The following is a 72,089-nucleotide window of genomic DNA, read 5'->3' as shown; positions in this document are numbered from 1 at the left end:
GTGTGAATGGGCAAAGACTGAAACCCACTACCTGATATGACCCCAAGTGGATAAGGTAGATGCCATTAGGGACAATCTATGTCTCCCCACCAAAAAACAAGTGAGGTCTTTCTTTTTGGGGGTAGCATGACAGAGCATGTCTGTCCCAGTTAGGGGTCAGGAAAAAAGCCACATTCATTCTACAATTTACCTAAGCTGTAGTTAAAAGTTGGTTCACACACTGAGTTTTTATGCTCTTCATATCATGCACAAACATTCAACACATACAGACCGACAACATGAACACACACCTCTCCCTGGTATGTCTGTTATATTGTACGTGTGTTGCTTTTTTTTCTAGGGGGTGTAGAGGCGCAGCAGATTTGGCCAGGTCCTGCTCTCTGGTGGGTCTGGGGTTCAAGTCCTACTTGGGGTGACTTATGATGGACTGGCCTCCAGTCCTGGATGTGTCCCCTCCCCCTCCGGCTTTGTGCCCTGTGCTTCTGGGTTAGGCTCCGGCTTGCCGTGACCTTCCCTGGACCAAGTGGTTTCGGACAGTGTGTGTGTGTGTGCGTGTGTGTATATGTGTGTGTGTGTTTTACTAATATGCCACTTTCCCAACGGTATTGTTTTCACGCCTGGCGAAAGACCCAACCAAGCTCGCTTAGGTGGCCTTAAATATTGCCTGTTCTAGGGTGGCCCATGCTCATGAAAATTGGAAAATAAATTAATATGAAAGTTTTTCATAAACTTGTTTTCATTAATGATTTTATTTAATGAAAATGAGAGATGGTAATGTAAGGAAAAATTCTATTCATTTCTCCTTGTAATTAGACATGTGTAGATCACTTTTCCTGAGCTCACGCCTGTGTCATTGACACCAATTTATTTTGGAGAAAATAGTCCAGTTCTTCCTACAAGAACAAAAGAAGACTATTTAATGGTGTCTTTTTCTGTTCTAGAAAGCAGATGTGTAGATATATTTGATGTGTTCTGCTGATGGCAAATGCAAAGTATTGTGAACTTCTGCAAATATTGTACACATTTTTCTTTTCTCACTTTTTAGGGAACTTGAACAAACACCTTTGGCACCAAGAAAGTTTGTTTCAACTTACTACTCACTGAAGAAAATAAAACAGGAAGCACATTCACCCCACACCAAGTTGTGAGATGTAACTATATAAACTGTATAATAAACTTTAAAATTTTGAGAAAATGAGACTGCCAAAAATTATTTTAAAAAGTCAGATCTGATGTATTAATAACAAAAAAAAAAAAACAACACAAGCTTTGTGATGTTCAACTCTAAAAGGGAAATATAGAACTGCACTGTTTCTCAGTCATTCAAGAGATGATATCACTTTGCTAGATACTAATAAAAAGTGGAAACCATCAATTTCTTGTGCATTCGGTGTGGCTACTGAATATTCTGATAATTGCAAAACACTCCATTAATTATTTACAGAGGTTCTGGGAGACACACTTGATTGGTTTTGGTTTAATGAATGAGAACAATTTCATTCATGCAGAACTGAGAGGATTAAAAGAAGAACTAAACATATAACTACCTTCATACTTATAAAACTAGACAGCTAAACTCTAAAGTTACAAAGCTAGTAGACACAGACTTTACAAAACCAAAATAGTGAAACATGTATTGAAGATATATATAAGGTAAAAAGCCAAAAACTTCATTCTTTTTAGAATTTGCATAATAAAAATTAGTCTAAAAAAAAGAGAAAAAAACACGTCTGGCTTATGTTCATCGACATATGGCAAGAAATTTGCTTTCACATCTGAATGGCATGCTCTGTCAGTTTTCGATTTTTACATTAGTTAACCAAGGAATGCTTATATCTGACAAAACTGTGATTAATTCCCAGTAACAATACAAATGTATGCTAGAGGCTGGATGGATAATCTCAGAGCTCCTCATACTTGCAAAGTTTGGCATCACGGGCACCAAATGCTTTAATTGAGCAAAATCTTCATAATCTACGACAATGGAGTGGCACAGACTTTCCATCTTTCGACTGTTTCATAAAACACATTGAAGAAATGATTACCATCTTCACGCTGACCTTTCATATTCATCTTTCTTATATGTTATCCTTCCCCTGATTTACCAGCTTCAACTTGATCAGATAACATGTAATGTAGTTTCACTTAATTGTATTCAGTTTAACTGAATAAATTTAAACGTGTTATTGTTACAGCTTGTCTGATCTGAACTGAAGTAATGAGTTATTACCAGAGCTGGGTGTGATTCGCCATAAAAAAACATTATGTTTGAGCACAAACTGCACTATAAGTGCTCTTTTCTCCAAAGAACAAGAACATCAGTTCTGGTGAACATCAGTTATAAGAGAAACACTCAGGTTAAAGAAGGAAGCCTACTTACATGGCAATCTATATATTATCAGAAAGATAGTGGTGCGCTAAAAAGGTCAAAGCAGTAGAAGAAGAGAAAGCTCAATGTGGGAGTGTGGGAGTTTGTTTGGTAAGGGAATTTAAGTAAATTGGGGTCTTTTACACAAGTAAGAGGAGGTTAAACTGTAAGACTGACCAGCAGCAACAGTAAACTCTGAACAGAACTGTGATGATGAAGCAGGAATTTAAGCCTTTGACAAATCTTGCAGTTTATCACCTAGTTAATATCCAAATTTCTCTTTTGGTCACAAGTTGGGTTGTGGTTGGAAGACAAGAACAAGACTACAGATACACACTCTCATACTCTCACACACACACACACACACACACACACACACACTGGCTGAAACTGTTTGTCCAAAGCGGGGTCGCGGCGAACCGGAGCTTTACCCAGCAACACAGGGAGTAAGGCTGGGGGCGGGGGGCACACCCAGGACAGGACACCAGTCCGTTGCAAGCACCCCAAGGAGCACTCATCCCCAGACCCACCAGACAGCAGGACTCGGCCAAACCCTCTCCACCACTGTGCCCCCCCAACTACAGATACAAGATGCAGAAATTGGGTTTCTTAAAATGGTGATGACTTACACTCTACAGAATGTCAATCTCAGAAGTCATGGAAGTACTTGTCGCTTATGAACAAATGATCCATGCAGAATTTTGTGTGGCCGCTATATTAAAAGAAAATATTGTCTTATAATTGTAAGGATACTGGAGCTCCATATCTCCCCAGGTCAAAGCAAAATCTTTCTAGAAAAATGTCACGATGCCCATGATAGTTTTGGCACTGCTAAGTGTACTCTTAAAGAGGCTGCACTCTAAAATAGCCACAACTGTGTCCGAACCTTTCACCCAGCACAGGTGCCTTTAATAGAATTACTTAATTACTCATCCCGCTACGAAACATCTTCAAGAATTTTAGAATACGAAAAAGGAAGGAGTTATAGATCGGAAGCATCGGTTTAATTCATTTTCTTATTCTTTTCAAAATCCTTCTCTGGAAACATTGTTTTTAATAATTCCCATATCATTCCTTTAATGTATACAACGTGAAAAAAAAATTGTCAGACAAGGAGACAGAAGACTAAAGCAAATGAATTTGTGTACACCAGACATAACACCCGCACACTGCCACTGTGTGTATTCAGCAGCTGCAGGGGTAAGTGCTGCTGCTTCTCAGCCTTCCCAACATTTGCTTAATGTTTCTTTTGTTCTTTTAAAATGTAAATGCATTTCTTACAGGGATAATAAAACCATATGTGGACATTTGCTGCTGCCATTGATTCCTTGTTTAGGGAACAGCCTCGAGCATAACAGTGGCGGAGAAACTGTATAGATTCTCATGTAGAGAAAGCTGAACCTGGCCTACTTGTACACAGTGGTAATCTCAAGTCGTTCGAGGGTTCCTGAATTGCAGCAACTCGGTTTTCCTTGCCACCCAAGACTCTTTGTTCATTTATTAATTTGGTGCCTCTTTCATGTTTCCATATGTCCCTAGATCTAACATGTCTCATTGTTTTCATGGCTGGTGTTTTTGGGTTTCATTTATTCATCTTTTTTTTTTTTTTTGAAAAGTGCTCAAATCACATCCCTTCCCAAAAGACTCCTCCCCTCAAACGGCCCTACCTTACACTCGCATGGATTCTCACTGCGATCTGAGCAATTTGGAAAGAATGCCTTATTCTTTTTTATGTATTTTTGAACAGCAGGGTGCCATCCACTCAGTGAATTGTCTCTCAATAACCTTCAAAACCTATTTATTATCTCCTAGATGGATTGTTTTATTTCTTCTCCCAGTGCTGTCAACCTAGTCAGGTTACTACATGCTGCAATCAGCTCTAGACGTTAAATCTTGTTTTAAGCCAACTGACAATTTAGCAGTCTTTGTGCACTTGGACATTTTAAATGTAGTTTTGTGATCTTTTTGAATTTCTGTGAAGAGGTGTTTTGCCTGATAACTTTTACATGATTTTTGTTTGTAAGTAATAGTATTTTATTAATGATTGAATATATCAAATATGCCTCTGAGAAAATATTAACCAAAAACTACTGTAGCATAAGGGAACTAAAATCTCCTTCAATTATTTTTGATGTTGGCAAGTGTCATTGTAGTGTTTTGTAAGTTGTCATAGATTGTTAGAACCAGATTTAGATTTTACATTTATTCATTTTTTCATTTTAAGGTGTCATGGACACTTCTGTCGAAAGAGACTTGCAACTCAGGGAAAACAAGTATGTTTCACCAACAGAAGGAGAGATATAGAGCGTATAGAGATATCTGTGACAAATGATATAATGTAAATTTTTTGAGTGGATAGGTGATTGAGAAAGAAATCAGTGTGACAGAATTGTGAGAGGGATCCAGGAGTTTTGAGTGACAGTCCAAATATATCTGTTTATCTGTCTTGCTTATTTGCTTACGTGTTTGTTATGGATTGAAATAAATTGATTTGTTCACAGGGGGTGTGTTGGCGCAGTGGGTTGGACCGCAGTCCTGCTCTCCGGTGGGTCTGGGGTTCGAGTCCCGCTTGGGGTACCTTGTGACGGACTGGCGTCCCGTCCTGGGTGTGTCCCCTTCCCTCTCCGGCCTTATGCCCTGTGTTGCCGGGTAGGCTCCGGTTCCCCGTGACCCCGTACGGGACAAGTGGTTCTGAAAATGTGTGTGTGTGGGTGTGATTTGTTCACACTTTGGTTCAGTAACAGTACTATTAGCCGCAGTTACATAAGCCATCTGGGCAAGTCTTTACTAAGTCTCTGCTAGTTTAGTACCTATTGTACAGTTTTGTCTTTTAGCTGAATCTGTATCACTTCAGCACACCATGTTACTGTAATGTTTGCTCATTTTCTGCTGATTTGCTCATGCTGTCTGAAATTTTTTGGAAATTGCTTGTCACAGCTTATAGACAACAAGATGCGGAACCTCGTTCGGCCTTACTCTTCGCTTGTGCTCGTCGGATTGTTTGCTTACCTCTTCCCTGACCTCCCTGTCCTTGTTCCTGTTCCTCGACCCTCCTTCTCCTGACCCTCCTCGTCCTCTTCTTCTCCCTTGATCCATCGCCTGATCTTCAACTCACTGTTTTTGGATTCTCCTTATAACTACGCCTGCTCCACTAGTTTCCTGACCACGACTCTTGGCTCATCCCCTCATCCTGTGCGCCTCTGCTCTGCACTTGGGTCTGATGACACACTTCCTGAATGAAATCATGACACTTTGAGCCATCAAGAACATTCACTATGTTATTCTTAAGCAAGTCCAGTGTAGCTTTACTGTGGCTGAACAAACAATCAACTCTGTGAGTATTCTAGGCCCTGTGGAATGCGAAGGAAAGAGTTATAGACACTAGTGCCCACACCAGCAGTTTAATTCTGTTCTTCAGACTACAGATTTTTGCTTTACATATGGTGAGGAAATTACAGACTGTAGACATTATTTCCATATCAAGAACACTACTCTCTAAATGTGGAACCTGTTATTCTTTCAGGACTAAACTTAGAGTAGCCCACAGTAAATCTGTTAAGCATCCTGTTCAGTTGTCTCCTGATGTTTTTTAATATTTCATTTTTTTTTTTTTCCAAAATTTGAGAGGTATTGCACACACACACACACACACACACACACACACACACACACACACACACACACACACTTGTTGAAACCACTTGTCCCAAGCGTATTGGTTGAGAGGGCGATCTGCCCCCCAAATCGCCAGCTAAGGACCAAAAAAGAAGAAGACTTGTCCCAAGCAGGGTTGCAGCGAGCTGGAGCCTAACCCGGTAACACAGGGTGCAAGGCTGGAGGGGAAGGGACACACCCAGGACGGGACACCAGTCTGTCGCAAGGCACCCCAAGCAGAACTCGAACCCCAGACCCACCAGAGAGCAGGACCCAGCCAAACCTGCTGCACCACTGCAGCCCCTGCAAGTATTACTTTACCCATAATTATATGCAACACTGTAGTGTGGCAAGACTTCTCTCTTTCTGCTAATGTAATGCACACATTGTGCTCTCTATGAGATGTATGTCACTTCGGAGAAAAGCATCAACTAAATGAATAAATGTAAATGTAAGACATACAGGGGTTGAGGTCAGCTCTTTACCAGCTCATTTACAGAATGTGAAGACCGTTTCTTCTTCCACTCCTGTCAGTGTGATGACACTGTGGTGTATGTAGTATACTGTGTGTGTTTGTGTGTGTATTTTTTCTTCTTCTTTTTTTCACGAGACCATACATTTCCTGCTATGTGTTCAAAGGGGGATTTGATGTTGACACAATATGAGTGATTAGAAAAACAGGGAGACAGGGAGATAAAAGGCATAACAGGTGGTAATGTCGACCAGGCAGATGTGTGATAAAATTCTCTTTTCACCTGCCAGTTGTAACAGATGTTTTATGCAACAATCAATTATAAGTGTTAAAACATGTTCACTGACCCTAAATAATATCTTTTGTTTATGGACTGAACATACTGAATGGCCAAAATGTTTCGGACAAGTAAATAGGGTGATATTACTTTTAAAGTAGAATGTTCACGTTTTTCCACACGATGTTCATTTTTCTTTCTATGTTTATTTATTGTATCAGTTTGCCTATGATCCTGCAAATCAATGCTTATCAGTCTGTTCTTTGCAAATACATGCATTCTTATACCCATTTCAAAAATCAAAAAATTTTCCTGAATGACTGTTATGACAACGAGTGTTATGGCCTTAGAAAATTTTATTTTGTATTTGGTACTGTTATTTTCAGATTCACTTAACTTCATATACTGTATATATAGATATATTCTCTTTCTGTTTATATATGTATATATACAGTATACACCTATATGTTCTGTATATACAGTTTATATATATGTGTGTGTGTATATATATATATATATATATATAGAGAGAGAGAGAGAGAGAGAAAGAGAACGAGAGAGAGATTGAGAGAGAGAGAGAGAAAGAGAGAGAGAGAAAAGCTACTAATAAGAACTAAGAGCATAAAGAGAATATATTAGAATTTTCCATTAGGAAAAAATTGAAGGCAATATGGCCAACTGCTTCTGAGTCACTACTGTTTGAATTTGTTCATAATTTCTCATTGAGCATAGTTATTAACCAAAACTGGTGGAGTGAACTCACGAATAAGTAAGTATTGTTCAGAATGCAACAGATATAAACGCAGGCTATCTTGACTGTAATGGAAAGAGATTTGTGTAATAGCCTGAAATCAAAACTATTATAGGTTGTTTTAGATCTCATATACTCTCATTGCTAGCCTAATATGCAACCCCTAGATATTGTCATTTGCAATAAAATATTGTTGGCCAGAATGAAAATTATCACGCAAATGCAATAGATATGCAATTAATATTAAGTGTAGTTTGAAGCTCCTGAGCCAGACACACAGACGAGTTACAGCTACCACTGGGGCACAAAGAGCGTGAAATGATCCGATAAATTGCTTTGGCTCTGTTTACATGTTTAGCTATGGGTCAAAAGACATTAGCAGCTCACAAATGGATGACAAGGGCGGGATTCCTGCTGACACAAATTAGAATCTGTCGGAAGGTTCCATCATTATTCTTGACAGCGCTTAAACATGCTTCTTAATTACAGCATTTCCTCTGATTTCTGAAGCAGTTTGATAGAGGGAGAGAGTCCATCAATAACTGATGAAATGATTTTAACACTTCGTCAACCTAAGATGGAAGAATTGGCCTGGTTTTTTTTCCCCCACTAATAAAAGAGTGAGGCAGGCATAGGTTGGCTCCTTTATTATGAGGATAATTCATTATTCACTGCGACCCTGCTCAGGAAATGCAGTTCTTGAAATTGGATGCATAGATTCATGGATGGATGGATGGATGGATGGATGGATGGATGGATTATGATGATGATGATCTATTATTATTATTATTATTATTATTATTATAGATATAATGAAGCTTTACACACAAGATTAAGACTGTTAAAATAATGTACAATAAAGAATGTTCTCTGCTCATAGATGTAAACAGGCAGATTAATAAAATGAAGTCACACACTGCAAATACGGAAGATTCGAAGTCAAAGAAGGTTATCATGCCATTCAAGTGTAGTTCAATCTTAGATTTTAATGAAATTTCACTGCCCTTGGTGATTTTCTTTTCTATCTTAATGATTAAGAGAAATGAAAATTTATAGATTGAAATTGGATCGGAATAGTGTTTTAGTGATTAGGTTAACTCATTTTGATTCCGAAAGGATGATACTCCTGTCAGATTGAATTAAACCTAATTCTGGTGCGCTGCTCTGGCAATTTACTCAACTTCAGATTGATTTGTCAAGAAAAAAAAAAGAAAAAAAAACTTTCAAATGATTTCTGTATAGTTCCTTTTCTGAAATAAAATGAGATAACACACACACACACACACACACACACACACACACACACACACACACACACACACACACACACACACACATTTTCAGAACTACTTGTCCCTTACGGGGTCACAGGGAACCGGAGCCTACCCGGCAACACAGGGTGTAAGGCTGGAGGGGGAAGGGGACACACCCAGGACGGGACGCCAGTCTGTCGCAAGGCACCCCAAGCGGGACTCGAACCCCAGACCCACCCGAGAGCAGGACTGCAGTCCAACCCACTGCGCCACCGCACCCCCGACACAAAAGTATTGATTTACAAATAAAGGGAATGCCAATTTTTAATCATATTGCTTATTGAGTTCTTTTTTTTCCATTTGTATTTTGTACACTTACATTTACAGTATAATGTGTGTTTTATTGGGGGTGCGGTGGTGCAGTGGGTTGGACCGGGTCCTTCTCTCTGGTGGGTCTGGGGTTCAAGTCCCGCTTGGGGTGCCTTGTGGCGGACTGGCGTCCTGTCCTGGGTGTGTCCCCTCCCCCTCCGGCCTTACGCCCTGTGTTGCCGGGTAGGCTCCGGTTCCCCGCAACCCCATATGGGACAAGCAGTTCAGAAAATGTGTGTGTGTGTGTGTGTGTGTGTGTGTGTGTGTGTGTGTGTGTGTGTGTGTGTGTGTGTGTGTGTGTTTTATTCTTCCTGCAAAGTTTTGTTGAACAGGAAAGTAATAATTTTGTCTGGCCTCTCATTTAACTTTTTTTGGTTTCTGACATCACTCTCACTCTAATCCATAAACTTTCACAATCCATAAACATTTAATTTAATTGGTCCTGATTGTTTTCTATAGCATATTCTTTTTGCCTGCATAAGAAAGGAGGCACACACAAACACACACATTGTCTGAAACTGCTTGTCCAAAGCAGGGTTGCCTAACCCGGCAACACAGGGCATAAGGCTGGAGGAGGAGGGGACACACCCAGAACAGGATGCCAGTCTGTCACAAGGCACCCCAAGCGGGTCTCAAGCCCCAGACCCACCCGAGAGCAGGCCCCGGCTCAACCCGCTGCGCCACCACGCCCCAGAAAGGAGGCAATCTAATGTTATTAATCTGAGGTTGTCCAAGTCTAAAACTATATTTTAAAACAGGAACTTGACATCAGTGGATTTTCCTTGTTACAGTATATGATATATTCAAACCCATAAATATATAAACATACATTACAATTTCAAGGCTTTTGCTTCCTGTAATTATATGGTGATACTTCAAACAAAAATAGCATATGTTTTCAATGTTCCATCGCTGCATTAATACTAAGAATTACATCTTTCCATTAATAAATCAAGCATAAAATCATACTTACACTGTAAGGTATAATTGTTTTTTTTTTATTGGTATATACCTCTATATCTTCATATGCACACATATCATTTGCCCTTTGCAACATCAGATAAGTTATATTACATTGTACTGGTAGTTAACTTTCCCTGAGAAAAGAAATAAAAGCCCTCTGCAACATGGAAAGCAGTTAGTTCATGACCTCAGCATGCTATCCCCATGAGCAGTTTCCATGCAAAGTGACAAGTCCAAGCTACTGAGCCAGAGCTGAGGTATGAAAAAAAGTGTTGGGGAAAAAAAAGAGAGAGAAAAAACATAATCAAAAAAATAAGAGTGCATTTACAATTTTATTTGCTTATCCAGTCAGATATACGTACAATCGTGAGAGGAATGGAACTTGTTTTCATTCAGAAACTGAATGTAATTTGTGCACAAATTTTTGTGCACAAATCCATACAATCACATATTATGTACTTGAAAAAAATAACTGATTCAAAGTGATTTAACACATTCTTGATCAAGTCTGCAAAGAACAAAGAATATTATTTATATTGCAACATAATTAGTTTTGAGGGCCCTCTCTATAAATGAGGTACTGTATAAATATTTTGAAAATCAAAACAGCAAAGTGCTTGATAACTGCCTCAACCAATTAATGTCAAGGTAAACCATTTATTTTGTTGAAATAGTGATTAACATCTGAGATTTCTAGAGCTGGCCATTGTTTAGTGTTGTTTTCTTGCTGACTTTCAGATAATTTATCTCTTTAAAAGACGATAGGTGTAAGTTAGCATTTTTCAAAGTTATGTTTTCAGTTTGAACACTACAGAGAAATCATTGTTTGTGATTACAGTCTCTCTCATTCTCACACAAGGAGAAAGCTGTTACTATCACTTACGTGACTGCTCCTGCCATGAGGGAAAAACATTTCTTTTCAGCAATTTGAGAAGCCTCAATGTACCTAATTACTCCCTTGGAGAGACTGGAATAGCCATTTACCAGGAATGTCCATATAATGAATAGTCTTCTGACTTGCTGGAAATGAGAGATAAATATAAATGCATTAATAGTTTTGCTATCTAATAAAAATGTATACAAGTGAACGCAAAAAAAAAGCTTTTTTAAGGAAACAAAAGTCTAAAAAAATCAAAAAAAGAATAGTCAGATTGGTGTCTGAGAAAACATCACTGCATTTCAGTTAGTGTCACTGGTATTTTGCATTACACGGCTTAATTGAATTCTGAGCAATACTTAACTGTTTACACGTGACATCACACAGCTTTAGAATTGTCACAGACATCAGATAGTTAATGGCAGCCATACCTCCATTTGCCAGATGTATTTCTTTTTTAAAGTATGTTTCATTGCAAAGCCTTGGGGATTTCAAACGCAAGTGTTCTCCTTTCTCCTTACTGTAGGATACAGGGGAGAAAACTATTTTTGCATTTTCCTCCCGCTTGTCCATCTCCCTGGCCATTTCAACTCCTTCTTTTCTGCTGATTCATCATTCTGGCACAGAGCACCTTGCCACCATCCTCCTCCAGGCCTGCCAGCCTTCTTCCTTTCTTACAGTTATATGACAAAATCCTCCCATCTTTCCATACCTCATTAGTATCAGTCCCTTGTTCCATAACTGGAACTTTAATTGCTTGAGTTAGTATTAACTGAATATTCACATTTATTTATTCAGCAGATGCTTTTTCCTCCAAAGCAGCTTCCAATGAACTCAGCTCTTTGACTCAAAATTCTTCTTACGAGGAGTGCACCAACCCCAACATGTCACAGTGCTCATTCATATTAATGTGCTGTCAAGCACATTTTTATTATTATTTTTAAACTATTAAAAATTATTTATCCATATATTTGTCTCTTGCTTATGTCCCCTTTTAATATTTTGTTCTTTATATCATGTGATAAACAACATACAGCTTATACAGCAAATTCCAAAATGTTTATTATATGTCTTACAAGATTTTATTTTTTTCCCGTAAGCTCAGAGGAGGGGCCTTGCTAACTGTCGTAACACTATTGCCGTTTTGAAAATACACACATCTTCAGAACCGCTTGTCTCTCACGGGGTCACGGGAAACCGGAGCCTACCCGGCAACACAGGGCGTAAGGCCGGAGGGGGAAGGGGACACACCCAGGACGGGACGCCAGTCCGTCACAAGGCACCCCAAGTAGGACTTGAACCCCAGACCCACCAAAGAGCAGGACTGCGGTCCAACCCACTGCGCCACCGCATCCCCGTTTTGAAAATATTTATGCATTTTATATTTGAATACAGATTTACATTTATTTATTTAGCAGACGCTTTCCTCCAAAGCGACTTCCAGTGTACTCTGTGTAATGTTGTCATCCCACACACCTAACTCACCAAGGTGACTTACACTGCTAGATGCACTACTTACACTGTGTCACTCATTCATACATCAGTGGAACACACTCTCTCTGTCACTCACACACTAGGGGGGAACCTGAACAGCATGTCTTTGGACTGTGGGAGGAACCCGGAGGAAACCTAGAGAGACAACGTGCAAACTCCACACAGACCGAGCAGGGATCAAATTCATGTCCTCTTGCACTATGCAGGCATTGTGAGACAGCCACATTACTCACTGTGCCACCATGCCACCCATGTTTAAGAGTTAGTACTGGACTATTATGTCATGTTGCCGTAATGTTCATGTTTGTAATTAGAAAAAGTTTATCAGGTAATGCAGGCAAAGAAGAGAGAAAAGCATCAATAAAACACACATACTGTCTGAACCACTTGTCCCATACAGGGTCACAGAGCCTAACCCAGCAACACAGGGCATAAGGCTGGAGGGGGAGGGGACACACCCAGGACAGGACACCAGTCCATCGCAAGGAACCCCAAGCAGGACTTGAACCCCAGACCCACTAGAGAGCAGGACCATGTCCAACCCACTGCACCACCACACCCCCCTCTCAATAAAATTTTTATTTTATTTTATTTTATTTTATCTGTTGGAAACATTTCTTCCAGTTTTTTCCCCTCGGTACAGCTTGAAATTAGCACTCATTCTAAGAACCTATTAAATAAAGTAAAAAAAGTTAAAAACAGAAAAAAAAGATCAGAAATGAAATACACTAAAATAAATCACTCAATTCTAACATATGACAAGAATGAAATATGTTAGTTATAATGATGTAAAGTTGTTGATATTATTTCCGTTTGTCAATCATACTTTTTTCTTTCCCAAAGCGTGCATGCACATTACCCCAAAACATCATACTCACTCTTATGTTTAACACTGAAATGAAGCCATGTGACTAGACATTACAAGGTGCAGTTCTATGTAGAGAATTTAATTTTTTTTTTTGTATTTTGTTTTTAATAGTTTGGTTATATGGTTCAATAGCTCTACCATATTTAGGGCAGTGCCACTACTCCTCCAAGTGACACTCACAGTAACTAGAGGTGGTGCCACTCAGGTTCACCAAGATTAACTGGCACACCTTCTCAAACAATTAAACATCAGATTACCAACCCTATAGAAGGAGCAATGAATAGAGGCAGATTCTTAATCAGCCCTTCTATTGCTTTGCCAGAGAGAATAACCTTGGGCTAGTGGTCTCTATTTTATGCACCTACCTCCCGTTCCGAGTCCTTCTCCTGGCGTGTTCCTGTGGATCGTTTGTCTTGTAATCTGCGCGCCCCATCATCCACAAGTCACCAGTTCACCACAGCACCATCTTCCATCAGCAGCAACATCATACCGCACTTGTAAATAAACTTTGTGCTCGAGTTCTCATCAGTTCACATCTGTGTGTCTTTTTTGACGTACATTATTCAGATGTGCAGATTCCTTTGGCACTTAATACAGCAAAGAAAGAATGACGGTTGCTACAAGGTAGTAGTCACTTCAGTATACTCACTACTTAGTGAAACTCTTGCTCCATACGAGAATTAGTAGTAATAAAGACAAGAGCAAACTAAAGGAAGCGAACATTTTCATGTCATCTGACTTCATACCTGAAAGAGACATTTTACAATTACAAATCTTCTATACCCTTGTTTTAGACCTTTTCTTGTATTACTCTATAGGCGTTCTGCTATTGCTCAGTTTTGTAAATGACACATTTTCTAACATTAGAAATCACATATTTGGTATATGTCAGAACAGAATCTTTCATGATGAGAAGTTTATCATCATGATGGACTGGTAAGTGAAAATTAGCCTCTTCTGTGTGTTAAAAATGCTTATGCAACCTAGGGAGGCATATTTAAACTGACTGCCAGATCAAAAGATGTGCATTCTTGTGAAAGACATGTTTACTTAGGTGTTGTTTGCTCTGGGGTGAAATAATGACATGAAAGCTGAGAAAAGCTTGCAGGGGCTTATGTTGGTCTACCTCCTGCTGACAATGCCTGTCATCGTTCTCTGACACATTGAAGTTCTGTGTCATCTTAATGTCAAATGCTGCTCACTAGGAATGTTTTTCCTCATGTTTGTTCCATATTTAAGAAGCTGTTAAGATATGGAATCTATAATCTTGTTAACAGATCAAAATGAACTTCTTTATGTCCATAACCAGTTTTTTGGTCTTTGCTGAAACATGACATTACATATGTGGTAAGGATTTATATACTTACTGTATAGGTATGGGGGGGGATGCGGTGGTGCTCCGGGCTTGGCCGGGGCCTGGCATGTGGTGGGTCTGGGTTTCAAGCCCTGCTTGGGCGGACTGGTGTCCCATCCAGGGTGTGTCACCTCCCCCTTAACACTGTGCGCTGCGCTGCTGGGTTAGGCTCCAGCTCGCCACAACCCCCACTTGGGGCAAGCAGTTGTGGCCATTGTGTGTGATACTTTTATTTATTTCAATTATTTTTTATTTTATTTCATTGTTTTTATATTATTTTTATGTCTATAGCTTTTTTATTTGTTTAGTCTTTCAAAATAAGAAAATCAAGATGTTTTAAAACATTTCGCATATTAACATCACATATTAGTTGAGAGCTGATTCAGATGTCTATTAAATATTCTTTGTACTGTGCAGGTTGAACATCTGGTGTTTTAAACCTTATCCATTTCCCATATGTCTCATTATTTGCCGCTGCTGTTTTCAATCTTTTGTATTTCCCTTCTAGTTAAACTGAATAGAATATTTTGTTATTAAACAGACAGCTGTCAGGTCTACAGGTCTAAATAAGTTTTGCCAAATACATGCACTATGGCTATTTGTGATAGCTTTCCATATGATTTCTCATGGAACAAATGCCAACAAAAGAAGAAAAAATATGAAAAAAATATTTACAATGTTACTAAAATACCTAGACTTCTTTTTCACTGAGCAACGATCACCATTTATCGTTTTGTTCTAAAAATCCCTCGGTTCATTGACGGATCATTTCTCCTCCAATCTGCAGACTGGCCCCGGTGTCCTGCTACTTCTAAGATCTTCTGGTAAAGTATTGGAAGCAGAAGACATTTCATGCTGCATGCTTCCAATGTCAGGAGATTTAGAGTGCCTTCTATGACAACAGTTGAAATAGAAATGTGATACTCTGTCTCTGAAAGTGCTTCAGACTTACAAATGGATATTAAATACATTGCATGTCAACAGTAGATGCTTGTTTGCATCAGTTCTTTATTTTTAACAGTGTGAGCATCCTTTGTTTTGCTAGCCTGATAACTACTGTAGAATGCAATATCACCCAACATTTTGCCCATTTCTCACACTCACTCACTCACACACTCATTCATTCATTCTCCTTAAGGACTTCATCGGTACAGGTTACCAGTGGTCAGGGACCTTATGAGGAAGCTCAGGGAACAAGGCACCATGCTCGATAGGACAGCAGGATATGTCAGGGAAATAACACACAGAGTACCCTTGCTCATCCACACACAGACATACTATGAACAATCGTCTGTGAATCACCAATTCACTTGGACTACGAGAGAAAACTGGAGCATCCAGATGAAACCCAAAGGAACACAGATAGAACATGCAAAACCCAGAGTAAGCCTGATCAAATCCACATCATGATCCACAGCCTAAGAGTTGTGAGGTAGCAGGACTACAGTACCTGCTACAGCATCATACCACCCATTAAATATAATGCCTAACAAAAACAGTTTACTGGAGCAAGGTTTAAATGGGATATGGATATTATTCACTTGTGTTATCCTTATCTTTGTAAGGATAGCAGCATTCCAGAGCCTGTACCAGAATCACTGAGTGCTGGGTCAAGAGAGGTACACTCCAGAAAGGATGCCAGTCCATTGGAGGGTTGAAGCACACACATGCACACATTCAAATGGCCAGTTTAGAGTCTTCAATTAACCTGAAACCCAGAAGAAACACAAGCAAACAGAGAGAAAGCATACAAACTCCACATAAACTGAGCTAAATTTGAATGTACATCTAAACAGCTCAAATGTTGCAAAATGCCACTGTTCTGCCCATGTGATACAGGTATTACACATATAGTCTGAAACTGCTTGCCCCAAGCAGGGGGGTCACAGCAAACCAGAGCCTAACCCAGCAACACAGGGCACAAGGGGACACACTCAGGACAGGACACCAGTCTGTCGCAGGACACCCGGAGCAGGGCGTGAACCCCACACTGACCAGAGAGTAGGACCCAGCCAAACCCACTGCACCACGACAGCCACCTTTGATATGGGTATGATAGATAGAATTATATCTTAATCTCAATCTTAAAAGACATTGAGCTTTTGTGTTTTACATTTGTGCTTACAAAATATCAAACTTGTTACAATCCATTGGCTCAGCCTCTGAAGTTCCTACCCTGTTGATTTCCTCCAAAAGTATTGTGATCACATATTAATGAAATGAAAACAATATAAGTTCAAGTGTGATGTCAGTCTTAAAAGAATTCTTAACAGACCCTTGTTTTATTTAAAAAACCTTTTTGATTCTGAAATATGGGCTATTACCACAGGAAAGAGGAAGCTGAAGCAAATGGATTCATTCTTGGTTATACTGCCAAGAGCTATGGGCTTTCTGTTTGGCAGACTTTTTCCTTTGACTATTTTTTTGTTAAGTAACTGTAAATATTTACTTAATGGAAGACAAAAGCAATGTGGCTAGTATGGAGATATAACAGTTGTTTGTCTAATACTTGATTTTATTGTGTTTTTGTTTTATGCCAAATAGCACACCATCATCATCTTGAATATATCTTAGCATATCAATATGTGATTACTTCATTTTTTAAATACACATAGTAAAATAACCAGTTAATTAACTTTTTTCAAACGTAATGAAGAAACAATACATCTACCTCTTGGTCTTTCAGTAAAGTAGGTTTTAAAATAGTTCAATAATCATACTAAATTGTATTAATTAAAGAAGAAAACAATATTTAGTTTTCATTCTTTATAGCCTGAAATGTAGAATATTACATTTGTTAATCCCAGATCTAGTAGCAAGCAATAAATTATCTCCAAGCCAGCTGTTAATTATGGAGTCATTAGCCATCAGGTGTAAATTATTATTGGCATGTTGAATGTGCAACAGATTATGTAATTAACTTAAACTAGACATCCAAGTCTGATAATTACTTTTGAAAAGAAAAAAAAAATTTAAAAAATAAACTCAAGAAGAAAAAGAATTAGCAGTAATAATGCATGTTCACTGGACAAGAATGCATTTTGTACAAATTGCCTTTAAATAATTGTTAACTGAATGAACTTGTAATGTTTTATGATGCTCTTTTTTTGCAGTTTCCTCTCATTTTATTATCCTTGTACTATCATTATTTACTCAACAGAAGCAAATGTGCATTTAGACAGATGCAAACCCTTAAAAAACACACATGTGCATAGAAAGGTGCAATGCCTCATCTGCAGTTTATTTCTGGTGTTGCTTCAAGAAACAGCTGTGCCCATGTGCAAAGTAAAGAAAAAAAAAAAGAAACCTATTACATTACTGGAAAAATTTAAGACAAATGATAGATGCAATCCTTAACATCAACAAGACCTCAAAAGTTTTATTCCTGTCAAAAACTGGAGTAAAGGCAAAAAGTACAAGTGGGATAAAAAATACAGTAGAAGTGATGATTTGTGTTTTGGTTTTAAAATTATTTTTACTTTCATCTTAGCCAAAGTTTTAACAACTGTCATATTGCAGAATCTAAAACCAGAAGAGCACAAAATTTTATTAATGCTGTATCTTTAATGCAGTAGCTTCAGAATAATCACGGCCAAAGGGCTGTCATGAAATGTACAGTAACTGTAAATCAGGCAGGAATTAAGGTGGCCCAGAGCACACCATCAGGGAAATTCAAGTATTCTGTAAAAACTCACCAGGTTTGATCAGCTTATGAAAATCTTGTGCGAAACTGCACTGGGCATTGGCAAGGGAATTTTCTAATTACCTCAATATTGGATAGAGGAGTCTTGGCTTTGTCTTGTGATTAATTTAATTACTTAGTATTTTCTGCAGAATCAAAATATTGGGTCTTTACTTCCACTAACCTGTTTTGTGTTTTTGCTAACTGATAATTAATTGAATCCATTGATCTATAATGTATGAGTATTCTATATTTATACGCTCTGCTGTTTTGCTGTGTTTTTCCAGCTCTCGACTTGTGTGTTTTGAGTCGGCTTTCCCAGGGGGCTCAAACTGAAGACGACTCATTGGATGATTGCTCAACCGTGTGAATTCTGGTGGTTTTCTGTCCCCTACTTACTTCCTGGCTCATCACCAAGAAGAGCAAATTTACACAGAGACCCAGGTCAGGCCTTTACTACTTGCAATCGGTTTAGCTGGCTGTCCACCAGCAGATCACTTAATCAAATTGTTTTTGTTATTGCACACAGCTGTTACATAGCAATTCATGACAAAAATAAACTAAAAGAAAGTGTGGGAAAAATACAAAGATCATTCCCCATCCCTTTGTGGGCAAGTAATTGGTGATATCTTAAATTTATTAAAATTTAATTTAAAATAATTGAATGTAAACATGATGAAATGCACATTTTAACATACTTGGATCTGACACTTGAAGCCAAATCATAATATAAAGCATATAAGACTCAGTTTATATTTGATTAAAATGGTACATTAAAAGTGAGTACATTAGTCTTTATCCATATCAGCTGCATCTTGTGAACAAACGTTCATGATGTTCTAAGAGAACGAAGTGCTGAACCAACTCTTCTGCCCCAGATAAGTGGAATTCAGAGCCTGCTGGCATCACTATGATGGAACATTTTCCTCTTCAGTTAACAGCCCAAAAGATTTTTTTTTTCTTTGTCCAAAGATATCAAGTAAAATAAATTTCCAAGGTGGTTCTGTAAAAAAAAAAAAAAAAAAGTCACCTTTATTAGAACAATTAATGCCATGTACAGGGCACAGTGTAATAAATTCAATGAAAAGCAAAACATAAGTATTTAAATTTAAAAACATATCTTTCTGAAATGAAATCAGAATGCATTTGTTGTCTTCAGACATATGCCACACCTTACAGGACAGCATCCTGTTAGGTCACAGTAAAAATGTACTTTGAACACACCTCTGAGCTGAGGAGGCTGTTTTATGAGAACAAACAAGTGACCTACAATTGCAATCCCCTGAAACCTGGCAATCTATTTTCTATTTTTTTTTTCCTACTGCTACATTTCCTATAATTATTTATGTTGGATGTCAGTCCAGCATGTGGCATATTTTATCTAATTAATTGCTTACAACAGATTCATGTTGAAAGCTTTCTTGGGTAAAAAAAAAGGGAAGAAATGAAATCCCTTTGGGCACAACTAGTATACTCTATAGCCTGTTTGTGGTTCCAGCACAATGTCATATGAGGATTGCATCAATGTCTTTTAACTTTTCAAAGGCCAGTACTGCAATTCTATAAGATAAGCAACATTTCACTGTATATGCAGCCAAGGAAAAGTACAGGGGATTAAAAAGAAGTCCTGTCATCAAAGAAATTACATTTTTAAATGATACTGACTGAATTATTGACCCTACAGTATCAGCAGGGTTTAGACACTGTTTAAAAGGGTGCTCCATTCATGCTCTGTCAGTTTTGAGCCAGGCTTTTGGAAAATGGTTCTTTTTACTTAAGCTACACTTGAGTACCACATGGCTGCCTTGACTACTAAATAATTATCTATTTGCAGCAACTTATGAGAAGTTTCTGCTTATGATCATGATTGACATGCAACATGCTGCCTTGCCATTCCAAAACCTGATTACAAAATAGCTACGGTTTATTGCCAGAAACACTGATGATTTAAGTTTAGCTTCACCCTGTTTGTAGGCCACATGTTCTGTCAATGCGTTAATCTTGTGAACACAATTTCTAAGCAATAACCACTCATGGCTTTTTACTGGTCTATTGCCACTAAATTAAATTTCAGTATACACACAACTTGACCGTAGGTAGTATCAGCAGTTTTCCTCATGAAATCAGAAAGGCCATATGATGCACATGTGAGTAAGCCTTCTTTAGTTCAGTTTAAAAATGTTACAGTGAATGACTTGGGCATTTTATAATTTCACAAGTGTAACACATAAATATTTCGAAAGACGTAGACAGCAACATTTTGCTCATCATGTATATAAGCACAATGTGGCACAAATCAAATCAATTATTAATTGTCAATCTTCCATGTGTGTGGATTTATAATACATTCATGACATCCCCTGGCAGGGGACAGTGATGCAGCTAAGCAATTTGTTACCGATTAGTTTTGACAAAAGGAACTAGGAATGAATTGAATCAAACTCAAATTAACACCGATCGCAAGTGGTTACAAGCAGCTTTTATAAACAATAACAAAAGGAATCGCAAATTTTCGGTTACCGTTTACCTTCAGATGAACTTTTTCAACTAAAACTCATTTTACGGCCCCAAGATTAACGTTCAAATGCAAAAAAACGAACGAGAAGAGACCAAGAGTTCACTGATGATTTTATTTAGCTTTTTACAAATGTCCCAATACTGCTTCAGCCACATGTAGTGCAGTGATACTACTAAACAGACAGATAAATAGCTGGCACTGTAAACACACCACAATAAACACATGCAACCTTTCTTATAATCAGCATGTGGTTAATTTGGCCTTGTGGGGCCTATCATATTCAGAACGTAATATGTGCACCACAATCAGCGCTCACCATGCATAGCATATTGATGTAATCATTTAACGGGACCTTTTCTCTTTTTACATGGATCCTTACTCTGTGGCAGAGGGTTGATTGAGTTTGTGCAGCATTAATATTTATGCGCATAACAAATGAATGGATGGAATCTTTCCCTTACAATTTAAGAAAATAATAAAATAACTGTTTTACCACAGTGTATTTGCTTAAGGAAAATTTTAGTGAGTATCCAGTCAGGCTGAGACACACAACATGCAAATACAGATAGAAAAATATCAATGGATCAGGTTTCATAATTATGAATTGAAATTCACAATTATTTGTTTAATGATCAGGAGGTGCAGTGGTGCAGTGGGTTGGACCACGGTCCTGCTGTCCGGTGGGTCTGGGGTTCAAGTCCCGCTTGGGGTGCCTTGCGATGGACTGGCGTCCCGTCCTGGGTGTGTCCCCTCCCCCTCTGGCCTTACGCCCTGTGTTACCGGGTAGGCTCCGGTTCCCCGTGACCCCGTATGGGACAAGCGGTTCTGAAAATGTGTGTGTGTGTGTGTGTGTTTAATGATCTGTTTGACCCTAAACATTCCAAAGAAAGAGCCATGAGATACCGGAGTTTCAAAACTTGAGCAGTTTTTCTACAATAGCACCCTGATAAAGTTTGGAAAACTTCAAAACTTTTGTTTTTCAATGTGCTGCTAAATGTCGAACTAGCCTTGCAAAAAAATTTAATAAGACTCCAAAACTTAAACAGTTGGTAAATCTCAAGCCAAGTTTTCTTGCATTAAACAAACCTAATTATATTAAATTATAACACAAAAAAGCCGCACAGTTTTGTTTTAAATTGAAATGGCATTTGGTACAGAAGTATTCACCAGAAGGTGCCTGTTTGGAATATGGTTTCTTTTCAAAGCAACATGCGCTAACATTTGTTTGATATTGCACCCAGTCTTTTGGCTTTCCAATGCAGTACAGCTTGGTAGAACAAAATGTCAGTTACACAGTATCTACACTAAAACCAGCCTTCAAGGTCATGGTGATGCTTGTTCTAATCTGGAAATAAGCCTTCCAGTGCCCTAACAAAAATTACTGGAAATTATGCTTGATATGTAATCAGGCAAATAATTTTTGAGAGTAAAATCAAGAAAAAAGTAGATTAGTTATACTTTTCCTTGTTTCATATGACCTGGATTTATGAAACTGAGTTTTTTAAGCAAGTGAAATGTTTACATTTGTTAGTTTACATTACTATAAATTTGTTTAATGAACACCCAGCAGCATGTCATACTTAGGTTTTGCACTGATGTTTGTAGTGATTACAATTATTTCATCACTAGTCATTCTTTAACAAAGGGCTCAAGTTCTTACTCTAAGATCCAAGAGCTTATCAGTATTGCAGTAACTAATTCTATGTATTGAGAAGTGTAACCCTAATTCCTGAGTTACAAACTAAATGAATACTATTTATTGTAAGTTCTCTGGAAGGAATAATCAAATCACTTTATTTTCACCTCACCATAACCACAATTGTACAGGCGGTGAAAATCTTTGGCGCGTTCTCTGCAGCTGTGCAGCATAAATTGAAGAATAATGCTGGTAATCTGGACTATGAATGTAATGTCATACTGCTGCAATTTTCTGGAGCACGTTTTCCAGCGGTATGCATTATACTTTGCTCAAGGGTATTAGAGCAGCCGCAGAATCTGAAGGTTACAAGTCCATATTCTCAACCATTGTACTACCCGCTAGTCCTCTATTGGTCCTCAGACTGCAGTATTTCAATGCTTATGGATGCTAATGGTTAACAACCTCATTCTACTGTATATTGCAACATGAGACACATACAGCACTGGCTTCAAAGCTAAGTAACTACGGTGTAAAGCGGGTGGCCTGTGGATGCTGAAATTTGGTTTTTAAATTCAAAATTTATTACTAGGTCTAGAAAAACTTGTTTGTTCTTTCTTATTGTAATACTAAAACACATTGTTTCTCCTGCTCCGGTTGTATTTATTTCCATGGTATCCTGTAGTGATGAATGTTATGCATTTATTTATCACTATTCTTTATGACATTGGACAAAGTGTTCTGCATGGTAGGATGGTTTTTTTTTTTTCTTAAAGCAAGCGACTGCCCAGCCTCCCACCTCTCCCCGTGTCAATCAGTGCAAGCCTTGATTATCCCTTTTCCACTGTATGTACTTTATTATTATTATTATTATTAGTAGTAGTATTATTTCTTTCAAGAAGTGCTGTGAATCAACAACAGGTTTTTTTTCCCCTCCTCTGATCAATAACAGCTTGCTTTCACTTGCTTCTCTATGAGCGGTAGCCGCAGTGAGCAAATGGAACATTGTTTGGGGCCTGCCAAGCTCTGTGTGTGCTATGTAATGTTACCCCAACTTATTTTGTAACTATGCCATGGTCAATATAAATCAAAAGCAATTAATAGATTTCTTTGTGCTCTGAAGAGCAGCTTGTGACACGCTGAGTAATTGAATGAGAGGCTGTAAATTCAGTCTTACAGCACATGGAAACTACAGCCTGTCAACCTAGATTACAGTTGTTTGCATATGTATTACCAGAACAAATTCTGTACTAGGATTTTTTACAGCCTGATTGTTATTCTAATTAATTACATTTGGATTAATTAAAGTTTTTTTGGCAGAAATAGCCAGACATGAAATCAAGGCCATGGTGGAAAGACATGAGCACAGGGTTCTTTCTCAGCTTGTTGTCTTTTGAAAAGTAAGTACAATGACACAAGAAGCAAAATCAAACAGTGGTCTGTCAAGCTTATTGCTCTGAGGAGTCCCACCCACAGTCTTGCTCTTCTCCATTCCTCTGGTTGTCCTTCAGTGGGTATCACAACTGGATCTCTCCAGCATGTTGTGCTGGCTTGATAGGCTCTGCATTTTATTTTCAGAACAACAGACAGTCTACTGTAACTAAATATAAGGCTGACGTTAAAGTTTTTCTCATGAAATAAGTTATTTAAATCCACCTTTTCAGCTAAGAAAATTAACAATTTCATAACAGAACAGTACCAATGTTTTTTTCTTCCTTGCACGTGTATGCGAACATCTCCCAGACCATGCACAAATATGTCTGCAGAAGAAAAAAGTTTAATTTTGTCTCTAGATTATTATACACATAATTCAAAGAGCTGAAGACAAAAAAAAATCATTAACGCAATGTCCTTCGCATAAGTCCTGTTGCATTTGTGATCAGTCATGCATAGAGCATATTCGCACCTTTACAAATGTTCTGACTCAGAACTGAAGTGTTTGACCTCTGACTGAAAAATTACATTCTTTTATTTATATCCACCCTCCAAAAAAAAAAGAAAGGTTAAGCACCACACTGCATTCCCCTCTATTGTACTTCACTCTTCACTTGAAATATTCCCAAGGTAACATCTGAATGTACCAAGAAACAAAGGAAATGTGCATATTTTTAAGATTAAAATATTCCACTCTCCATTTTCAATAACCAATTCTATGCCAGGACCATGGTGGCCAGTCGTGGAAACATAGGGCACACAGCAGACTACATGTGACTCCAGTCCTCTTCAATGCATTCTCACACAGTTCTCACACTAAAGACAATCTACACGCTCCAACTGAAATGAAATGTGTTCATCATCCTGAAAAAAAAATCATGCAAACACAAGGAGAACACGTGCACGTGTACATGCACAGCTTGATTTCAGTTCAGATTGGACGGCACAAGCGAGGAGCTGAGACACCATCTCTACCGGCTATGTTGCAATAGCGCCACATATTAAACTGTTCATTTTGACAATATCTGTGAAAATGCTAACAAAACAACAGTAGTGATTCAAAGCATCACTTATATTCGTTTTGTACTTGTTTAGTGCACATTTCATTTATAGACACAGGGAAAGTTCTCAGATATCCAACATTGTTCAATTTACTTAACCTTATTAGACTGTCAGTGCCAGAGTGAGCAGCATTCCCAGTTTACTTATTACTGGAACAGACAGTTTCAGTTACATTTATATATTTAGCAGATGCTTTTCTCAAAAGCAATTTGCTATGTTAAGAAACTAACAGACATCAGCCCATTTATACAGCAGGGTAATTTTTCTGGAACAGTTCAGGTAAGTACCATGCTCAGGGGTACTGCAGCTAGAGGTGGGATTCCAATCTGCAACCTCTAAGTTCAAAGGAGGCCGCACTAACCACCATAACATCTGCTGTCTAGTTAAGCAAAAATTAATGAAGTTACAGTAATAACAGCAGCAAGTATAAAGGTCAATTTATTAATGTGATTTTTTTTTTTTTTAAATCTATGTCACTTTGTAGACTGCTGTGAAACTAACAACTTTATTTATGTGGCAGAGAACAAATTTAAAGAATGACATAGCAACGTGTATGTTGTCTGTATGCCGTACTTAGCAGAACAAAAGTTTTGAGAGTTGAGTGTTTATATCACTAAACCTTCAAATCGCCACTCAGACAATGAAAGGCAAGATCTTTAAAAGCACTGTTTGTAACATCATCATAAAAAGATATGGGGTATTGATATTAATCCTGTGTGATTTATGGTTAGGGCAGTTCAAGTTGCCTTTTTCCTGGAGTCTCGCTGTCAATGCACACAAATATAACAGCACACAGTTAATAACAGCCATGTTAAGGGGAGTAAATAAAGTCACTTGCTTTCTGAACGGTCGTTCTGGCACCTCGGTGCCAAAGACACTGTTGAAGATAAACATTATTAAAATGTATTGTTAAAAACACTCATGTCTCTCCAACACGTAACCCCAGTTGTCACAGCTGAACAAGTTTAAAACCAGAAAACTGTAGCAATAAAACAAACGACTTGAGGGGTGGAGCGGCTGAAAAGAGGAAATGTAGACCTGCTCCCGCTGTGCCTCATTTGGATAAAGCGACTTTCCAGCAATAGGACATGAGACCTAAAAAGACATTTTGTTTCTAAATATTGCATGTCTAATGAAAGCGATCCGGCTGCTGATGCAAGATAAAAGCTGACTGAGGAGCTGGAGCACAAAGTGGAGCAAAGCCTACTTTAGCTGATGGCTAAACTACAGCTAGCTGGGTTATATCTCCTTAAAAAAGAAAATCAGCCCGCAGAGCGGTCGGAAAAACAAAAGGAAGTGTTATTAAAATGCCGGATACAGAATGTTGACAATTTTCATCACAGCAGCGAGGAGGGAAAGATATGGAAAATAAATAGATCTACAGCGACTGTTGGAGTGAGCGCTATAAGGTTCTGCAGAAGTGAGCCGGTGGGTTAGCAGTAATTCCGGTCCCGAGTGAAACTCACAAAAATGAGCTTGTGATGGTGACGAGTGCTTATTCAGCCGGGTATTGTTATGCACGGTGACAAAACAAATGTTCTGCAGATAATAAAATACAATCACCCAATTTTAAAATAGATTTATTTGCCTAATGACAGCAATTAGGCAATTAGCCTATATATGTATGTGTGTGTGTGTGTGTGTGTGTGTGTGTGTGTGTGTGTGTGTATACATATATATATATATATATATGTATATATATACATATATATATATAGTTTAGTTTTTGTGTTATTTTCAAACTGTCCCATTTTTTTACTTGCAAGGGTACCATCATGTGGAATTGTCATTACAGAAGAGCACATCTCACAGTGCTCTTCACTCTGACGTTGTACCACATTCTCACATACTTGTATTTCTAGAACCGATGAACCAGTCAAGGTCATAATCGATACAGATTTCTTCTACTGCAACAAACTAGGCTCATGGGGAAAAATAATATATATAAGAACAACATATACCAACATTTTATATATCTATATATATATAGTATGTTTAGTTCAGTAACAAAGAAAAATCTGATTGTCTAAGTGAGCAGAAAGAGCTACAGAAGGACATTTTATGTATCTGAGCCCAATTTAACAAAAGGAACTTAATTGTTCCAAAAACAGCAAACACACATGCTTTTAAGAGCTGAGACATAATAAAAGATTCCAGTATAATGGGAAAGCATTACTGTCAGCATCAAGATAGAAACAAAGTAAGAACAAAACAATGAGAAGTGAGCTGCATTCTGCTCCGCAGCGAAGTGCCAATATGTTTTGCATATTAAGCACGTCTCCGGCAAGCTCAGCGATGATTCATTTCCCTTTATGTATCAGCAGGAATTACAAATATCACCTTGGGAGAGCAACTCCTTTTGCTTTGTTAGAAGTCACATTAATTGTGAGACTTGCATTAAGAAGCACTGACCTCGATGGCACCTCCTCCTCAGCGAAGGGTAAAAGATGTGTCCATATAGAAACCTTAAAAAACCTTCGGTGGCATGGAAACACATTGGTATGTATTTCAGGCACCCTAAAAAGAGACTCTTCGATCAGACAAAGACTGTTTCGTATATATTCATAAGTACAGAGTTACTCATAAGAATGGAAGGAGTCGCACTGATTGGTCCCTCGTCTATTCTAAGACACATTACTCAACCTCCGCAACAGCCGTGTCTTTATAATGAGCAGTTCATTATAACTCTATGATAACACATGGGGTTGTTTAATCAAACGCGACATCTTGGGACGACATGGTGGCTCAGCGGGTAACGCTGTCGCTTTGCAGATCCAGGGCAGAGCGTTTGAACTGCATCTGTGTGGAGTTTGTTCTTCTCCCCAGGCTCACATAGGTTTTCTCCAGGCCCTCTTGTTTCCACCCACAGTCCAAAGACAAGCTGTACCAGTTAACTGATGAATATTAACTTCTGTTTAGGGTGACGGTGGGTCATGTCCTGTCCAAAATGTTCCCCCAGATTACACTATGCCTCCAAACACAGATTCAGAGTCACCAGGAAAGGAATGTTATTTATTTTGTTGCTTTCACAGTGTGCAATTAATGTTAAATGCTCTTTCAAGATTTCTTTTACACCAACTTAAACATCCAAAAAGCTTTTCAAATTTTACTTTATTTTATGTTGCGCCCTTTTCTGGTTTATATAACCTGTCCTCCAGCTGTGGAACACGGTCATGCAAAATCAATGAGAAAGGAGTGGGGTGAATGCGTTGCACACTGTGTGTATGCAGCGGTGTGTGGGGGCGTGTGGGAGGGGTTTTAATTTAGCCAGACCAAATTAGATTGCATCTTCTCATAGTTGTGTCTGAAGTTCTTATATTTCAGGGCAGGTCTGCTAGCAGAGTAACCATTTTGAAATGGATGTTTAGCTATGAATATTAAAATAAACTGTAAACACTTTCATTACAAGGGAATAAAGTTCAATCAAAGGCTTTGCAGCTACCACACTCATAATGAGGTATTTCTAGCAAATGTATTGTTGGAGGGAATATCATTTTTGCAGGGTAATTTTGTCCAGTTGTAGTCTCTGCTGTGTTGTGTGCATACTGATGACTAAAAAGACAGTGATTGCTATTTAAATATGCCATGGTATACATCAGTGTAGGAAGACAAGTTGTGAAGAAAGGGGGAAAACTTGCATACATCTACTGCACATCTGACCGTAAATTCAGACAAACAAAAAATCAGCATACACAATGCATGTTTACGAAACCCTAGAACATGTGCCATGAACAGTTATAGCAATTTGAAAAAGTGATATTAAGAGCATAAAGAATTAAAATAGAAAAGAGTGGAGTTCTGTAGTTCAGATCAATAAATGAGACAGAAGTATTTGTGAATATGTGTGTTAGAGTATGTTTTGTGTTAAAAGCCATGGCTTAGCATTACCAAATGTTACCTATTCCTTAAGAAGCGCTTTTACAGAGGTTGATAAGAGGCATTATACTGTTATGAATACTGTATACATCTCACAGTAGTCCCACTCTCATGTTTCTTGCATTAAACTTTAACCACGGTGTGAATTTAATCTATGCAGGACCCTTTGACTGTGGGCAAAGACATTTTTTATGTGTTGTCTTTAATGCCTGAGTGTATAAAATGAAGCACTTAAGTAACTTTCAGGCTACTTTTTAATAACTTAACAAGCTACCTGCACATTTCCATTCTATTGATCTTTAACCACTTGGCAAGCATCTAACTGCTGAAGCACTGACCTTGTCTGCTTGCTGTAATTAATTAAAATTTCACATTATGGTGACAGGTGATGAATTGCTCCCTTGTTTACTGTTATTTCTGTGGTAATCATACTGCTTGGTCCCGTGTGGATACACTGGCGGAGCTGCTATCTGGCCTGCTTATTGTCACATCAGCACTTAAACCTTTTAGTGACTGGAACCAAACCGCCTTCATTAAAATCAAAAGTCTTCTCCCACTTTACAGTTTTTAGCATTTTTTTTTTCCTTTTTCTTCTCCTTAAAGTATGCTTTAATAGTGTGTCGGCTTTATTTCATTTTGTATTCCAGTGATGTGTCCTTGAACAAATGCACAACATTTATCAGGAGGAAGACTTTTATATTCATAGTTCCATAAGCATGCATCTGTCCATGAGTGGAATAACTGAGAAGACTAATCCCAGACATAACTGGTCAGAATCGCTTTATTCTCCCGTAGTTCAGTTGCTTTGACACAGAACATCTGCAGTGCCTTTTAATTGTTTATTTAGTGGAGAACTGTAATAATTACATAACAGGTACAGATCTGTTTTAATTAGGCATACAATTATATATAGAATGTGCCTTAATATATCAGCTGTTGAGCTTTATTAAGTATTACTGCATATGGATTCGTAGTAGCAGTTACATTTACATTTACATTTATTCATTTAGCAGATGCTTTTGTCCAAAGCGACGTACATCTCAGCAAAAGTACAATTTATGCATTACATTGAGAGAAGGAGACATAGCTTCAGACATGAAAGTCTCAAGCAAACCTAGTTTGTTCCCTACTACTTGCTGCACCGAGGTTCATCGTTCAAGTAGGTGCATAAGACAGACAAATCCCGATATCCAGGCCAATTTTTTTTATTAAATATTATAAGATACACAAATGAGCAGTACAATACCAGAGTAATGGCTGAATGAAGGTTGTATCTGGGGATGCTTATGGAGTTATGATGCATGAACAGTTAAGCCATAGATGATGTGAAGAGATCTTGGGCAAAGTGGATCTGGAAAAGGTGGGTTTTCAGACCCTTCTTGAAAACAGAGTTTCCGCAGTTCTGAGTAACAGGGGAAGGTTGTTCCACCACAACGGAACCAGAACCGAGAACCTCCGAGCTTTGCCTTCCGTGCGCAAGGCCACCAAGCGAGCATAAGTAGATGAGCGAAGGAGCCTAGCTGGGGTGTACCGGTTGATCAAGTCCTGTAAATAGCCGGGAGCAGTTCTATTGATGCATTTGTACACAGTAACCAGGGTGTTGACTTTGATACGGGCAGCTGTAGGAAGCCAGTGCAGTTAGTGCTTCAATCGGCACTTGAGATCTGTTGACATGTATAATTTGCAGCCAGTTCTCAGTGTTGGACATGAACATTAGAATGAACTCCCTGTAACCCTCGGTACTACTGAATCCCTCCCAGCAATCAAGAAAAGTCTAAAAACCCATCCGTTCTGAACCCATACCCCTCCCGAGCTCTTGAAATCTTTACAGTTTAGTTCCTTGACACCTGTTATCTTTTATCTGTGTATTTTTATATTCTTATGTCTCTTCTTTTGGTAACTGCTGAAATATGTGCACTATGTCAACAGCTGTGGAAATGGAAGCAAATAAGCCGTGGTTCAATAATCATACAGGTGTATCTCCGCCGTGTGTTACAAAAATGCGTTTCTGTTTGCTCTGAGCTGTCCGTTGCTTTGTAGAAAAGTGTGCGCCAGATGCATAAATGCAAATGTACCATAACATATCATATCTTTCACTGCCTTTATCACTGACATGCCCTAACGGCATGCCGTGATCCGCATGACATTATATAGACAGTTGTTATTTTAGGTGCGATAACAACTGCTTTGAACTGTCATGACCTGCTAAGACATGTTTATGAAAATGTTACAAAGATGGTAAAAAATACTCTCCAAGGGAAGTGCAGCCATTTTTTTTAACCCAAGTCCCCCGACACCCTGCCTCGAGGCTCAAAGGCAGAGTGCACACGCCTTTCTGCCAAGCTGATTGCTCTCTTTACGCAACACGGGTCACTCAGTGTCACGCCGGAGACCTGGTGCCATTTGAAGGAGCAGCGTACGCGTTACCGCAGGCAACCGGCAGCCCGCAGGTGCCTGACAGGGTTGTAGGAGGAGTTTCTGCAGCAGCCAGCTGAGTTAGAGCCTCAAACCCTCTGTTCAACAGCAGAGCAATGCCAATTATATCCCAGCAGCGCTGAACTCCCAGTCACAATGGGCAGATTACACAGTTCAGTCTCAACACACAGTTATAGGGACTTCACCTGCGCACTGGAAGAGCATCTCTAAGTGGCTGCGGTGCTACGAAACTCAAAACACAATTGTGACGCGAATACTCTGTGGGAAAAATGTTACACACCTTTAGCCCATAATGTTTCGCGCTGTTTACACCACATCTCACACACATGCTCATCGTCCAGGTCAGGTTTTCCTAGTGCAACTTATGGGATGAAAGGGTTTCAAAAAATGGCAACAAATTCGTTTTCATTCAAAAACTTTGAAATAATTAATTTTTACATTTCTGTTCTGAACAGAGTTAAATATCACCGTTGTCTAAATGTCAGTATACATAATTCAATTCCATATTACTATTGCATTGCTGTTCCTGCTGCCCTCATCTCACCAAGTCCCTGTGAACCACAGTGACACAAAGATTATTAAAAAAGGGTATTGTGATTGTATCCACTGATTTTTTCATAAACATCCTGACCTTACCATTTTAAGTGGACCCCCCATACCAGAATCAAAGCAGGTAACATTACTATTATAATTTGTATAATACTTTTTCTCATGTGCACTTTTCATCCATTACTGTAACAGTTTTAAAATCCTGTTTTCCCTTCCCAAATCACAGCATAATTCAGGTAAGATGCACTTATAAACCAGCTTCTTTTCCCAGTACATTTGAACAAAAACACATTCCCTGTCACCCTACCCACACAAACATCGCTACAATAATTTGATTTGGCACACTTGCTGACACTTTGTTTAAATACCAGGGAGATTCTTTGAAATGCAACAGATACGGATAAAAAAGAAAAAAAAAAAAAAACTGAGTGGAGGTATAAAACTGTGTCTTGGATATAAACTTATGGGTGCATCTAAATATTTCATGCCTATTAACATGGAGAAAAGGGCTGGTTGTTGTTGCTGCAATCAGTCTCTGCACAGCATCTGCTCTGTGCCTTCATATTCCATTTGCAAGCCACTTACCTCTGCAAATTTGAATAGCTTTTACTATGTGGTCTGTGAAAATCACCTTTCCAGGGGTCAGTGGGTAATTAAAAAAAAAATAATAAAACATTTAAAATACTTCTAATAATAATAATAATAATAAGAATAATAATAATAATGGCGATGATGGACTTTTTATACATGTACTTATGTTTCTTTTCTTAAGTTCAAGCAAAAGGAGATTGTCTCCAGTCTTTTGTGTAAGTATGAATATTACAGCAAACTGCAAGGACTTTAATCCAGCGTCATTATGAATATGGAAAATAAGTGATCTAACCCTTGCCACCTGTTTCTTTGTGGAACATGATTTGTTTGTCAAACACAATCGTTGACCTGGTTTTAAAGGTTCCGGTAATTTCTCTCCTGGCTTTTATTTTCTTTTTTTAAAATTTAATTTCCCTAATAACCACAATTCTCCTTCGCATTTGAACAGTGCTTATGCGTAACCACAAATGCAAAAAAAAAACCCCTTCCCCCCAAACACACACACACACACGCACGCACGCGGCCACTTCCTGCATGGTTTTCGCAGCTGCAAGGACATCCTTGGATGTGTGAACGAAAGGCCACGTGTGCAGCATGTCCGGCGACTGGTGGAGAAGTCACACCGTGAACCACGTTGACTCATTTTCAGGGAATGTTCCAGAAAGGACCCCCGCTGGCTGAGGGACACTCTCTGCATTTGGGCCTTTCTGATAGCTCCTATGACGGATGGGGCTTTGCTCACATGCTGGACCACTCAATCAGTTTGCTTATCCACAACAGACACGGGCTCACTAATCATGTGGATGGGGTGTGGCTACCCTCATCCTTATAACAAAGCCTTCACCATAAATCAACGAGATTAGAAAGGCAGTCGCATGTTGGATTTTCCAGGCTGAATAATGCGAAAAGCACTGCTCACCAAAAAGTGCTTCAGGCTGTATTACAAAAACAAAGCATGCTGACGATTCTTTAAAAGCCTAATATCTGTGATTTATAAATATTCATAAGCACTACGAGTTTACGTGGTCACATCCCTGGTTCAGCTGATGATTCAACATGCATTCATTTAGGTGACACTTTTCTCTAAAGCAACTTACAGTGTTAAGATGTCAATTATTTACCCCTTTATACAGCTCAGTAATTTCAGCAGAGCAATTTAGGGTAAGTATCTATTACGGTGAGAGGTGGGGATCAAACCTACAACCTTTGGAGCCAAAAGCACTAGCCCTAACACTATACCACCAGCTGTATCACACTAACCTCTTACCAAATCTCCGAATTGAGATCGAGGAAGACTTCACTTGGGGCAGCAGCTGTTTTTACAGGTGCCTGATCTGCTGTTCCATAATGGCTAAAAGAAGAGTTTCAACCCCCCTTCTTCCTGGTACACACACATCACACACAAGGACGCTGTCAATTCGTTTATTGGCTGAGTGCAGTTCCCTCTGCGCTCACTAGAGGGCGCGCTGGTACTTACACTACACTTTCCCATCACATGTCAGTACTTTTCTGCTCAGCCAACATGTAGCGCTTCTGCTTTTGAGTTTATCATTATCTCATCACATATCTACTTAGACATAATATAGCATCATTTAAATAGTATGCATAAACCATGAAATAGTATAATGTCCTTTCTCTTTTAGAAGTCCTGTCTTTACCTGCTTAATCTACCTGGAAACAAAAGTGTTGTGGTTCAGCACATGCCGCATGTGTGTAGGCAATTTGTGGGCAGGAATACATGATATTGATGATATTGTTCGCATGTTGTGGCCTTAAACATGACACAGTGTGCTAAATTCGGTAGTTACATTTGTTGGGATCTCAAACCCCCCACTGACGTGTGCATACATATAGGCTATGAGTATGTGTGCATGTATGTTGGCTATTTAATCATCTAAATGCGATCAATACCTAGTCTTCATATTATATGAGGTGTTTTATGATATGTACAAGTCTGGATGCAGTACTTCTATACAGTATACAGTTTTTTACAGTTAATAATTTTAAACATATGCCTAAATCATGTGTTGCCCTGGGGGAATATAAGGTTTTTAACCCCAGTTTCCTGCCGGGAATTAAGGCAGGCTGTGTGAAAATGCCTGCCTGATGTGCGTTAACAGTTCATGTCGGAACACAGGAGTATATAAATCTCCCTTAAAAGGGAACCTTTCTCATTCAGTTTAACCCCGGTCCGCCTTCCCCTTCCCTCATCGGTGCACTGGCTCCAGGGACGCTCTGCTTTATTGAATGCGTTTAAGATTAATGTCCACTGTAAAGCGAAAATTCTTATATGAATATGATTTGTGCTCTGTGTCATAAATTATGAAAAATAGAGGCAAATCGCGCTTAACGTCGCCGCTAGGGGGCGCATGCAGCATGTGATTGTGCGTCATCTCCGCGGCGAGGTATCGGGGTATTGAAGAGGGAGATCGTTCAATTGAGAACTTTCTGAAGAAACAATAATATCTTGTCAGAGGAAAGTTTATGAAGAAAAAGTGCATTGGCAAAGTGGAGCTTCCACAATTAAGACTGAACAGTTATTGAGCGACAGTTATCGGATATTTCAATGTTCGAGTCGCCACCAAGTTTCATATTTCAGATAAGATGTGTAACTTATCGCCAAGGTCGTGCGGTGGGTAGAATAATAATAGACAGTGCATTTATTTTACTTTATTTTCCACCGAAACAAGGAAAAAGGGAAGCTGGGAAGACGAGCCCAACGAACGTGGTATGTGTTTTGGACCGTCAGCTGAAAAATACATAGCGGTGAATAAAATCATGCGTGCTGGAACGGACAATTATCGTACCTATTTTTCCCCCACGGCTTGTGAGAATATGGCCACAGTTTGCATGAGCTAAATCTCTGGAGAGTGTGAAGCCGCAGTGAAGCGTGGGCAGCGCGTCTGACTGGCGGCCGCCGGTAGTCGGTGCGTCGTCGGTAGCGTCAGCACACAATGAGGGTGTGATCGAACCTTTATCACCGATACCAATCTATATCCACTCCGTTTCAGATAACACGTATAAAGATAGCTTTAAAAATACCACACGGCTGTTAAAAATAAAACGTTTTTAAAAAAAATCAAGCCTCTAACGCTGATCTTTATTTATATAGACTTTTCATGGATGTGTATGCTTTTTTTTATCCCTGCCAACCAGAGACTAGCCCTTGTTTCTGTCTTATTTAGTTGTTGTTATTATTCGTACTACAGTACGCAAGTTTACCTACCGGCTCTTTCATCAGATGTATAAATCAATTAATTTAACCATGCGGGGAAACGAACTTGGTTCTCTTTAAGACCCGTGACATCACCAGCCCCCCCATTTGTCGTGTAACGGACCAATCGTATGTCACCTCCGTGGGTGTCCAGGTCTCCTATTGGCTTGGAGCGGGGGAGCGGAGTAAAAAAAGAAAAGCTGGACGCTTGGTGTTCAGAAGTGTGCCGGAGAGATCACAGGATCCGCGGCTGAGATGGGGAGAGCGCGCTGTCAGAAAGTGCTATAAATGTCATTTATAGGCGCAGTCGTTTTGCGGGAGTTATAGTCGTGTGCTAAACGCGTGTAGCGATGGACTGTGTATTTTTTTTCTAAGGAGTAAAGTGGGATGTTTGCGGCATTATAATGATGTTCCTCCCCCTGAAGCCAAAGCTCGCAGAATTACAAAACTCGCCGAAATAAGTGTCAGCGCTCCGATGATGGCTACACTGGGCTGGTTCACCAGAGAAACAGAATGGTTTTCGGCTGACAAGACCAAACGGGGAAGTACTTCTTCGCTGAGGGAGTCCGTTTCGCTTTACACACTGGGGGTGATGGGAAACTCGTAATCCACTCCAGTTCTAAGGAATAAAACTTACAAAGTGCACTTGTCGCGTGGAGATGATCGTGCTATTCCTCCTGCTCTGCGTCGTGGATGGAGTGCTCGGCCAACTTCACTACTCTGTTCCCGAGGAGCAGGACCACGGGACGTTCGTGGGGAATATCGCGGAGGATTTGGGCTTGGACGTGACAAAACTTTCGTCTCGCAAGTTCCAGATCGTGCCCAGCTCGAGGACGCCGTACCTGGAGGTGAACCTGGAGAACGGCGCGCTCTTCGTGAACGAGAAGATGGACCGCGAGCGGATCTGCAAGCAGAGCGCGACGTGCCTCCTGCACCTCGAGGTGTTCCTGGAGAGCCCGCTGGAGCTCTTCCGCGTGGAGATCGAGATCCTGGACATCAACGACAACCCGCCGAGCTTCCCCGAGACGGACATCACCATCGAGATCACCGAGAGCGCCACGCCGGGCACGCGCTTCCCCGTGGAGAGCGCGTTCGACCCCGACGTGGGCACGAACGCGCTGCGCACCTACGACATCACCACCAACAGCTACTTCTACCTGGACGTGCAGACGCAGGGCGACGGGAACAAGTTCGCCGAGCTGGTGCTGGAGAAGCCGCTGGACAGGGAGCAGCAGGCGGTGCACAGGTACGTGCTCACGGCCGTGGACGGGGGTCTCCCGCAGAGGACGGGCACGGCGCTGCTCCTCGTCAAAGTGCTGGACTCGAACGACAACGTGCCCGCCTTCGACCAGTCCGTGTACACGGTGAGCATGGCCGAGAACTCGCCCCTGGGCACGCTGGTCATCCAGCTCAACGCCACCGACCTGGACGAGGGCTCCAACGGGGAGATCGTGTACTCCCTGAGCAGCCACAACTCCGCCCGCGTGCGCGAGCTCTTCAGCATCGACCCGCGCACCGGCAGGATCGAGGTGATCGGGGAGGTCGACTACGAGGAGAGCAATACGTACCAGATCTACGTGCAGGCGAAGGACCTGGGACCCAACGCGGTCCCCGCGCACTGCAAAGTTCTCGTGAAGCTGGTGGACGCGAACGACAACGCGCCCGAGATCAGCTTCAGCACCGTGAGCGAGTCCGTGGGCGAGCAGGCGGCCCCGGGCACCGTGATCGCGCTGCTCAGCGTCACGGACAGGGACTCGGGGGAGAACGGGCAGATCCACTGCGAGCTGCTAGGAGACGTGCCCTTCAAACTGAAGTCGTCGTTCAAAAACTACTACACGGTCGTGACGGACGGGCCCCTGGACCGAGAGAGCGTGGACTCGTACACGATCACGATCGTGGCGAAGGACAAGGGTGTCCCGTCCCTGGCCACCAGCAAGTCCATCAAAGTGCAGGTGTCGGACGAGAACGACAACGCGCCCAGGTTCCTGCAGTCCGTTTACGACGTGCAAGTGACCGAAAACAACGTGCCCGGCGCCTACATTTACGCCGTGAGCGCCGTGGATCCCGACATGGGACAGAACGCGTACATATCCTACTCCATATTGGAGTGCGACATCCAGGGCATGTCGGTGTTCACCTACGTGTCCATCAACTCGGAGAACGGCTACCTTTACGCTCTGCGATCCTTCGACTACGAGCAGCTGAAGGACTTCAGCTTCATGGTCCAAGCGAAGGACTCCGGCAGTCCCGAGCTGACGTCCAACGCGACGGTCAGCGTGGTCATCTTGGATCAGAACGACAATGCGCCCGCGGTGATCGCCCCCGTGGGGAAGAACGGCACGGCGAAGGAGCACCTGCCCCGCTCCGCGGAGCCCGGCTTCCTCGTGACGCGGATCGTGGCCATGGACGCGGATGACGGCGAGAACGCGCGCCTGTCCTACAGCATCCTCAAAGGGAACGAGCTGGGCATGTTCCGCATGGACTGGAGGACCGGCGAGCTGAGAACCGCCAGGAGAATATCCAGCAAGCGAGATCCGAACCACCCGTTCAACTTGTTGATCGAGGTGAGGGACCACGGGCAGCCGCCGCTCTCGTCCACGGCCAGCGTGATCATTACCCTGGTGGACAGCATCGTGGAGGGTCACAGCGGGGACCGGAGCTCCGCGAAAACTAAGGAGAACTCCCTCGACCTGACGCTCATCCTCATCATCGCGCTCGGCTCCGTCTCCTTCATCTTCCTCCTGGCCATGATCGTGCTGGCCGTGCGCTGTCAGAAGGACAAAAAGATGAGCATCTACACGTGCGTGACCGGCGAGTGCTGCGCGTGCTGCGGCGCGTGCTGCGGCGCGTGCTGCGGCGGCCGGCAGGCGCGCGCCCGCAAGAAAAAGCTTAGCAAGTCAGATATCATGCTGGTGCAGAGCTCTAATGTCACCAGCAGCGCACAGGTGCCCGTTGAGGAATCCGGGAGCTTCAGCTCCCACCACCAAAACCAGAACTATTGCTACCAGGTATGTCTCACCCCGGAGTCGGCCAAAACTGATCTCATGTTCCTAAAGCCCTGTAGTCCTTCTAGAAGCACTGACACTGAACACAATCCCTGTGGAGCCATAGTGACAGGTTACACAGACCAGCAGCCTGACATCATATCTAACGGCAGCATTTTGTCCAACGAGGTAAGAATACTTACATATATCTGTATGCAAATATATATCTATTATACGTTTTTGACACTGGCTATTTCAATTTGAATTGATATGTACATGTCCATCTGCTTATACACATTATGGAAATATTAAGAGCATGCGTGCATGTGGGGGGAAAAAAAAGAAAAGAAAAAAAAAGGTGCCAAGAAGTAGATGGATGTGTGTTTCCTCACTTGAGGCCTAGGTAGTTGAAGTTTTTCGTGTACTGTATATGTAAATATATATACTGTCTATATATATATATATGTGAATTCTGTTTAAAACGAATGATTGAGCATGGTCTGTTTTTAGTAGTGCATCTTAATGCGCTTAGTTGCTAGAGAACATAAAAATAACCAAATGAGGTATTGGAGATTAGGATAAGGCCGCTGAATGAGGAGCATCTTCAGCGCTGTGCATGTGAATTAAGTATTCTTGGCACGGTCCAGTGGAGTAACACCAGAACAAAGGTTCGACTATGACCAAACCCCAAGGCTGAATAACTTCACTGGGCTACTTATGGTACCCAGGCCAGTTCTGGTAAATAAAGTGTAGTTCACTAAGACAGCTCGCTGTGCGCTTGAACAGTGTAACTTCTGTGTAACTTTGCGTAACTCGGCTGTGTGGAACAAACCTTTTTCAGCTGTTGCACTTTTCCTGCACGTTTGTAGTAAGCGTAATTAAATATGTTTGTTTTAGACAAAACAGAGAGCTGAACTCAGTTACCTTGTGGACAGACCCCGGCGTGTTAACAGGTAAGGACGTGAAGGACCGTGATGGTTTCGTGGGGGCGAACAGGAGAGGTGACTGCGAGCAGTCGCTGTCTGCAGCACCACAGTCCTCACTGGTAGAGATCCCTGCCAAGTGTAGCTCCTCCAGTGGCCATCTGATGGCACAATTATATTTGTTTTGCTCAGTGGTGAAGCCAGTGCGAGGCAGAACACCCATGTGCCGTCTCCTCCTGTTCCAGTTCTGCTTTCCAGGAAGCAGACATTGTGAGCTCTAAAGACAGTGGCCACGGTGATAGTGAGCAAGGAGACAGTGACCACGACGCCACCAACCGGGGTCATTCCGCTGGTGAGTGATGCTTTATTGCCCGATACTGTACCGCGGATTGCCGTGGAGATGGTGCTGGCGGTGCTGTGGAGATGGCTGCGGCTGTCTGTGGGAGCCGTCTGCGCTGGTGTTTGGAGAAGCCCTGAGCGGAGGGTGGTGTGTCACGCTGGCGCTGAACGGTGGATCAGGGCTGCTTTAGCCAGCAGAGCTCAGTTCTGTTCTCTGACTCACCGGAGTGTGGTGCTGAAAGGACAGCGATCGGTCAGCCCTGCTCAACGCTTCTCACAGAGGGAGAGCTGCAAGTGCACACACACACACACACACACACACACACACACACAGAGAGCTATTCTCACAGTATAATGTGCTCATTTCATTTATATGTTTCCTTTTTCATTAAATGGTACTGGTAATTTAAATAAGCATTTGGCATCGTAAGAATTATTTGGTCACGGTCTTGAATATTATTTGCTTCAGCTTATTTATTTCTTTTTTGATTACGTAGTAGCAGTTTAGCTTTGTAACATGTTCTAAAGCAAAATATTATGTTTGCATGTATTGGATAGATGAGTTACTGAGGTATTTGCATGTGATACATGCACGTACACACACTGGCACAGTATATACGTATGTAGGCACGCACTCAACTGCTTAACACATGTCAAGATATATTTGAGATGTATAGTAGAGGTTGTGGACAGCAAGGTTAATGTTATGCTGCTTTTTATAGGAAAGTTTTGTTGAATTGCCATTAGTGCTTCAACAGATGAAGAACAAGCACACTTTATAATTTTATCGGAGTTTATCGATATTTATGTTGCGTTCTTCTGTTGACAGAAATGACGGAAATACATAAACACAATTTCATATTATTTGTTTTTTTAATCAGAATGCAGTGCGTGTAAGTTAACATTCTGTGTGGATTAGAATCAATTAATGAACAATTCAGATCACACTTAATACAGTTAAGAAAATTTCTGCCTTTTTTTTCTTGATGTTATTTCACTGTACTGTACTTCAGTTCCTCACAATTCTCATTTCTTAAATGATTAGCCACAGTTCAAAGTTTTGATTTCTGCTCTGGACGTTCAAGAATGCATGTATATTTTCTTAGTTTGCGTTATTTCACTCATTATTTTGTGTTACCCTAATATCTTCTAAATGTATTTAAATACAACAGTAACTGCCAGCACTTGTATTAGAGTAGCTTAAATAAATCATAAGGACATGTGGGTTATGGGGCAATGAGGATTTCCAGCAATAATCCAATTTAATCTTATATTATGCTGCCTATCTGATATTTAAAAATGCTTTTTGCTACGTCTAGATGATCAAACTAATCCTGAGCGTTCTTGCAGGTTGCGTTAAGTCCACCTATCCTAACTATTAAATGCCCCAATAAGAAAAGAAATTATGTTGTATTGCACATGTCAGAATTTACATCACTGATTTTGACTGGGTCCACAAGTGTCATTTTACAGATTGTGTTTTTAACCTCGTACTGTCACTGGCGCATTCCAGCAGCTGTATGGTTAAAGTGTCCTCTCTTAGTTAATATAAAAGTTCCAAATGGAAAGATGTCTGATCACGTAAAACGGATTGCAGTCGCGCTGCTCCTGCATATCGGAGAGCCAGGCTGGCCCACGGGGCCACGATCTGAAGGATGCTTGCTCCCAGCGGAGACCACACTCTGCCTGCAGTGCACGTTGCCACTCTGTTACAGCTCACTGATCAGTAATTCATTTTCAGACCTTTGCATACCAATTATCAAATGAAGGTTATTATCAAGGCCTGAGTTTGTAATACTTGGATTTAGTTCTGAATTTAAAATGAAGATGCCATTTTCAGGAGGATTAAGGTTTTTTTAACCTTTTTCTCCTCCTAATTTGTTCACTTGAGCAAACCCCCATACCTGTTGATGTCAGTGTAGATGCAACAACTGAGAAGTGTTCTACTAAAAACTTTGCATGTGCCTTTGATCTTTACTATACACCTCAGTCTTTTCTTCTCCACGTTGTACGCTGGAAAAAAAAATAAAAAATAAAAAATGTTTTTGGAAACAGAACAGAAGGTGGCAACATCACCTGAAGAAAAAATAAATCCTTGTTAAGTACAGTCTATGGTTAATGATCTGTAGATTGTTGAAATAACACAGAACGTCAGTGAAATTAAAACTGAAATGAAAAGTCTGTATTTTCACATTTTTTTGTAAACGTGGTATTTTCAAGCATCATTTCCAACAGAACTGCCACTTTCTTTGAAGTGTCATGGCCTTTTAAAAAAAAGAGTTTACTGTGTCTAGGAATTTCTCTTCAAGACCCACAGTCACATAGGCAAGTGCTTGTAAATAAATGTATTGCTCCCAGTTTATTCAAAATGTAAAATGTGTTCAATAAACCTCCTTTATCCGCCGTGCCATTTTCTGCATTCACCTCTGCTAAGCAGACGCACAAACTAGATGGAGAACGAACACTAAAAGCCTCTGCTTGATTGCAGATTACCTGTATTTTATGTGCCTTAGAAATTGAATAACTCCACTTTGGCAGAGTTAATAGCACCATCTTTTGCAATTCTGAAGTGTGATAGTTCTAGTAATTTTTTTTTCCTCTCTTTTTTTTTTTTTTCACCCACAGAATCAAATGGTTTCTGACATTTAAGCTTTCTCTGTTCAACCTGGGCCTGATGCTGAGTGCATGTGTGTAGCAGTGACTGCAAAGATCTGCGGCTTTTTAATGTCATGCTAATGTCCATGTCCCTCGTTCTGAACACAACTTTACATTTGTTGCTTTAACTGTTAGCTTCAAAATATATTATTGACTATTTTTTTTAGCTGCATGGAATCAAGTGAAACACAATGAACTGGGTAATAGCTCTAGTTTCTGGCTATACTATACCAGTTTGGGCTTACGTCACATTCTAAACCTCGTTAGTGTCTTTACACTGAATTAAATTAGTGGTGATGCAAATTTCAGCAACAACGGAGCAATGCAGACATTACTCTGTAAGAGAGCTTTCTGGATATCAGATTTCGAGACAAAAGGTGTCTTTGGAGTCATTGTATACCTGTGGTTATCGTGCATTCAGGGTATTATACGGGAAATTGTGGATTGTGTGGCTTATATGTTGAACATGTGATACTTTTCAAAGAAAGAAAGAAACAGTAAACCTCCCACTGGAACCATCTTTCTTTTCTTTCCAGCTGTACATCTACATGTCTACCTGTCAGACATTTCTTGCAGAGTTACAGCGTCAATAAGAAAACCTGACCTCAGCTATACTTTACACTTTCACCTCTTTCTTTCTTCATGACTGATCTTATTTTTGTTTTTAACTAATTAGGTCACCCACTTTCTCTTGGTGCATAGCAAGGAGAACATCACTTGGATGTACTTTGTAGCACAATATTTGAATGTATTGAAGATTTCATTGTTATGATTCCAACCTCAGCATTAATCCAGAAAAATTACACACATATATATCACAAAAATATGTACTAATATATATATAATATATATATTATTCAGTTTGGATATTACCAAGTACATATAATGGGTTTGTGTTGCTCTTTCGAAAGATTAACACAAGTATTAATTTGCGAATGTACCTGTGGTGCTTGTCTCCATGCCATATGCCTGGGATGGTCCATTTCGGGTCCTCAGGGGAGAGAGTCCTGCAGGTTGTGGAGTTAGGTTTCAATTAGCAACTGATTTACAACTCAAACACCAGGTGACTGGACTCCCAGTTCAAATAATGACTTGAGCGGAACAATTAGGACATGATGTAGAGTGAAAAGCAGCTGACCTTGTGGCCCTTGAGGACTGGTCGCCCATGCTCGCCATATGTGGTCCTCATTTTCATCAAATTAATAGTGCTAATTTGCATTCACTTCATTAATTATTTTCAGAATTGCCCCAGAGTGAAATGAAATGCTCTTAACAGTCTCTCAATTTACTTTCAGTGTGAATGGTTTCCCATGTCGGCTTAAAAAAAATCTCTCGTCACATGTTCAGCCAAAGCTTGGATTTAGCCAGATTGTGAAGATACACACACACACACACATTTTCAGAACCGCTTGTCCCTTATGGGGTCACGGGGAACCGGAGCCTACCCGGCAACACAGGGCGTAAGGCCAGAGAGGGAAGGGGACACACCCAGGACGGGACGCCAGTCCGCCACAAGGTACCCCAAGCGGGACTTGAACCCCAGACCCACTGGAGAGCAGGACTGCGGTCCAACCCACTGCGCCACCGCACCCCCTCATTGTGAAGATATTTGTACTTAATTTTGACCAATGATAAACAGAGAAAAAAAGCTTGAAAGCAGAAATACTTCCACAGCCATGAGCTGATAGAGAAACACATGAGTGTAATGCCATTTCAAGGACTTTTATTGGTTTGATGTAGAGCAGTCCAATGTGTTCTGACAAATTCTCCCCAAAACTATAAGTGAATCTGGGTCATGTAAAGCAGTAGGTAGTATAGTAGTATAACTGGACGTTGACATTAAGGTTTGTAGAATCAGAGCCAGAGGAAGCACTACTGTTTTACCTTGAGCGAAGTACAGGACTAGCCTCAGCAAAATATCCAACTTCTGTGCAGAAAATAGAAAAAATGTATTCTGTGTAAATGTAGGTAAATATCAGACTAACTGTTGTTTTACTTACCTGGTAGATAGATAAAACCCGCTAAACAACCATTTAGCTGCTTTTCCAATATTTTTTCCTGTATTCGATTAGATCAAGGTGCCAAGGGGTTTTTGTATTGGAAATGAATCTCTATTGTATTTCAGGAAATAACCAGTGGATGCTGTTTTGTATTCATTCTGTAGTATAATAATCAGAGTGTTGGCTATGCCTTGATTTTAAATTATTCTCAGGTAATTTTGTTTCTATGATATTGCATTATTTTATTTGTTCCATTTATACCAGCAAGTCAATCTGCCCTTTGGGATTAATAAAGTTCCATTACATTCTACCCCACTCATTTCCCCTGAGGTCCTCCAGGTATTCCCTGGAATTCATTAAAGGCATATGAAGAAAAATAAGAAAGGTGGTTGTAAGAGAAAGTAGCGCAAGTTTGTGCAAAATAAGATTTCTAACACTGGAAGTCTGTCGTTTCCAGTGAGAATGTGCCCTTTGCTAATTATAAAATATAATGCTCCCCTTTAACAAGAGAGAAAAAAAAAACACTTTATAATGAAAAATAGATCTGAAGAATTTTTCGAGAGTAGTAGTAATAATTTTAAGTAGAATAATGATGGCAGAATTGTTGGAAACCTAGTTGTGCATGACTTCAGATACCTATAACATGCTTTGCAGAGATATTCAGATAATATGAAAGTTTTCAAATGTTGCTGTACTACAAATGATATATTTATGTCTTGTGCTAATCAGTGCTTGTCTTGTAACCCCAAGTACTGTTAAATCACAATATTTGTCATTTCCTAACCAATATTTTTAAGTTAAGTATACTGCTTGAGGGGGCACGGTGGCGCAGTGGGTTGGACTGGGTCCTACTCTCCAGTGAGTCTGGGGTTCGAGTCCCACTTGGGGTGCCTTGCGGTGGACTGGCGTCCTGTCCTGGGTGTGTCCCCTCCCCCTCTGGCCTTATGCCCTGTGTTGCTGGTTAGGCTCTGGTTCCCCGCAACCCCATATGGGACAAGTGGTTCTGAAAATGTGTGTGTGTGTGTGTGTGTGTGTGTATACTGCTTGAATACACATACACAGTCTGAAACTGCTTGTCCTGAGCAGGGTCATGGCAAACTGGAACCTAACCTGGTAACACAGGTGTAAGGCTGGAGGGGGAGGGGACATATCAAGGACAGGATGCTAATCCATTGCAAGGCACCCCAAGTGGGACTTGAACCCTAGACCTGTCAGAGAGTGGGACCCAGCCAAATCCACTGTACCACCACATCCTGCTTGCATGCTGTTTTTTTTTTGCCATAATATTAGTTTTAAGTCATTAGAGGTATTTGCCAGCTTTGCATATTTGTTGGGAGTGATGTTAACTCACTCACCTTGCCAGATTTTCTCCAGTTAATTCAAATTTCTTCAGCAGCACTGGTGTGCTGCCATTTTCAGGCCATACCACAGATTCCTAGTGGGGTTGAGGTTAGGACTGGGTCATTCAATGGCACTCAAGTTTTTATTCTTGAGCCACTGCAACGTGCCTTTAGCTCTGTGCTTTCAATCATTTTACCATCAAAGCTGAACTTGTTCCCAAGCTTTAGTTCTTGTTAGCTGACAAACAATTTACCTTTCAGTGTTTCACTGTACCTTTCTCAGTCAGTGTTTACATCAAATTACTGACACAACTGATGAAAGCAGCCCCATAACATGATGCTGCCACCACTGTATTTCACTGCAGAAATGTTGCTTCTTGAGCATGGAGGTTTGCATTAGGTTTGTGAGACACATAGCATTTTGAATCTTTGATAAAAGCAGATGACTGCAGAATCTTTTCTTCAGATCATGTCTGGCTCATACATGCACTGTCTGGATGGGCTTTGAGATGGTTGATTGCAGCCTTTCAGTGGGTTCCCTCACAATTCTCTTTCTCATTAGGATATTGAATGTTGAGAGCTGGACTGTTTACATTTACAGTTACATTTTTTTTTCATTTCACAGGCACTTTTCTCCAAAGCGATGTACATCTCATAGAAAATACAATTTGTGCATTACCTTAGGAGAAAGAGACATAGTTGCAGATGTGTGATTCTTAAGTGCAGTTAGTTTGTTTCTATCTACCATATGCACCAATGTTCATCACATGAGTAGCTGCATGAAACTCAGAATATCAATCATTCCTGATCACCTTCCTAGTATTTTTTTTAATTTTTTTTTTGGGATACACAATCATTTACGTACACTACAGGACTCTTCTAGACAGTTTCTGGGTGGTGTTGTATAGTTTCTGCTTTGAGATTGTTGAGCAACTGAGATGTCCAAAGCTTGATATTTCTGTACTGTTTTTCTGCATGTTTTCTTCATTTTATTTATGAATTCTTTAGAAGGCTCTTTAGTATTCATTTCGATGCATTTCCTTCAAATTCACGGTCTAGCCAGTGATCCTTAAACAGACTGGAGTTTTATGCAGTAAATGTGACAGTGACTTGAGTGGTGTGCAGGGAAAAGCCAATGCTAAAGCAATTTTATCCTTGTTAGGGATTTATTTTTTTCCCACCAGTCAAAGCATGTGTGCCAGTACTTGAGTATCACTGCTAGAAAGTGAAAGGTGATTAGTATTTATTAATCCAGTATTGTGATCTTGACATTTCTGCAGAAGTAAGAATATATACTGAATATTATTTAAATTGCTAATGGTGCTGAAAATGGGAATTTAGGTTCTATCATAATTGACCAAAGCACATAGATACTTTGGAGATACTTTATTGCTGTGTTTTTGAATACGTTATTACCTGTCCCCTTAGAATCTGTGTATTAAGAATAAAAATGTAAGCTTTTATCCTGTTAATCAGGAATCTTCTGTGGAACTACAGTGCAAGGTTTATCAGTGGGACATATTCGCCTAACTAGGCCCTTTGATCTTCTGCAGCAAAGCTTCTGCCATGAAGGATTAGAGATTAGAGATGTGCCTCCACATTACTCTCTTTGTGTCTTCCCATGCGCTTTGATCAGAGCGCCTCGACGTTCGTCCACACCGTCCCCCTATCTGAGACTTCCCAAGCCCAATCTGCACGATGATTAGGGTTGCTGGAAGGCTTCATTACGCCACAGCACCCAGCAATTCCATCATTTCTAAACCAGCTAATTAACTTAAACATTTGGCAATTGTTCTCGTTCACAATTGTGCTGCGTTTTGAAAAAAGGGAAGAAAATCCCCTCGTTGCTTTTTCCTCTTTACAGAAACCGAGAAGGCAAAGTGGGAAGAAACCAGTGAAGCATTAGCATAAGGGATTCTACACACCTTTGCTTAGTGTGTGAAAATGTGAAAGGCTGTGTATTGAGGGACATATGTACTGAGGTGTCTGAAAGTTTAAACATGTTCCAGGAAGGAAGGACTGTTTGCTCATCTCGTGTCAATTCTGTTGTTTTAGGTGCGGATCTCTTTTCAAACTGCACAGAAGAGTGCAAAGCCCTAGGGCACTCCGATCGATGCTGGATGCCCTCGTTCGTGCCGTCCGATGGCCGGCAGGCGGCAGATTACCGTAGCAATCTGCATGTCCCGGGGATGGACTCTGTGCCTGACACTGAGGTATTTGAAACTCAAGAGCAAACTGGGGATAGATCATTCTCCACCTTTGGCAAAGAGAAGTCACATCACGGCACCCTAGAGAGGAAAGAGTTTGATGCACTTCTGCCTAGCACACGTGCGCCTTACAAACCACCATATTTGTGTGAGTATTTAGCTATTGATCTTAATCGGACTGAGTGCAACTAAAACCTGAGGACGGCAGGAAGTGCCGCAAAATTCTTTTTCACTGTAATTCCATTTCTTCAGTTTATTTCTAAAACGTATTCCTAAAACAAACCTTCTGTTTTCTCTCTCCTTATCTATCCTCCAATTTTCCATTAAACCTGTATTCGTGATGTTTTGAATGTTTGGTTACGGCAATATATTTAAATTGGCTGTATCGTAAGCAGTTAGCCAGAGGAGTTTATACCAACAAGTCTGTTGTGACTTTTCATTTAAATGGAATTAAGTTAGTCATAAAGATAATAGATGGACTGTTTTTCAACATACCCAAGTGGTTGATGGATCCTCTTACTGAACGAAGATAAAATGAGTGTTTTAATGTGGATAAAGGAACAAAAAACTCAGGGATTAATCTCATCCATCTCTGTGAAATTTTGACATTAGCCTGGGGGATTTACTGGTCGCCTTACATGCATGAAGCACATATCGTTTCCCTTTAATATTTTGTATGCATACATTGTAGACAGGTACGTACATGTGTATGTTTGCAAAACAGTACAATAGTTAATTATTAAGTCTTTTTTTTTCTTCTTTTCAATTAACACAGGCTTTCAGCTCTTTATTTCTAATGGATATCCATTGGCTATATTTTGAAACATTTCCTTTCTTGCTCTTTTCCGTTGAATAGCAAGACATGAGCACAGAAAACCTGAGCTAATTCCCTGGTTAAATACCTGTTAGGTAAAAAATACTGAGCAAGTAGCATATGTCATTCATGCCATTTTCAGATTTTGTTAAATGCAGCCAAATTAAACAATTGCCCACTACTGCTTCACTTAATGAATAGAGCATGCATTGTTTCAGATAATGGCCTTTCTCCACTGTAATAATCAAATGTTGTTATGCATGATATTGTGCTAATTTATACCATTCCTTCATGTGAATTGTGGCTTTGTATGATGTAGATAAGTAATTATGTGAGCTTTCTTCAAGGGCCGCATGTTTTAACATGCTTCACTTGTACTTCTGGTCTTTTAATTTTCAGTGTAATGAGCTATTTTACTCTAACAAGCTATCTGTTCAGTTTCCAAACAGACATGATTTAACAGGACTCTCTTCTGCTTGCAGCGCGGAAAAGGATTTGCTAGTTCATTCCGCGTGGACATACCCAAGACAGCATGAATTTGCACAATAGCTGAGCAACAAAAGCATCAAGTTTTCAACGTCATTATCTTGGCCATCCAGCTGTACCTTACCTTTGGATTTCTCTGCCTTGGGGGACAGACCAGAACTGATGGCTAACAGTGGGACCTTACTGCTCTCAGCAGGCCTGAGAAATGAGTTGAAATTGAACTATAAAAAAAGAAGAAGAAAAAACACAACAACAAAAATAAACTTGGGGGTGGCAAATCTCACTTCTCTAATCTGTGTGTGCCTGTTTACAGCACTCTGTATATCTTCAAACATCACTGAGCCCTTTAGATGTTTATACTCGCACCGAGAAGCCAATTGTACAGGACAAATATTTGTGCATTATAAATGCAATATCTCAATTTTAGACTTGACTGTTTTATATTATTTTTGTGTGGTCAGGTGGTCCCAAATCTATTCCGACTTTGTAAGGAAAATTGTGATCATGCTTTAAATTTTCTTTGACTTTTTTATTTCCACAATATTGGCCTAAAAATTAATCAGATACATACAGTGGTTTATATCATGTGTGCAAAGTGTTTACTGTACTATTTTAAAGCTTCTAAATGGATATAAATACATATATATGAATATATATATATACATATATACTTTTTCTGAAAGTGTGGTATCCATTGGTTAGTTTCTTATTCACCATATAATCCCATAAACTGACATAAAGTGCTACAGAAGCCCTGTGATATGCGGGGTAAACTGAACCTTTTTTGCACTCTCACCAAGTTGTTTTTTTTGTCGCTTCTTTTATTTTTCCACTTTTAGATATTGAACGTTATGTCTATAATGAAAGGAAACTACTTTAGGTTTGAAATCATGGTAATTCTGTGTTATTGTAAGAATAATTGGCAAGTAAAACGTAAGATAAATATCAAAGTTATTCATACATTTAAACCACACAGATACATACACAATCACACACTCTCACAGACACACATACAGCCAGAGGTGATTAATAAACAGTTAAATGCATAGAACTTGGCCTGTGTTTTTTTCATAATTTTTTTGAAGTTTTTTCAAGTGCTTAAACTTTTTTTTACACTGACAGCCCAAATATTCTATTTATGACCATTTAAACTGTAATTCATGCGAAGTTAGCTTTACAGATAGCACGTTTTTCATTAAGCATCTTTTTTTGCAGATGTGGATTCCTGTTAAACAAAGAGAAAATATTTCAGATTAATATAACTAGGAGACATGCTCCATCCAGGGTGTACCCTATTTAACCTTGCATCTTGAACTTCTGGTATAGGCTTCGGGATGCTGTGACACATACCTAAATTATTAGATCACTTTAAGATTATCCTTGGAAGTGTAATTCTGGACGGGACACCAATCTGTCATAGAACACATTCACACATAATCACTCACACACTGCAGTCACCAGTTCACCTCAGCAGGATGTATTTGGAATGTAGGAGAAGACCTGCAAGAAGAAGTACAAATGTAGGGGGCTACATGAACTGCCATGCCATCCACTAATCAATCAGCCAAATAAAACTACATTAATTAACACGTGTTGAAATGACACTGCATAGATGCATCAGTGTAAATTACTGCTGTTTAAATAATCGGCTATTGTTCGTTTTCATCAGTGCCTTTGATCAAGAGTACTCATTGCGTGGAAGACTCATTCCCAACACTGCACTTAAAGTCTGAAATGAATATCATTTCAAATGAAAGATATGGAGAACTTTGTACTACAACTGGGACTGGTGGCGAACGGCAATGCCATCAAAAACTAACTATAATTAGGGCTAAGACCTGTCACTTTGTCAATTTCAGCTGTTCTCTGCAAGAGTATGTGGGCGCAATAACTGACATCAGCTTTTATGATACAATATGAGGTGTGAGCCTTTGTTTTTTCATTACTTTCAGTTTTTCTACAGGGAGATTAAACCGTGGGTTAAGTCTGAATATGAACATTTTGAAAGTTAATATTTTAAAAGCAATTAAGAAAAAAAAAAATCCTGTTGAGAAAATGGTCTTCCTGGTAATTGCCATTAGCGCTCAGTTGTTTAGAGCACGTTGGTTTGTTGTGTTGTCACCCCTGTTCATTACAACTGGAAAGCGGGTTCTCTACATGCTGTGCTTTGACATCCTTAGATGTGAGGGTGCATCATTTCACAGATTTCTAAAAGTGTTTCCATGTTCATGCTCACACTTTATTTGAGAAGAGTCACTTTAAGAGTTTGATTGTGTTGGTCAAATGATGTATTATCATGCCCCAGTATCTGGTAATTCATCCATGAAGCTGGATCAATCTTCTAATTGATGGAAACACTCACTCTACCTATGGCTACTTCTCCAATGCAGGGTCGCAGTGGTTCAGAGTTTATCAAAGGAGCACAGGACATTAGCCTTGATAGGGTACACCCCTGGATGGGATGCCGCTCCTTTACAGGCTGGTGGGAACCTTTACATTTAAATGTGCATTTATTAAATTTAGCACACACTTTTCTCTAAAGTGACGTATATCTCAGAAACAATAGCACAATGCATGACATCAACAGATGGAGAAATTTGGATGCAAACACGATTTTAGAGTACAGTCAATTTTTTTTTTTAATTATTAAACAGCTGCAATGCAAACAGTAGAAACTCTAAATTGGCTGTCTGTGAGTGTTTGTGTAAATGAGTGTGGGCCTTCAGTGGACTGCGGTACAATAGTACTTCACACACTATGTGTCCAGGATAGGCTCTGGACCACTACAACCCTGAGGTGGACAAGCAGTTATTGATAATGGATAGAGAGAAGAATACACACACACACACACACACACACACACACACACACACGTTGAAGGAATCCTAAATACACTTGGGTATGTAAACTTTTTATGTTTCATGACTCATAAAATAGGCTTTCAAGCAATGTTACTTTCACCCTGTTAAAGAACTTCTATCAAACCAATTTAGGTAGCATGTGGTACAATGAAGCAAAAAGTACATTTAGATTCCTTTTGACAATGTTTGCTCTGTTGACTGAAACCCACACTCCTCCACAGTTAGGTGTTTCGCACCATGGCATAGAAGCAATGAGGTTAACTAAATCTTATTTAATTTACTTTCTTAGAAATAAATAAATATATATTTTTTTAAAAAAAAAAAACTTTTTTGAGTTAAAATTTTTTTATTTTCCGAGTTGAAACTTTCTTCGTTAATGTTATATGGCAGAACAAACGAACAGCCATTTGATTTGCAGTATTTACGACACTAGCAGAAAGCGGAAAAAAAACGAATTCAGTTTATTTTTATTTTTTTTCGTGTAAAAGCCGCTCAATTTCTGGTGGATATCAGCATGATAGGGAAGTGCGGGGAGACTCAGTGCCGAAATGGCTCTGCTATCAATCACTGGGTTCCTTATATGTGTTTTAATTGACTTGAGCACGTGAGACAGGGCGCCCACGGCGGCCATCTCAGGAGTCACCCTTCCTCAACGAGGCTGCCGGACATCACTCTCAGCGGACACACACAGCTGCTTGTTCTGTTTGTTCTCGAGCACAGTCGTTCCCCCTCCTTTTAATCTGAGCGCGCGCTGTCGTTTGTCACGCGCCCTGGCAGCCAGGGAGCCGCCTTTAATCTGACAGCAGAAATGCAGCGCGTGACAGAGACCGTGCGTCAAAATGACAGGTGAAAAAAAGGCTGGGGGCGGGGCGGGGCGGGGCGGGGCGGTGGAGGGGGGGGTGAATGGGCACGCATGCGTATAGGCGCCGTCGTAGACGCGTAATATTTGTTCACGACTTTCCGTTTCCCAGATAAGTATGAAATGTTTTATGGATAATGAATGAGAATCGTCTTAATTTTTTTTTGGAAAAATGCTACAAATCTTGGTTACATGTTTGATTATTGATTTCACACTTTATTTTCTGAGTCAGTAGTAGGAGAAATAAATACTAGCTAATAGATAGTTGCTTAAGAATCTTTAAAAAAATATATATTCGCATGTGCTTCATTACCCAAGAGTGAAGCATGTATAATTGCATAGCTTAACCATCATAATGACAGGTACTGACTGACTGCACGCTTCATCAAGCTAAAACAAACGCTTTCTTAGCTAGAAATTCTAGAATAGAAAGCTAGAATATGGTAGAATAGGCTAAAATATAATTTAAGGTTGGGAAGTTAATAATAATAATAATAATAATAATATCTGATTTGGAGAAAGGGAAGGTATGCACTGTTTGGTTATTGTATAACCATGAAATCAATGTGAATGTTTTTTGCACAATCATTCTGAATGAAACTACTTCTTTTCTCTGCCCCTCAATAATTCATATCTCAACATATACAGTACTGTGTCGCTGGAGTCAGGCAATGCCTCTGTCATGCGGAAGCGACACCTGAGTACTAATGAGCTGATCATTAGGAACTGGCACAGTCCGTCTACTTGATCTTAAGGATTTGGACTGCCATATGTTGTAGCATTTGAGGAAATATTCTGTCAAAGCTAAAACAACAGCAAAAAAAGCAAAACACCCATATGTATATATACATATATTGTCATGACCTTGTCATTATATTTTCCCAACTTCTGTCAGCTAAATACTGTTTTATTGTACTCTTCTATTTAGTGGGCATTCTTGTCCAAATTATCTTATAGCATCTGACCCATTTAAATGTAAGGGTGTTTTGCTGGAGTACCTTGATCAAGGATTCTACACTTGTAAAACAGGTGGCCTTAAGGTTATAGTTCAATGTCTTAATTCAGAGTTAAGCCATTGAACTATAACCTTAAGGCATGCACACATGCACATATGTGAAATATTATACAGTGCCTGTGCCATGTGTGACTTATGTCAGGCAACTAGAACATCGGATCCTCAGATTAAGAATGTTTGAGTTACAAATATGAAAGGTACAAATCTTTTTCAATAGAATTTTCTTTGTGTATTGTCAAAAGTACACTAGTTTCAAACAGTTCTGTTTCTTGTCGAGGAAATGTGATCTGTTATGTGTATCCATCAGTTATCTGGCAGTAGAACAAACTTGAACAGAGATAGAATGTGAGACTAGGCTGATTCAGCTTCCAGCTTCCAGAGAGTTTAGAGTTTTTAGGCTATCTGGTGTTATATTGTTTAGATATGAACACATGTTTCTGGGCTAAATCAGATAATTATTAGCACAACATATTTTTATTTTCATTCATTTTGAATTAGCTTTAATTTTAATGTTGCTTGAACTCAATAAAAATTATTTGTGCATTACATTGTGCTTTGTTATAGATATATCCTAGATTTTTACATGGCCAAGTGAATAAATAGAGGTATGTCTCTATTCATATGCTTTTACTGGCTGAGAAAGAACATTTTAAATGACCAACTGCCTACCTATACTGTACATTTGCAATATTATTATTTTTTTAATTATTTTCCAATTTTTATGCTTTTCTTTACTTTAATGAGTTTAAAACGATGGTACCGCTCCTTTTATCTGCATATAGATTTACTCAGTGAATGTGCTATAACCAGTAAAGCTTGTATCCTGCTGTTATTGCTTAGCTGGCTTGTCTTTCATGGTTTAGCAAAGACAAGCTGCCAAAATAAAATATAACAATAACAATAATGAATAATATAATAACAATAACAGCAATTAATATGCTTTAACAAACAGAACTGTATGTGTGTACTTTTGCCCCTTGTTTTACCAGTATAAATGCTTAAATTTCATAGGCGAGCAACACTTCTATCTTTACTTCATAATAGTGAAGTTTAAAAGAAAATTATATCCTTTATAATGTCTAGAATTTAGCAAAGGGTAGCCATAAACAGAGTAAACCACTGAAAAATAATAACTCTCAAGTAGCAAATGACTTAAGGTGTGCTCACATGAACCCACACCCACGTAAAGAAATGGTGTGTTATGCTATAAAAACCTTTTCAATGTTCAGAAAAATTGAGTCAATGTTAAAGTTTCTAATTACCTTGTAGTGTTTAATGCTTTCTGTGCTATGTAATGAAGGGCTTTCCTTTGTGAGGTGATTCTAAATTGAATTATTTTTATTAATGTATTCAGTAGCTATTTTGCCCTCTGAAAGCTGCAGAGCTGAGAAAATGCTTGTGTGAATTTGGAGGTCATTAGCTGCTTTGAATTTCTCAGGATGGATGTGGCTTTGGTTTGCCCACTCACTTCACATGTAGGCGCACACAGGCCAGCAGTTGAGAAATCTTTCTTTCCCAGTTAAGACAATGTTATTAGATGCCTCAGAATTACATGTACTGTGCGGAGGGTTTCCTCATGGTTGAACACTTATGAGTCTGTGTCCTCCTGTCTTCTCAGTTTCCTCAAGTCATAGCCAGCACGTGGGACAGTGTACCGAGATAAGATTTTACACCAATGTTTTTCACAAAACTTTCAGATCAAAACATGAATTCTGTGGTACTGGGTCACTGGTAGTGGGCTTTGGCAAGCAGCTAAGGGGGGCATATCCCTGAGAACACTTAGTCTGGTTCCTATTGAAACATCACTTAGAGATCTTTACAAGAAACAACAGTGGATGTGTGTCTTCAAATTTCAAAATTGTGAAGATAACTTTAGAGAGATTTAAAACAATATTTCACTTCAAAAGAAATGGTAATAACCCTAATTCATAAAATTTGCAGGCCATGTGGGTCAGTGGTGAGGTCATGATCTTTGGATGTTCTTTGTTCAAGGTGTGCAAGGAGGAAGCGCTGGAATCTATTATTGTCACAGTTTGCTCATTATATAAGTGAAATTTGTTCTGGAAAGCAAAGAGTACAGTCACAATCATTTGTTCATGTTATATATGCAGATGGCTCTAGTTGCTTTTTCTGTTAAGATGAGATTGTATTACAATATTTCAAAAATATAGCCTAAATTAAAAATGAAAATGTGTGATCAATATGATCCAAATTTTCAGAGCAATGGAGTTTAATGCTTTACTCAAGGATAATACATCTAGTGGTACATTTCTGTATATTACATTTTTTCTTGTCACTGCACCCCCCCATTCATTATCCTTAACCATTGCCCTCCTTCTTGGCTCTTTTATTCACTATCTGCAAGGTCTTCAGACTTTGATGGCTCAATTTTTTGCAAGTGCTATTGTTTCTGATAAAGATACAGTAACCACTGCCAAAAATCCAGCAGGAAATGAACATTAAAATATATATTTTTTTCAGACAGCTGACAGTGTACTGCAAAACATTTCATTCTACTGCTTCTGTAATCTGTATATGGCTTGGATGATTTTTTTATATATAAAAATGACAAGTCTCGATATGCATGAATAGTTATTCATCTCAAGAATGTGTGGATTTGTTTTTTAGAAAGAAATGACTGTGTGAATCAGTCATGCATTGGACAGTGGTTTTTACCTTGATAATTGGAAACCACTTGGCAAAAGCATTGCTGATTTTCTTCAGGGTGAAGACATCCTCACTGGCGGAAATATGAATATAAAAAAATGAAAAAGACACGCATGAGAATCTGATTCTGATGGTGGTGCTCTGAACGGAGGATGTTCATCAGTTGCCAGACACTCAATCAAATTGAAATACTGGCAAATCGCTGAGTGAGTAGTAGGACAACACTCAGTTTGAGCAAAAAGTTGAGCCTTGAAACATAAAAAAACAAGGTCGCAGCTCAGTTACAGATGGTATTTAGTAACTCTGCACGAAAGGATTTTTTTCCACCTAGAGTTTGTAAAAAGAAAATATTCTTTATTTTCAAAGTATTCAAAGAGTGAACACACACACACACATTTTCAGAACCGCTTGTCCCATACGGGGTCACGGAGCCTACCTGGCAACACAGGGCGTAAGGCCGGAGGGGGAGGGGACACACCCAGGACGGGACGCCAGTCCGTCACAAGGCACCCCAAGCGGGACTCAAACCCCAGACCCACCGGAGAGCAGGACTGTGGTCCAACCCACTGCGCCACCGCACCCCAAGAGTGAACATATTTTCGAAAATTATTTTATTATTGAATTTTTGTGGTGTGTTTTCAAGCACCGTCTGGTGCTATTTTAAGTTAGGTCTCACTGTATTTTGCGTACCAAGCTCTTTTGTAACACTGAACTTTTTCAGAATTACACATTCCTAATGAACAATAAACTTAAAGAAATCAATGAAGATTAAGATATTTGCAAAACTACCAACATTACAAATCAAATAAATATAATAATATACTTATTTTGAGGGGGGGCGTGGTGGTACAGTGGGTTGCACCGGGTCCTGCTCCCCAGTGGGTCTGGGGTTCGAGTCCCGCTTGGGATGCCTTGCGACAGACTGGTGTCCGATCCTGGGTGTGTCCCCTCCCCCTCCAGTCTTACGCCCTGCATTGCCGACTTAGGCTCCAGCTCCCCTTAACCCTGTATGGGACAAGTGGTTCAGACTGTGTGTGTGTGTGTGTGTACATACGTACTTATTTTGAAGAAAAAATGAAAAACGTACAGGAAAATATTAAAACATACAGTAGATCTTAACTGAAAGGAATAAAATTTTTATAAAAATGTTTTCACCTGTTGTTTGTACTAAATGCATTCCAGGACTCTTTTACAGGTATATTTGTTTTAGAATTATATGTTGGCCTAATACCAGATCTCACTTGCCTTTGCCCAGATAATTAGAATTAATTCCATAACCTAGTTAAACTGCAGTTTCTGCTTGCTATCTGACATATTTAGTTATGTATTTATATATCCTCCATCCATTTCTTATCAGTAACCACTTGTCAAATGCAGCATTGCAGTGGTCCAGAACCTATCTTGTAAGCACAGTGTATGAGGCAGGCTAAATATGGAATGGGTCACAAATCTTTCACAGGGCAATCAGTACACACGCACACACAAACACACACACACAAAGGGTAATAGTGTCATAAATCCAATTGAAACACATCTTTGAACAGAGGCAGGAGAGCCACAGGAACATAAGAAGAACATGCACGCTCCACATACTGAACCAGAGTTGAACCATCTCAGAGTTAGACCTGCAGCCCAGGAGCTATTTATGCATAAAAACATTTTTTAACTAGTTTCCCATACTAAATTTGTTATTTTCATCAGAATTTCTCATTTTTACATGCTTTTATTTTTATAATGTTATCAAATAAATAATCTGCATTATTTTACAGTTGAGGGGCACGGTAGCTCAGTGGGTTGAACTGGGTCCTGCTTTCTGGCGGGTCTGGGGTTTGAGTCCCGCTTGGGGTGCCTTGTGGTGGACTGGTGTCCTGTTCTGGGTGTTTCCCCTCCCCCTCCGGCCTTACGCCCTGTGTTGCCAGTTAAGCTCTGGCTCCCTGTGACCCCGTAGGGGACAAGTGGTTCAGACAATGTGTGTCTGTCTGTCCTGAATTTGCTGTTAAATTCTTACTCTTAAGGAGCTTCAGATACAAAACAACCTTGTTTCCCTCAGTCTCTGTTGGAGACTGTGCACTTTGAGGATCTTTAAGGGGTTCTGCCTTCTGCTGAGGTTTTTGCTCCAAGCCAAAGTTATTTTACGCTCTCTGGGCTTTTCCCTGAGGTGAGGTGTAGACATCGGCAGGTCGATTCAAGGAACTGTGTGTAGGCTCAAAAGCTTAATGACATCTTCTGATGAGAGCCAGGAAAGCACAAGATCAGAGCATACATTTCAGCTGCATCCTTCTCGCTCTGACAGTGGCTTACATCGTATAGATATCAATGGGGTAATTTGAGGTATAATAGAGTACGTGAGAAAAATGACTTTCAGGTAGCCAATAATCTCTGTATATCATTCGAAAAATGTATTAATCCAGAAGATAATTTTTCAGTTAGCTTGTAAAAGAGTGTGCAGGGGAAAAAAAAAGGTCTTTGTAGAATATATATACTATATTGTGAAAGCCTTCCAAAACACATCACTGAGATATTATACACATATGTGTGTTTTAATAGAAGGTTATTGGTTACTGAGATGTTATCTGACCTGTAAGGGTGGTGTTAAAAACACTGTTTTTTTTTTTTTTTTTTCCTCCTGCCTGAATAATGTTAGGTGACAACACTCATCTCTCTGGGGTGATTTGACACTTGTTCCCAAAGAGCAGCACCTGGCCTTGGCTGTGAAATGTGTTTGATCAGGTGATGGCATCCCTTTTTAGAGCTGCCGAGCTGGCATGGTGCCGGAGATGGAAGCCGCACGTTAGAGCAGAGACGTCAAAAGCTGAGACAGCCCCAGACTAAAAGGTCCACTGAGATCCCAGAGACAAAACATTCAGCTCTGCAGCAGGAAAGGGCAATCTGGCTTCTTTGCTTATATGTGCAGTATGTCAAACCAAGCCTGGAGGTTTCCATCCTTACTACTGGGCAGAGGCAACAGACGAGGCTTCTGAAACCAAGTACTCATCAGAAGAAACAAGACCTGCCGAAATCTATGTCTAGTGTGTTGTTGTTTTTTTTTTATTTTTTTTTTGGTAGACTAGAGCTCTCAGGGGTGGGGAGGAAATAAATAAATAATTGAGGACCTGCAGAATTGCCTGCTGGAAATCATACCAGCAAACAAATGTGGACTGTGTGATTGAGACATCTTTGTGAGCCACATTAGTGCAAATCAGCAGGCCTCGAGCACCGCCGATTCATATGCTTGGTTTCAGAGCTTGGCGCTCCTCGAGATTGTATGGAGAACTAAGATTTCAGAGCTAATAGTCATTCTGTGTCAACTGAAAGTATGCGGGAGATTTTGTGAATGCCCCTCAAGATTTCTTATGCAGAATGAGAAAACTCAAAGACTGGAGGGGGATGACAGTAGATGGTTTGTTAATCAATTCATGTAATGCCCTTACATGCTACATGCCCAGCTGAAATTTCAGTGAAAGCAGTTCCTTTTTGTTGATCCACTTTTCAGAAGCTTCTCTGATCTGTTGTATGCCACGGTGTGTACACTAGATAACTGCCAGCAGCAATATCTATACGGTCATACACTTGCCGTTACATACCGATTTTGCAGGAGAAAAATACCGTTCAGAGCAAAAAAGACACTCAGCAGCAAACCTTTCAAACACATGTGAAATGAGCATATCTGAATGCTCTCGGTTTCGCCGCGTGACACCCTTCTCATTGTCTCTTTTTTGAGCTGCTTATTGTCCATAACAGCTGAGCCTTGATTATATACCACATTTATGCTACATTCCCACTAAATGGCCTATTGATAATCTCTGTACAGGGAGGGCTAATTAGAATCACCTGGATGGGAAATGAAAGGCAAGCTGAAATGACAAGCGGGAGGTCGATTGGGGTTTTGTTGATGAAAAAGACATGGGGTGGGAGGTGGAGGGGGTGCTGGCTGTGTGCTCCTCTGTTGGGGCACTTCAGGTTATACTGAGCTGGTAACAAAAATATTTGTTACTGGGCTCCTGGCTTGGCCAGCATGATTGAAACACAAGCAAATGAAATGATGCATGAGTAATTATACAGCCTACAGAGGCTGCTTTCCTGAAACTGCTCCTGTTGGTGGAGTTACATTTATACAGCCATTTTCCTTCTGGCAATGAGCCTTGCACATTTTACTGAATCGCTGTACTTCAAACACATTCGGTCTCAAGGCCAACACCTCACTTGAATGAATTTATATTCAGATCCTTAAATCATTGCATTACACGTTGTGAAGATGTTGTAATCATTGCTGTTGTTGTTATTAACTTCAAGTTAATGTTGACTGTAATCTTGTGGTCCTAACAAGAGTGATTATAAAATTCTGAGGGTGAAGCAACACAATTATGTTAATGTAGGCTGCTGGTTGCTTCAGCAGGCCCTGGGAGTCATCTGGAGCCAATTCTTTGCAGCAAACTCAGGTTCTATATGACTTAGCCAGGTTTGTAGAGTCTTCCCTTAGGGATTGCTTGGCAAGAAGTACACACCCTCATCAGCTTCAGCTCTGGGGAACCTGAACCTGCTAGTAGCCCCTATGAACAACTGGAACAGGCAGCAGTTCCAAAATGACAAGTGCAGCTCAGGGACAAAAAAAAGAAAGAAAAAGGTTTCAGGAATTTTTTGTTTGTGTTTGAGCTATAGATACTCTAGAAACCCTGTGGTCCTCCAGTTTTCAACACTCATCAACATGGCAAACTGCTCTGAGAGTAAAAAGCTTGTTGAACATCTACCCAGAGCACAGACAGCCGTGCAATAGAGAATAGCCTTCCTGAAGTGTACTGTATTTGTAATTGACCTTTTTTATGCATAAGGTACTTGTAGTGGTGTTCTGTCTGTGCGGTTGCTTTTTAACATTCTAATTTTACTCTGCTCTGCTCCAAAGTGCAGACTGCATGGCTATGTATGCTTTAAGGTGATTAAGGGTTCATATGCTACTTTTCCACAAGTTCCCACATTTTGAAATAATATACTGTCTGGAGACCAGAAAGCCTATTTCTGATTACTCTTTGCAGTAATATTTCTTATTTCTTTTTTAAATAGATGCATTTTTTGGGTTATATTCCCCATACGTAAAAATTACATTCTGCAAATTATAGATGCCACACGTTGAGCAAAAAGCTTCAATCTGATTCACAGAAGGAGAAAGCAATTACTTTAGTAGCACTGTTACATGTCTACAAATGAATGGTTGAAAAAAATAAAACCATATGCTAAAATGCATAAATTCTCAAGTTAGTCAAAAACTTCATTTGAATAAAACTTTCCACCCTCTCTCCGGCGAATAACAAGAAAATCAGTATTCTGGCCTCTGTATAATAATGAATTTCTCACCTATTGCTTGTTTCCTATTCAATCAGGATTGCTTTTAGAACTGAGGAAACCAGCCATACAACCAACAAAGCACTCGGTATAATACATAGCTGCAATACTCACAAAATACTCAAGGATGCATTTTTATGTGGTGATGTTTGCTGACCTCTCTGTTCAGTGTTTCTATAACCTTCATGTGAATTAAAACAGGCTCACTGAAACACAGAAACACGCAAAGATCAGGTGATTCATTTTTGTACTAGGTGACTTTATGATGCGTGAGAGCATGTTCTATCCAGGGAATAGTTAGACAGAGGGCTGATGGAAAATGTTAACCTCTTACCTTCCCTCCATGCTAAACACTTTTTATAGAAAAGAGTAATACCAACTAACACAACAATGAAACTTCTCCATCTGAAACAAAACAAACCTTATCAGTTAACATTAAAAAAAATCTCAAAAGTTTAGGAAAAATATCCAGATCTTTATGTCAAACAAATGTCTTCATCCACAAACCCAAGGCAGTTAACACAGCTCACACTTTTTAATTATGCCTTTTTAAAAACTGGACAGTTCAGGTTATACTATGTTATTAAAGGATTCAGCACCTTAGGACTCTAGGTCACCTTCGGACTTCTTAGCTCTCTTGGTCCCTGTTCCAGAATCTTCACTCAGGCACCGCATGCTGCTTCTAGAAGTGTTGTTTTATGAAAGCATGCTGTAATGTGACATGGATACTGATTGATTTACATCTTGCACAAAATTACATCATGTTGCATAGGCAGTGCAATTCTCTGAACTATAATCCTGCTACTACTACAATGGCAATTCTCAGCCCTGCCACTGGGACAGGGTCATTGTATGAGAATAACTGACATCTACAGCTAATAGCACAGAGACAGGAAAAACATGTGAGATTTGACCTTCCGTTTGAGGCACTGTAACTTCTTGGTGGAAACCAGCAAGTTCACTCGTACACTGGTGCAGGGGGGGTGCAGCAGTGCAAGTTGACTTAAGCATGCTCCCAATCTAATTCATGGCCCCTTGGTACACCAACTGGCTTTAGTTCAAGGTGAGCTGCTAATAAGTTAGGCATCATTATACCAACAAGAAATTGAAAGAATCCATGTTTCTAATTTTTCTTTTGATTATGACACATCAACTGAACTGTATTATTTTATTAATTAATGTTTATGTAATCCATAGACCTAGAACAATAATGAAGATGATTAAATCACAGTACTAAAGTTTAATAATACTTATCATTATTTTGTGTGAGAAAACAATGATGGAATTCAAGATAAAGTAACACATTCTTAACACATTTTACTCAAATTCATCTGTAAGTCTTTTGTTACAGTACAGAATCTGGGTAAAAAGATCTGCTGGTATGTGGAAAGACCTATAAAGTAAATTCACCTTAAAAGGTTGCAGTACTCAGTGAGAAATGCTAGTACTGTGATGAATGAAAACTTGTAATATGTAATATTGCAGTGTATGCAATATGTAATGCTGAATATTTGTCCTTGTTTTTAGAAGTACCTTAAAACTGATAACAGATTAGTATTTTGGCAATTTAGTATTATGTACTGAATTATACTATGATTTATAGTTTTTTTTTTTCATGAATTTATTTATGGTCAGGCTAAGTGAAGTAAAAATCAAATTACACAACAGGTTCTGATGATGAGATACTGATTAGCACATGATTTCCTAATCATTACAAGGTGACAAACCTCAAGTAATGCAACTCATATACATGTGGCTCGTCCAAAAAATACCTGCAATAATGAAAGCAACAAGAAAACAAGCCAAAAAAAAAAAAAAAAAACAAACAACCAACCAAACAAAATTAGCAACAACAAAAAAACCAGCAGCAGCAAAATTTCTGAGGTGAGCTTCGCACTGCTGAGCTGAAAGTGGTAATAGATACTCACAGCAAGACAGACGTCCTACAGATTCTGACTGCCAAGCCCATTCAGCGTGGCAGCAAAAAGCTGCTGTCTGCCTAGCTGCGTGATAGCTTTGTAACTCGCATTGCAGAAAAAAAACAAGCAATAATTTGTTCCTGCTTTAAACACACAATGTGGCTGTTTTTTTTAACAAAAAAGTTTAAGGAAAATTTCTTTACAAAGAAATAACTCAGAAAGTCGTTGAAAATTATACGTCAGCATCGCAGGATGGTACCTCTCCTCAGCAACAGCTACACCTTTCTTTCAGCCACCATGTGGTCTCTCTGTTTCCTTCCCAGTATTTATTGCTAGTCTGAATTTACACTTAGTTAACCGTGATGCTGTCAGTTCATGCGAAAAAAACATGTCTTCACAACAGGAAAAAAAATCAATAGTATTCTCTCTCTCTACAGAACTCCTGGCCAGTGATGGCCTGCGGTTACAATGGAAAAGTGGATCCTTTTATGGAATCAGTTATGTAGCCATCCTGTCCTGTGCCTGTCTCATTATGAAAACCCACTCCTTCAAACAAGTGATACAGGCATGTAATTTATGGTTACTGCAGAAGGAAATAGCTTTTTTAATGGTTTCATAAACCTCCCACCTTTTAATTATGAAGAAATCTGGAAACATCTAAGCACCGATCTTACATTTTCCAACAGTTGTATTCATTTTACGGAAAACAGTCAGATAATGACTTCAACAACAGTGATTAAGTGCTTTTGATATTTTATTTCCCTTCAAGATAACATTAGAACTGCTTTATGACAGCTTTATTGTTAAAAGGCAGTATACCAAATAAAAAAGGCTTGATCGGTTGATTGATTAAACATGGTACAGTGACCTGAATCAAATGAAGCGACTTGGAATTGAAAGTTGAGGAGATTATCGAACAAAGCTTCCCGGTAATAGCCGTCATCCTCCGAATCTGTCATTCTTTAAACATAATTTTAAAGTCTTCACGATGGCCGATTTGGAGTTGTTTTCAGCACTGGTACCCTTAGGGGCAAACCTCTTCAGTGTTTATGGGGAGAAAAAGCAGAGCCACCATTTATTTCTCATTAAAGCTTACCACTGTAATATGCTCTGTCAGAGAAGAGGAACGGTGTCTCATTAAGGAACCAGAGACTGCACAAGGACAGGCAGAGAGCACAAACAGATTAAGCCCAGCGAGATGGCACTCTCGTTTTAATTATGATATTCAATAAAGGAATTAAGTTCATGGCAAAGCTCAGAGAGTGTTCTCTATCAGACTGTGTGGGGGAGGAAAACACTCAAGCGAACAGTTCCTTGTGCACAGGCCGTTCAGCCTCGCTAAAGCCATTCATTTACGTCCGCAGTGCTCCGGGTGTCTTTGCTCTTAATTCATTTAACAACAAGGGTCACCAGGGCCGGAGAGGCTTTCATCAAATGGACTTGTAGATTTCAAGTTCTTTTTTTCCAGACTGGCAGGAAAGCAGGCAACATCGTCCGGAGCCCCTGTCATATCATGAAGCTTTCAGGAAGCAATTTTCAATGTTTCAGCTATGCCCTGTCACTCTGTGACGGTGAATATGTGGAGTAAAGTGATATACGATTTCCAGCTGTGTTCAGTTACTCTAATTCTTTTTTTCAGAGCGGTAACAGGGATTAATAAGATGCAGACAATCACACTAAAACCTGACAAGCCAACACGAGAGCTTTCTGAAGACCTATAGGAAACCTTCATCAACTGTCCCTGTAGGCACATGGAATGGATCAGACTGAAATAATTGTGTAATCTTTACATTTTCTATTTTTACACTGTATTTCCAGCACAGTAAGTCAAGTCCCTACCAAGTACAGGATTTCAGAATGAAGTCAGAGTAGAACGTGTTCTCTGTATAAATATTAACTGAAATTCAGAGATTAAAAGTTAGGTAGCTCTCCCAGCGGTTGTGCACTGGTCACTCAAGAGTTATGACAATCTTTGTCCTTCTTTAGATATAATTAAAAAATGAACTTATTTATTACTCTTAGGTCAAGAGTACTTTCTCTTGTCCATCAGTTCACACACACATTTTCAGAACCGCTTGTCCCATAGGGGGTCACGGGGAACCGGAGCCTACCCGATAATACAGGGCATAAGGCCGGAGGGGGAGGGGACACACCCAGGACGGGACACCAGTCCGTCGCAAGGCACCCCAAACGGGACTCAAACCCCAGACCCACCGGAGAGCAGGACTGTGGTCCAACCCACTGCGCCACTGCACCCCTCTCCGTCAGTTCATATATTTATTATCCATAAGTACTTGCACAGTGCAGGGTCATGGATGTCTGGAGCCTATACAAAGGGCAGAAGACAGGGTAAAACTTGAATGGGATGCCCATGCACCACAAGGCAATCACACATGCATTTACATACATACACATATCTGAACCCCCAGCCCAGGAGCTATGAGGCATTAGTGCTAACTGCTGCACCACCGTGCTGCCCTGACATGGATATTTTTTGTACAATTTGTCCCACTGTATAATCAGTCGAGGGGGTGCGGTGGCGCAGTGGGTTGGACCACAATCCTGCTCTCCGGTGGGTCTGGGGTTCGAGTCCCGCTTGGGGTGCCTTGCGACGGACTGGCGTCCCGTCCTGGGTGTGTCCCCTCCCCCTCCAGCCTTACGCCCTGAGTTGCCGGGTTAGGCTCCGGTTCCCCGTGACCCCGTATGGGACAAGCGGTTCTGAAAATGTGTGTGTGTGTGTGTGTGTATAATCAGTCTTTAAGTTACCCAAATACAATTTACTCCTTTCAAGTCTGATTAAGAAGCTGAAATAAACAAATGTGTTTTTGCTTATTTTTGCTAGAAAATAATGCATAGCGAAAAATACAAATTGAAAGTCTAGCAGTCAGGAAGCAATGATACTGTTTTGCCAAGTTTATATGACACCACTCTCTCTGGGGTTCCTTCACAGCTCACTTTTTGCTTGTTCATTCCTTCATGCTTGTCTCTTCCTCTGTCAGTCTAGTTTCCTCACTCACCCTTGCCTGGACTCGCCGCATGCTGAAGAAATTGACAGACCATTTAACAGGCCAGAGTTAGCAGAGGCTCTGCATTTGCCACGGTACAAGTGTCTGTAGGAATGGCTCAATGTATGCATTCCTGCCTGATGTAGTATATTACTTCCTTAATTTATACACAAACGCCATTGCAGTTTATTCAATTCCATTTGCATTTTGGCTAGGCTTTAGAATAACATATGATGCGAAAGCATTGTGAGACTGACAGATGCATTTTATTTGTCATTTGCAAATTATGCACACAACTGCGTGAAGGGACTTGGGAACTACAATTGACTTTCCACAGTTTCCCACAGATTTGGCACAGAAAACCAAAGGTTGTAGCAACAAGAATAATTTTTTGTGTTATAATATAATCAAGAACATCTTCTTCAAAGTGAAATTTTTCTGCAGCACAAGACATTTCGCAAGGTGCTGTTTTACTTGTGTGTTATTGAAAAGAGAGTAAATACAGTTAAAACATCAAAAAACATTTTGAAGGAAGAGGATTCATTTTGTCACAGCATCACATTTTATTTCGAATTTAATTTTAGCATTTGAGGCCACTCTCTGTTATGAGTTCATCTTGTAAAGTTTAACATGTCGTTTTATTAGGATCTGTGAAAAAGCTACTCATCCGAAGCATGTTCCTTCACCTCTCTGGGCAAATTTGCATCAGCCACATTTCAGACTCAAGAAGAAAAGTTAATAGGGTGTTAAGGGCCAAATTACTTTGAGTGGAAGGTTTCTGCATTGTTCCAATTTTGGCTTATGTACGTGCTAGCTCTTTGAAAAAAATATTCAGCCATTTTTGATTTTCTACTTTAGCCGCTTGTTTTTTCCCACGGAATGTTTGTTTTTCATTTTAAAGATTAGATTTAAATTTATTATTTTTCTGTTACTTAAAATCAGCTTTTTTAGTGTTTTTTGCTTGTTTTACATTTACACCAAATTAGGTTTTAACATGATATAGTAACATTGTTACGTGCTTCTCTAAATAAATGTGGAATTATTCATAAATTTCTGAAACTATTAATGGAACAGCTCCTACATAAAAAGGACTCTGGGTGTCCCCAGATTACATACATTTATATTATTGCAATCCATGCAGTGCAATGCCAGTTTAGGGTGTGGCCATATTTATTTATCAGAGTCATTCTTAATATGCTAGGGTTAGGGTTTGGGTTAGGATCTGGTTTATAGGATGCATTTTGAGAGTTTAGAATTCCAGTAAATCTGCAAAATATCAATGTCACCTTACACATTTATAATTATTGCTTATAAAAGAGAAAAGTAGAAACTTCTCTGACATTTATTGCCCATTATTCCTGTGAGAAATGTGATGGCTAATTCATTAGGCCCTAAGTCAAATATTTATTGAAGAATTTAGTTCAAAAAAGTAAATAGAAATGAGTCAATTTATTTTGACATTTACCAGTGAACTGGGGGAGGCATATTAAGTACATTTGAACATTTAATTTGTAATTAACAGTATAATTTGAGTTTTTAACTAAATCATTTATTCTGAATTTTCAAAACTAACTGAAAGGTAAAATGAGATTGAAAATGCCTGAACTGTTTATTATAATTATGATTATATAAATCTAATTATAACCAACATGTACAGCACATTTTAGAATGCATTGTCTTGCCCTAATGGCAGTTCACAGAAGTACTCCTTACAGTCATCTATCCTTCTTTTTTAAATAATATTTTATTGAAGGTATGTGTTAGATAATTTATAGGCATTACTTCAGTAATTTTCAGTTTCTGCACATAATGGACACACCAGTCATGAAAAGAAGTGAATCCCTATTCTAAGCATCAGCTTCCGGTCAGAGAGGATGTTGAAGTTGCTGGTGGAGGGGGACGAAGTACTAAGATCAGAGATCACACTAAAGTTTTCTCAACCTCGAACCCAGAATTTGGTATGCATGTTCCTGCTGATTGTATAGTTTACAGGATGAATGGCAGTAGGATTAGAGAGGATGTTGCTGCAGTTCCCATAGTTACAGAACTCAACCCATCCCATTCCCATTCTATTATAAGATCAAACAAGTTTTAACACCGTGCCTTTAAAACCAGTAGTATTGTACATAGATATACAGATATATTGCATATTGGTTAGTGATTATTCGTTGCAAGAGAAGGTCATTTGCAGATGTTGTTGTTCATTACATTATGGCCAGGCTTGCATCACTTAGCAGTCATGAAAAACTGTGAGGAACACAAGTCTGATGCTAACCTGGGTCAAACTGTAGGGATTATATATTCGAGATGGTCTGGGACTGTCTGCCAGAAAGCCCTTGAGGGAGCTGGATCTGTTGTTGAGGAAAGGGAAGTGTGATCTGCTTACTCACCTTGGTGGCATGACCCTCCACAGGGAAAGCTAACTGAAAATAGATGGGCAGACAAGTACACGTGTAGTTTCTCAGGGGATTACTGAGGTACTGTTGGCAAGATGGGAAACGTCTGCTGTTCTGTCCAAAGACGTGTAAGGCAATGGTGTCTCATTCAAAGCAGTAACCTCAGCTTTGTATCGCAGGTGATACAATACTGAGGCCATGCAGATGTCACTACATACTGTATTCTTCTGTACAACATTTTATCTTGTTTTTTTTTTTTTTTTTTTTTTTTTTGCAATTGTGAATAAACACAAGGCAGTCTTGTCACTCACACACTATGGGGGAACCTGAAAAGCATATCTTTGTCTCTTCTAACATATTGAAATTCATTTTAAGAAAAACCTAAATACATAGACTTTTATGAGTCTTTCAGAGAAGTAAGGTAAATGAAAATTAGAAAACATAGTTTCAGTTATCAGGTGACAACTTTATTCTTGAATGAAGTTGTACAATATTAAACTGTCCCACCCATTCTGACCATGACAGTGACACTGAATGTATGAAATATCACAAATGTGTTGAAATTATTTTCACTACAGTTTGATAATGATGGTTTCTAGGTATGTAAAACTTCACATATAGTTCTTTTTAGCGCTTCTGCTTCTTTATGTGTCCAACTTTACTATTACTTACATTATGCTGTTGAGACATGCATAGTTGACATGCCCATATTGGACTAAAGTTAATCATTTTCAGTACATGACTACAATCAAAATAGCATAACATAACATATAACATTAGCTATATGTACTGCACTCTTGCCCAATTTACAAATATAATGCAAGCATTTAAAAAAAAGGTCTTTTTTATCTTTATATAATATTTTTTTTTGTCAAAATATTTGCATACTGGAGACAGCTGGAAGTGTAGCGGTTAGAGCTATAGCATTTGGACCCAAGGGTCACAGGTTTGATCCCTGCCTCTGGCTGCAGTACCCCTGAGCAAGGTACTTACCCTACCTAAGCTGCTTCAGTAACATTACCCAGCTGTTTAAATGGGTAAAAAATTGTAGGTAGAATAACATTGTAAGTTGCTTTGGAGAAAAGCATCAGCTAAATGAATAAATGTGAATGAGTTCAATTTCTTGAAAATTTGTTTCTACTGAAATAAATTACCATTCATTTCAGTAGAAACAAATAAAATATTGTCTTGAGGGCAAAATGTTTGAGCAATTTTTGTTTTCAAATGATGTTATAAACAAACTTGCATTTGTATTTTGGACTGATTATCAAAACACAGCCTATGAGGATGGTTCTCTTGGCTCCTAACCCACTGTTGATGAGCTTTTTTTTAAAATACTATTGTTGAGAAAACAATTATACTCACTTTGAATTTGAAAACAAAACCTATGAAATTCCATGTGGAAGTATTTTTTTCAAACATGTGTTTTTAAAAAAGTGAGATGTACTGTAATACACAAGAGATAAATATCTCAGACGGGAGGTTTACACACAGTCACATGAGCACTTCAGAACTGAGGTGTGAGAAAGGAGCTTGTGTGGTGGCTCTGATGTGGCATTCCTACTTTGTGTTTCCCTCCATGTCATGAGGGAGTGTGGGGAAGTGTAGAGGCTCTGATGTCAATCAAACTCTTTTGTCTATCCAAATCGTGAAGGAGTGAGGTTTTTCAACATTTGAATTTTTTGCCTTCAAGGGTTTCTGCAGGAAGCAGCTCATAAACAACCTTTTTTTTTTTTTAAAAAAAAAAAAAGCAGAGTAGATGGTAAAGAAAGAAGTAACACCCATCAAAGTTTGCACTGCTTTCTAAAATATATATATTTCTTTAAATTATGCAACACTTGAACCCTTATTCTTTTCATGCTTTGGATGACATTTACAGAATCCTCTTCAAATTGTTTATATTTAGGTGGAAATGAATAATGCCAATCCAACACAGAGCAAGCTTGCCAAATGGTGTCCCTCATTCCTTGCTTGAGTTACCTTGAATTAATTCCATAATGAGCAAATTAAGAAATTCACTGACACAACCTTAGAATTCACAAATATTTTAGCAAAGCTTTTTTTTTTTTCGGTCAAGATATCACTTTTACCTTCCTTCTTCTGTTTGAATTATGTGCAATGTTCTAGGTGACGATTCTCTGATGGATCGCAAACAGTTGTTTTTTTAATTCTAAAAATTAATTGACAGTAAGTGTTCATCCACAATAAGGTTTGATAGGGTTTTTATTTTTAGAAACTATACTTAAGATTGTAAAATTGAATTGAATTTAGTACCCTTTATAGTTTCTTTTTTGATACGTACCCATCCGCACATTATAACATTACATTGTCTTCTGTGATTTTATTAAATTGTTTATTAATTTACCCATCATTAGAATCAATAATGATCCTGCCTTTTAATGCAGCAAGGAAATTTGAAACTATATTTCAGATACAGTTTCTTTTTCTCCCAAATTAACAGCTCTAGGGTGTATATTCATCACATCTCAAAAATGGCAGAAATGATAAATAACTCATTCAAAGATCAGCATTAATGGGAAGTGACAAATGGAATTACTTCACTGTGTATGTGCTATATACATGG

At 39.6% G+C, this 72,089-nt stretch overlaps 1 protein-coding gene across 4 annotated transcripts; it reads left to right on the top strand.

Annotated features, from left to right (window-relative positions):
* The first annotated feature begins 35,887 nt into the window (after positions 1 to 35,887).
* pcdh10a (protocadherin 10a) lies at positions 35,888 to 50,541 on the top strand. 4 transcript variants are annotated; one of them, XM_029259197.1, is made up of 5 exons: positions 35,889 to 38,871; positions 39,580 to 39,635; positions 39,851 to 39,957; positions 47,995 to 48,152; positions 49,443 to 50,519. In XM_029259197.1, exons 1-5 carry the CDS (start codon positions 36,358 to 36,360, stop codon positions 49,494 to 49,496), a joined length of 2,889 nt encoding a protein of 962 aa, XP_029115030.1. In that variant the 5' UTR covers positions 35,889 to 36,357; the 3' UTR covers positions 49,497 to 50,519. The 4 variants fall into 4 exon arrangements, with proteins under 4 accessions (XP_029115031.1, XP_029115030.1, XP_029115029.1 ...); XM_029259196.1 differs by having other exon boundaries at positions 47,995 to 48,294; positions 49,443 to 50,516; XM_029259198.1 differs by having other exon boundaries at positions 35,888 to 38,706; positions 47,995 to 50,541.
* Positions 50,542 to 72,089: the final 21,548 nt, after the last annotated feature.

This window comes from Scleropages formosus, chromosome 16, assembly GCF_900964775.1.
Source record: "Scleropages formosus chromosome 16, fSclFor1.1, whole genome shotgun sequence".
Lineage (NCBI taxonomy): Eukaryota > Metazoa > Chordata > Actinopteri > Osteoglossiformes > Osteoglossidae > Scleropages > Scleropages formosus.
Note: the sequence above shows the minus strand (reverse complement) of the source record. Positions and strands in the feature narration are given on the sequence as shown.

What these genes read in the sequence shown, in the direction of transcription:
- pcdh10a (XM_029259194.1), top strand. Translation starts at nt 36,358, where the DNA reads ATGATCGTGCTATTCCTCCTGCTCTGCGTCGTGGATGGAGTGCTCGGC. An exon ending in GCAGCATTTTGTCCAACGAG is followed by an intron (nt 38,872 to 39,579) that starts GTAAGAATACTT and finishes TGTTTGTTTTAG; the next exon opens with ACAAAACAGAGAGCTGAACT. An exon ending in CAACCGGGGTCATTCCGCTG is followed by an intron (nt 39,958 to 47,994) that starts GTGAGTGATGCT and finishes CTGTTGTTTTAG; the next exon opens with GTGCGGATCTCTTTTCAAAC.